At 43.4% G+C, this 64,381-nt stretch overlaps 2 protein-coding genes across 4 annotated transcripts; both read left to right on the forward strand.

Annotated features, from left to right (window-relative positions):
- Positions 1–18,415: 18,415 nt before the first annotated feature.
- Positions 18,416–18,916, forward strand: LOC308296188 (large ribosomal subunit protein uL11-like; the record flags this gene model as incomplete). The annotated part of the gene is made up of 1 exon (XM_080739355.1): positions 18,416–18,916. The coding sequence occupies one exon, from the start codon at positions 18,416–18,418 to the stop codon at positions 18,914–18,916; it is 501 nt and encodes a 166-aa protein (XP_080595481.1).
- A 6,980-nt stretch (positions 18,917–25,896) lies between these two features.
- Positions 25,897–53,789, forward strand: LOC308305937 (neurotrypsin-like). 3 transcript variants are annotated; one of them, XM_080750835.1, is made up of 16 exons: positions 25,897–26,090; positions 30,297–30,329; positions 32,381–32,683; positions 34,485–34,814; positions 35,794–36,087; positions 36,546–36,671; positions 40,470–40,502; positions 40,593–40,904; positions 42,105–42,431; positions 43,052–43,354; positions 43,939–44,259; positions 46,928–47,138; positions 47,372–47,529; positions 50,361–50,495; positions 51,329–51,468; positions 53,201–53,789. In XM_080750835.1, exons 1-16 carry the CDS (start codon positions 26,024–26,026, stop codon positions 53,384–53,386), a joined length of 3,279 nt encoding a protein of 1,092 aa, XP_080606961.1. In that variant the 5' UTR covers positions 25,897–26,023; the 3' UTR covers positions 53,387–53,789. The 3 variants fall into 3 exon arrangements, with proteins under 3 accessions (XP_080606961.1, XP_080606962.1, XP_080606960.1); XM_080750834.1 differs by having other exon boundaries at positions 25,898–26,090; positions 51,323–51,468; XM_080750836.1 differs by lacking the exon at positions 43,052–43,354 and having other exon boundaries at positions 42,105–42,264; positions 44,099–44,259; positions 51,323–51,468.
- The last annotated feature ends 10,592 nt before the right edge of the window (positions 53,790–64,381 follow it).

Genomic DNA, 64,381 nt, shown 5'->3' on the forward strand with positions numbered 1-64,381 from the left:
CGCCACTTCCTCCGTAGGCCTCCGCTATTATTTTGAAGGGCCGGGCGGGGGTTGTTTTTGCGCAGATGGATTATCATTTGACGTCAATGTTTACATCATCTAGTCACATGACAGTCTGGGCCCAGAACAGGATGTGCCCAGCCGAGTGCAGTTTGTGTCTGTAAACAGGCCACCCTTTGGATCAAAATGTCTCTTTTTGAGTAAATGAAGTCTCTTTACGGGCCTCTCAATGGATTTACTATGGAGGAGCTTCACTTCGCGTGCACGCCCAACGTGCGTTGTAAACAAATCGCGGACATTACCGATGCGGGCGGGACCGGAGCGACCTACTGTAAGTAATAATACTTTTACTGTAAATACAGTAAGATTGACGGTGCTCACCGTCAACGGCACCATGATTTTAACCCTTTAAATGCCAGTGAGGATAGTCAACGGTAGCAGAACTGTAGTAACTTGAAAAATAACCATAAAAAACAACATGAAAAAGAATCGTGATAAGATTGTGTATCATGATACAGCTTGTAAAAATATCGTGATGTTGTATTTTTCCATATCGACCACCCCTAATTTGTGCCGAACAGGTGTGCACCATTGAGCACCCGTCATCATGGACCAGAAGAACCAGGTGATTCTCCAGTTCCGCTTCCCCACGTTTGGCGACTCCATGCTGCAGAAGATGAACCTCCTCCGCCTCTTATACGATACTTATACAATAGTACAGTAGTCAGTACAGCTTTTGATAACCGAAAACGGATGTTATCTCTCTTTATACTTTGTTCCGTGACGGTAAATGTAAAAACTTAAAGCTGGAAGACATGACCAAGTCAAAGATGCTGCAGAAGATGAACCTCCTCCGCCTCCAGCGGTGCTTCTGAGATGTCATGGTGCACGTGAACGAGCTGGAGGTACCCGGCAACAAGGTGGTCTTTACGGAGGGCTTGTCCTTCCTGCAGGACCAGTTCATCCTGCAGGAAGACTCCGGGAAGGTGCACGTCAACGAGCTGGAGGTACGCGGCCACAAGGTGGTCTTAATGGAGGGCTCGTCCTTCCTGCGGGACCAGTTCATCCTGCAGCTGGACTCCGGGGAGGTGTGTGGTGGCAGGAATGTATAGCTTGCCAGATATAGTATGCATTGTGTATTTGCCTTTCGCCCAGCAAGCTTTCATGGGTACATGTGCTATTTCTACTCAACTAGAGCTGTCAATTCCTACGTGACCAAATCGACTGCGTGCCAGCCAAGATCGCCAACGACGTTATCATCTATCATTACTTTAGACACTTCAGAACAAGGCCTGCTTGTGGACAAACAATATGGATGTAATGAGGACCATACAAGAATTATTCGATTCATTACCAGACGAATCACCATTCTGGGAAGCATATGGAGAAGCTGCAAGACAAGGAGCACAATCACGTCGTGAAGCACGTGACCATAACCCTACTGGGCGACCAGGAATTCCAGCAATTCCAGCAAATCCTAGGGGTGGTCTGGTGATCTGGATCGTAGACTTCTTACCTGGGGGGAATCATTTTACCCATGTGTTCTGGCGACACCTGAACGCCTATCAACATTTTGGGACCTGGCACGCCGTGGTAAATTGGATGGATGGACTTCATCCTGAACCTGCATGGGCCCTACAGCAGCCTATCCGTGAGGTATGGAGTGAGACTCTGACTGATCCCGATTCCTATCAGCTGTGGCCAGGACCCCCCCAGGCAAATCTAGGTGTTCTGATCCCAGGCGGCAACGCAAATGTGACCGTCACATTGTTTCGTCATCAGTGACCTGAATGGCCATAACATCTAATGTCTGTATATGCCCATTCTAAGGTGCAAGGCTCGATGTTGTTCAGTTTGCAAAACTGCATAGTATTTCTACTAATAATATTTGTAAACAATATCCATATTATAAACAAGTTATTCAGCACCACATGTTGAACATTATATTTAGCTCTCAGTAAAGGCAACACTGATATGAATCAGTCTTTGAAAAGCTGTTGTTCAGGAACATTTCAGGTAGACTATGAAAAGCATTGAGCCGTCACTGCTCAATCACTCAGTGACCATCAGTTAACTGTTGACATAGTTCAAGTGAGTTGAGTGAAAGTTGTGTGAGTTAAAACCAAATAATTCAAGAGGGTTTATTTGTCAGTCACTCTTACAGATACAGGTATGAGTGACTGGCAAACGTTTCATGTTCCACAAGACTGATAACAACTATACAATATGACAACAATATAATGATAATAATTGTGGATTTATTGAGCAGGCCTGTTGATTAAAACCAGGAAAAGACAACACTTGGTATATTCTGCCTGGTAGAGCTGTGTCTTTTCCTCTGGATGTTTGTCAAGGAGCTGTTACCAGTTACCTCAAAGGAAAACCGCTTATTTGATACTTCTTGCAAGGATTAATGTTGTTTTTGGTTATTCATTACCGTTAATAAAATGTAACCAGACAACTAGAGCTGTCAAGTTAACAGCTGAGCTGACCCCTCCATGCTTACGCTCTCTGTCAGCAAATCTGTACTGTAAGTGATACTATACATTTCTGATCTGGCAACCCTGGACCACTGACGTCACTTCTGAATCTCAGACATTTCACACGGTCGGGTTTCACACGCTCGTCACTGGTGACTTTTCCAGCCTTTTTGAACCATTTTCTAATTAAAAGCTTTTACCAAACTTCAGGATACTGGTTTGTGTGATTTACCCCTATCCTACAACCATGTCATCTCAGTGAGGATTATTTTTACAATACTTTCGGACAGTGTGCTGCCTGCTAGCTGGCTGTGGCTAGCCCAACGTCACACTGGGCTGTGGCTGGAGGTAAAACAGCTGCCAGATCGTCTGGCTTTCCTCCTCAACAAGGGATCCAGCTTAGAAACAGTTTTAGTATCCTGGATATGCAGGAATTTCCACCTCTATCACATCGGTCTCCCGCACCCAAACGATCTCTACCCGCGACAGATCACCGATCCGGATAGGTAGGGTGTTGGCCAGGTTTCATTTTCGGACTCGGCGATACCGGCGGCCGCCACCAGGTGCCCAAAAATGAAGCCCGGCCTGAAACCGAAGCCATCGGTCCGAATGCCCGAAAATGGAGCCGTTAAGGCCCTGATACCTGAAACTGAAACTGATAGTCAGGTTCCTTGTGTATTTTTGTCGGATTTTTGTGAGGATTTGTAAAACTATACATTTTTGGAATCTTCAGAGCATGGGGAATCCAAAAATCAATGTTTCCATTTGCAAAAGCCGCCATTTTGGACGTTAAAAATGGCCGACATAAAATACATCATTTGTGCTATCTTGGCTTCTAGACAACCTAGAAACTTCATTAAACATGCCAATCCTATGTTTTCTGGGTCAAGGAATCGAATGAGTAAATGTTGGGTGTAAAATGTTCCGGACCCCCACCCCCTTTCTGGGGGTTTATCTAATTTGGGACCTCCCAGAACAGTACGCCAGCCAATTAATGTCCTATTTTCATAATATTAGAGTTGTTTTGTAGGTTTTAAAACCTCCTGGGCTCATTTATTGCACTTTTAAAGCAGCCAGAATAATCCTTCTGACTTTTGGTTGGGGTCTTTCCTCACCTGGGACCCCCAGACAGACCCCTGAGTCTGTCTCAGTAATCGCTCTGCTCCAGAACAATGTTAAATTAGTCATAATTGGAGCATAAATGTTGTTGTAGCTTGGGCTCTGAAAACAAAAAGGAGCAGTAGCAAATACCAGGGGTCTTCCACAGGGGGTCCGGGACTCCTGGGGGGTCCTCAGAGTTACTACAGGGGGCCCACCAAATCTTGATGGGATTTGAAACTTGGTTTATGTACCGGTATTGTACTTTGATGGTTTATTAGTATTCTCAGTATTATTTATACATTTTTTGTGTTGGACAGTTATGGTTGACAGGTGTTACTGTTGGGATTGCAATATTTAAGGTATTGCAACTTCATATTTTGGGACACGCAGACTAACATGTCCATTTATTGCACTGCACTCACTGACAACACAACACAACACACACCCACCTCTGTTTTATCGTCACCCCAAAACCCGCACCCATCCTCTTAAAGAGCCCATGGTCAATTATGCCCAAGGAGATTCACTACAATACAGTAATTTCAGAGATGCAGGATCTATTTGTCTTTATCATCGTCATCTTCAATGTCCAACCTAATAGTGTTGACACAGTCTCCACCATAGCATAGAGTGGAAGGCAGGTTATTTGAGCAGGGAGGGCAAGACCCCTGACAACGGACTCACTCGCTAGCTTTCGCCGTGGACTGAAGACTCACCTTTTCAGACTCCACCTAAACCTGTAGCACTACAGAAAAAAAAATCAATGACCATACATGAAGCTAGTTAGCATTTTTTTTTTTTTTTTTTAGGTTTTTAGAACTTTGATTAATTGTGTTTTTTCTAGATAGATATCCATTTGCATTTGTTATATTGTTGTTGATGTACTGACATATTATCTTGTTTATTATTGTGATGTTGTTATCTGCTTATTGTAAGTCGCTTTGGATTAAAAGCGTCTGCTAAATGCCTAAACTGTAAACTGTAAACTGGAACATACCCTCCACTCTCTGAATTTCACCCATTTGAACTTCCTCAAAATCATGTCCCTTGATGAAGGTATCGTATTATGATGCCTACTTTGTCATACCTGACAAATTCCCCTGAGCTTCCATCAATTGAAGAAAATAGATGGAATTCAGAAAGTGGAGGGTATGTTCTAGTCAAGTGTCTTGCCCTCCCTGCTTCAAAGGCTTTTTTATTGATTTGATTGAAGTATTTATTAGAAGTTTTGCATAGGAAAAATTACAGTTTCATGACAGTACAGTTCACTGATACAAGGTCAACTAAAAGGAAACTAAGGTAAGGCATAAGACGTTGAGATCCTTCGCTTTAACTCATATAAATATAGGCAATACTTGAGCTCATCAAATGTGGCTGCAAAGCAGATTGCAAGGGATGGTGCAGCTGCTTAAACAATACAAACAAAGACTGTCAACATTATTAGGGAGGACACGTAGTGAATCTCTTTGGGCATAATTGACCATGAGCTCTTTAAGAGGATATGGTGTGGGTTTTGGGGTGACGATAACACAGAGGTGTGTATGTTGTGTTGTCAGTGTGAGTGCAATGCAATAAATGGACATGTTAGTCTGCGCGCCTAAAGTAATACGTTGCAACAGGGACGGCTCCAGGGGGGGGTTAGAGGGGGCTTTAGCCCCCCCCCCCCCACAAACTCAATTAACACCTGTCCAACACAAAAATGTTATAAATAATACTGAGAATACTAATAAACCATCAAAGGTTACAGTTTCAAATCCCATCAAGATTTGGCGGGCCCCCTCCTGTAGTAACTGAGGTCCCCCTCGGGGGTCCCGGACCCCCTGTGGAAGACCCCTGGTATTTGCTACTGCTCCTTTTTGTTTTCAGAGCCCAGCTACAACAACATTTATGCTTCAATTATGATCTAATTTAACATTGTTCTGGAGAAGAGCGATTACTGAGACAGACTCAGGGGTCTGTCTGGGGGTCCCTGGTGAGGAAAGACCCCAACCAAAAGTCAGAAGGATTATTCCGGCTGCTTTAAAAGTGCAATAAATGAGCCCAGGAGGTTTTAAAACCTACAAAACAACTCTACTATTATGAAAATAGGACATTAATTGGCTGGCGTACTGTTCTGGGAGGTCCCAAAATAGATAACCCCCAGAAAGGGGGTGGGGGTCCGGAACATTTTACACCCAACATTTACTCATTCGATTCCTTGACCCAGAAAACATAGGATTGGCATGTTTAATGAAGTTTCTAGGTTGTCTAGAATCCAAGATAGCACAAATGATGTATTTTATGTCGGCCATTTTGAACGTCCAAAATGACGCCTTTGCAGGTGTCTGTGCAAATGGAAACATTGATTTTTGGATTCCCCATGCTCTGAAGATTCCAAAAATGTATAGTTTTACAAATCCTCACAAAAATCCGACAAACATACATTTCTTAACATAACAAACCTGACTATGAGGGCCATTTCACATGTAGACTGACAACAACTTTACACAGTTGCCAGAGGGTAATTTTTTGGCCTAGAAGTCTGATTTTTGGATATGTTGCTCTGTGGGCACGTGGGAACGATATGTTGAAAGATCGGAGCGCAGAACTGTTAGGAATAAAAATATGCCCCTAATGGCCTGATAGTGGGAGAGGGTGTATGACTTGTAGCCTTAAACACCATTTGGAAATCTTAGGCTGATTAGATTACATTTTTTTCCCTGACAGATCTGCGCTACAATCTTTCAATATTACCCAGGGGGCAAACCAGCCTTTTTTTAGGAAACCTGCATTTGCCCCGACATAAAAAGTTGTCCACCAGAAATATTATCTATGACCCAGTAGGATCACAACCTATATGGACAACCCGGTCAATTTGTACAACAAAGTCCAATGTGGCCGCCTCAATATTAGCCCCTATTAGTTTTAATGGGGGGTGAATAGGGCAACATTTTAAACTGAGGGATATTTCCACGAAACTTCACAGGTTGATCAATGGTATACATATGAACATTTTTTGTATTGCAAGTTTCCATGAAATCCAATATGGCCGCCACAATATGGCCGCCATAATGTAAGGACCCAGAAAATAGGTTTTGCCTCTAACTTCTGAACCAGATGAGCTAGAAACGCAAACTTGGTGTCTATTTCATGGTGTCTGACCATGGGAGACTCAATGGAATAGCTAATTTTATTATTGGTTGTGTCTGGACCTTTATTGTGCATATTTGCAAGATGGTGGATTCCCAAAATAGAGCTTTAACATAATTTCTACCATGATTGTTGACTGCTTTTGCAAATACAAGCAATATGAATCCATTTGCTAAGATTTATGGCACAGAAGGGACTATTCTTGAGTTTGCATATTGTCAAAATGGCTGTAAACGAGATATTATATTTCCTGTCCGATTCTACTGTATGTAGTTGTAGCAATGACTTCAGATAAAATCAGAGACCAAAACAATGTATCTTAGAAATTATTTTTTTATAAAAAAAAATAAAAAAAGAGAGAGATTATCTCAATGAAATGAATGCAACTGCCTTTTTGGATCTTTCACACATAGACATGCACATGCTTTCCAACAACTTCAGCTTCAGGGAAATTATAATGAACACATGATTAAAACAGGCTGCATTATAATGCAAATAATTGCTAGTCACTATCACTGTCATGTGTACCTATCCTGCTGCATCTTGTCTCCAGTCCTTGGCAACGACACCCCAAGTAGCATGCAATTCCCTTCTTCGCACATGAAGTTTTTCTGGCAGCCTTTGATACAGCTACATGATATTGCCTTGTCCATTGATATAGGCCAGGCTGGCTCTGTAGATGGACAGGGGACTGCCTTCCCATGGCGGCAGCATGATATAGGCATCTATATCATGCTGCCACCCACCTCCTAGACCTTCCAGAGCTGTGGGTGAGAACAGAGCAGGATGCATATCTTCCTATCCATCACATGGTCTCAGCCCTTGGACTCGCACAGTGTCGTGCCCTGCCCTTTATTCACAGCCTGAGTGGCAGAGATACCACCAGCTATCCCTTTTTCACTGGAAAGAAGGCATGGTTCAAGACCAGCATGGGTCTAGATCTCCCTGCACTTCAGGAGTTTGGTGAAAATTCCTCTTATTCCCTCTCAGAGGATGTCAAGAATCAGGCTAGAGACCTCACAATAGCTGTATATGCATCAAAAGCTGACCATTCGGAGGACTTTGACCTGGCAAAGCTGAGAGTGTACAAGTTCCTAAATAACCGATCAACCCTGTTGAAGCTGCTGCCACCTACAGAAAATGCCTTTGGCCTGCACCTGAAAAGAGCTGCTCTTGCAGCCATAATAGATAAAACTGCACACATCGCGAAGCCAGACATCCCTTGCTTCACTGAATATGGATGGTCTCTCAGTGATGGGAAGGCAGTCCCCTGTACATCTACAGAGCCAGCCTGGCCTATATCAATGGACAAGGCAATATCATGTAGCTGTATCAAAGGCTGCCAGAAAAACTGTTCATGTGCCATCCATCCATCCATCCATCTTCAACCGCTTATCCGGAATCGGGTCGCGGGGGTAACAGTTCCAACTGAGACTTCCAGATTTCCTTATCCTGCGCAACTTCCTCCACTCCCTCTGGGAGTATACCGAGGCGTTCCCAGGCCAGTCTGGAGGTATAATCCTTCCATCTGGTCTTAGGTCTGCCACGGGGTCTCCTCCCAGTGGGACGTGCATCGAGGACCTTCCTAGGAAGGCACTCGGGGGGCATCCGTACTAGATGCCCGAACCACCTAAGCTGACTCCTTTCCAAGTGAAGGAGCAGCGGTTCTACTCCAAGTCTCTCTCGGGTGATTGAACTTCATGTGCGAAGAAGGGAATTGCATGCTACTTGGGGTGTCGTTGCCAAGGACTGGAGACAAGATGCAGCAGGATAGGTACACATGACAGTGATAGTGACTAGCAATTATTTGCATTATAATGCAGCCTGTTTTAATCATGTGTTCATTATAATTTCCCTGAAGCTGAAGTTGTTGGAAAGCATGTGCATGTCTATGTGTGAAAGACCCAAAAAGGCAGTTGCATTCATTTCATTGAGATAATCTCTCTCTGTTTTTCTTTTTTTTTAAATAAATGGTCTCTGATTTTATCTGAAGTCATTGCTACAACTACATACAGTAGAATCGGACAGGAAATATAATATCTCGTTTACAGCCATTTTGACAACATGCAAACTCAAGATTAATACAGGTATAAGTCCCTTCTGTGCCATAAATCTTAGCAAATGGATTCATATTGCTTGTATTTGCAAAAGCAGTCAACAATCATGGTAGAAATTATGTTAAAGCTCTATTTTGGGAGTCCACCATCTTGCAAATATGCACAATAAAGGTCCAGACACACCCAATAATAAAATTAGCTATTCCATTGAGTCTCCCATGGTCAGACACCATGAAATAGACACCAAGTTTGCGTTTCTAGCTCATCTGGTTCAGAAGTTAGAGGCAAAACCTATTTTCTGGGTCCTTACATTATGGCGGCCATATTGTGGCGGCCATATTGGATTTCATGGAAACAATGCAATACAAAAAATGTTCATATGTATACCATTGATCAACCTGTGAAGTTTCGTGGAAATATCCCTCAGTTTAAAATTTTGCCCTATTCACCCCCCATTAAAACTAATAGGGGCTAATATTGAGGCGGCCATATTGGACTTTGTTGTACAAATTGACCGGGTTGTCCATATAGGTTGTGATCCTACTGGGTCATAGATAATATTTCTGGTGGACAACTTTTTATGTCGGGGCAAATGCAGCACACCTTCCTTTGCCCCCTGGGTATATGTTGTTCCCACACCCCAATGGAGCAACATATCCAAAGATCAGACCTCTAGTCCCTCATTTGAGCCCAGGGTCAAAGCTTAAACTTCAGTTCAGTTGAACATCAACTTTCAGCTCTGGGCACGTTTACATGTGTAAAAACTTCACAAAATGAGCTAGCTAAATGTGGGCAGGAGCGACCAAACGACAAGCGCCGGACATGGTTACATGCGTCTCGGCGAGCTCTACAACATATCCGCAGGGCGTCTCGTGAGACTAAACGGTTGCAGAGAAGGAGCCGCCACTATGTAAGCACTTAACCGAGGCCCTTTGGACAAAATTTGACCCTAAAATCTGCTTTAAATGGCCCCAAATATTTTTTTAAAAATCTGACACTTCTTTCCATCCATATTCGACACGCGACAAATTCAATGAAACTGGTCCTGATTTTTTTCTGACACTTTAAACGTGAAAGATTAGCCAAAAGACTCAAAGTTTAAGAGTCGGGTCATTTGAGCATCAACTTTCAGATCTGGGACATTTCACACGTAGACTGACAACAACTTTAAACAGTTGCCAGAGGGTAATTTTTTGGCCTAGAAGTCTGATTTTTGGATATGTTGCTCTGTGGGCACGATATGTTGAAAGATCGGAGCACAGAACTGTTAGGAATAAAAATATGCTCCTAATGGCCTGATAGTGGGAGAGGGTGTATGACTTGTAGTCTTCAACACCATTTGGAAATCTTAGGCTAATTAGAGACATTTTTTCCCTGACAAATATGGAGCCGTTAAAGGTGTCTGTACTGTACTGTGTCTTCACTCTGAAAGGGCAAACTCAACACACCTGGCTCTGATAATGGCTGCCGTTCACTGATTGGCTGAACATAAACTATCCAATTTACACAGACACAGTTTCAGATACAGCTCACTTTTCAGATTTGGGAGTGAGGAGTGAGGACACAGACACAGTACTCATATATTTTTTTCAGCATATTTTTTTCCTAACAGTTCTGTGCTCGGATCTTTCATTATATCGTTCCCACGTGCCCACAGAGCAACATATCCAAAAATCAGACTTCTAGGTCAGAAAATGACCCTCTGGCAACTGTTTAAAGTTGTTGTCAGTCTACATGTGATGTCCCAGATCTGAAAGTTGATGCTCAAATGACCCGACTCTGAAACTTTGAGTCTTTTGGCTAATCTTTGACGTTTAAAGTGTCAGAAAAAAATCAGGATTAATGGTGTAATGTAATTTTTATTCATTCACAGGTGACCTACTTGAGAATGGCCGAAGCCACACATTTTTGCCCGGTGTGCGGGGTTGGTGTGGAGAGTGTTGACCGCCATCTCATTCATCAGCACAGCACAGAGCCTGGGTCAGAGGAGCACAGGATTTTGCGCAAGCTAGGGAGGGACCAGACACAGTTGAATCGGGTATACAATTGCCCTGTCCACAGGGAAACGGGCTGCTACATGACTACAGAGAATCCCAAACACCACCTCAAAAGATTTCATAAGCACATGACTGAGGACGAGATCAAAATAAGCCTGAGGCCTCTGAGGTACAAGGACGCGATGAAACAACTTCGCGACCTGCGTACCTCAGGGGCCAATATGGTAACAAGTCTAGACTTGGTCTAAACATGCAAGTAAGTACAGACTTGATTGAATGTGTTGGCTTTGAATGTTTCAAATATTGTTATGCTATTGTTAAATTGAACTAAAACTGCAAGCAATGGTTTAAACAGCCCAGAGATGAAAGTAGGTTACCCAATGAACTGAAATTGAAGCAAAGATGTAACATTGACCAGAGTTGAAAGAAGTTAGTCAAATTAGCTGAAACAGAAATTATAACAATGGTCACTATATAATTCATTAAAGGGGAATTCCACCCATTTCCAAAAAACAGTGCGTACAAATGTAACTTGTAGTACATGGTATAAAGTAAAACTTGTAGTTCTATTTCACCTATCCTCACTGTAGTCACCTGAAACGTGAAGAGGAGAGAAGAGGAGAGGAAACCACTCCACAGCCTGCTCAAGAGCAAAATAAAAAGTCGGCATACCAGCTGATTTTCCACAACACCTCCCCGCCTGCCCACCTGCCCACTCCACCACCACCCTCCACGCCTGCCCACCTGCCCACTCCACCACCACCCTCCACGCCTGCCAACCAGCCTACTCCACGCTCCACGCCTGCCCACCTGCCCACTCCACCACCACCCTCCACGCCTGCCCACCTGCCCACTCCACCTCCACCCTCCACGCCTGCCAACCAACCCACTCCACCTCCACGCTCCACGCCTGCCCACCTGCAGGAGAGAGGAGGAGAGTAAACCACTCCACAGCCTGCTCGCAGGCAAAATAAAAAGTCGGCATACCATGGATCAGAAAAGAACAATGGAGCACACAGCTTGATGGAACTCAACAGGGAGAGGCTCAGGTAGACACTTTGAAATTTAGAACTGTATTTAGTTACAACTACTTTAGATTTTAGGTTGGTTTCTGTTGGGGGGTTTTAGCTGGCACTACATTGTTATCACCTCTGGCTCAGTTGATTGGCTGTGCTCACCACTTGTCACTCCCCCTACTATGCATCTCAACATGCATTTAAGGGCAGACAGTGGCCACACACAGACACTCATGGATCAGAAAGGAACAATGGAGCACACAGCTTGATGGAACTCAACAGGGAGAGGCTCAGGTAGACACTTTGAAATTTAGAACTGTATTTAGTTACAACTACTTTAGATTTTAGGTTGGTTTCTGTTGGGGGGTTTTAGCTGGCACTACATTGTTATCACCTCTGGCTCAGTTGATTGGCTGTGCTCACCACTTGTCACTCCCCCTACTATGCATCTCAACATGCATTTAAGGGCAGACAGTGGCCACACACAGACACTCATGGATCAGAAAGGAACAATGGTGCTCTACAGCACAACAAGCAACCTGAAATATGGTCTCTGTCTAACATCATCCCGGTGCCTAAAGCTGGGGACCTCTCAAAGCCAGACAACTACAGAGGCATCAGCCTGACATGTATCACTGCTAAGGTCTTCAACCGAATGATACTGAACAGGATACGGCATGCCATCGACCCTCACCTGAGAGAGAACCAAAATGGTTTTCGAGAGGAGAGAACAACCGTAGCACAGATCCTGGCATTAAGGAGATTAATAGAGGAGGTGAAAAAGGACAACCTAGCAGCTGTACTGTGCTTCATTGACTTCAAAAAGGCTTTTGATTCTATCCACAGAAGCAAGATGGTGAAGATCCTTGAGGCCTACAATGTCCCTCCCAACATTCTCCGGGCTATCGAGACCATGTACGCAAGAACAAGGGCCAGAGTGGTGACCCCGGATGGCAGCAGTGAGGTGTTTGACATCCGAGCTGGTGTAATGCAAGGAGACACCCTAGCCCCCTACCTCTTCATCATAGTTCTAGATTATGCGCTCAGGAAAGCCATAGGTGGACGAGAACAAGAGCTTGGCTTCACACTAACACCAAGGAGGTCAAAGCGGCATCCCGCAGTAGTTCTGACAGACCTGGACTATGCGGACGACATCAGCCTGCTCTCCGACAGCATGGAACAAGCACAAGAACTCCTGAACAGGGTGGAGATAGAGTGTGCCAAAGTTGGTCTCAGGCTAAATGCTAAGAAAACTGAGGTTATCACCTATAACCTACCTGATCACTCACCTCTGACAACAACAGAAGGAGCTGTGTTGAAGGAAGTCAAGGACTTCAAGTACCTGGGCGCATGGGTCGACTCAACTGAGAAAGACCTTAAAGTAAGGAAGGCACTCGCTTGGAGGGCCCTGAACGGCATTAACAGTGTATGGAACTCCAACCTCCCCCGCCAAATCAAACTCAGCCTCTTCTTCGCAACAGTGGAGTCTGTTCTCCTATATGGCAGTGAATGCTGGACCCTGAAGCCAACCCTGCAGAAGTCTCTAAATGGGTGCTACACTAGAATGTTGCGTGCAGTACTCAACATCAACAGGAGTGCACATGTTACCAACGAGAACCTGTATGAGGGTATACCAAGGGTAAGCGAGAAAATTGCCACCAGAAGAATGAGACTAGCAGGACACTGCCAAAGACACCAGGAGCTTCCAGCCAGCAAATTGGTACTGTGGGAGCCAACACATGGGCACCGGTCGCGAGGACGTCCCACAAAAACATACGTGGACGTACTCAAGGAAGACGTAGGGACACAGAACACCAATGAGCTGGCCAGATGTATGGAGAACCGAGATGACTGGAAACAACGATGGAGGGCTCGTCTGAGGACGACCTAGATAGATACCAGCTGATTTTCCACAACACCTCCCCGCCTGCCCACCTAGTCCACATGCTGAGCCCACCTCTCCTCCTGCCAGTCCACATGCGGAGCCCACCTCTCCTCCTGCCAGTCCGTCTGCTGAGCCCACCTCTCCTCCTGCCAGTCCACATGAGGACTGGCAGTAGTTTTGGAATTTGAGTTAAAAAACGTTCACTGTGACAGAACCTTTTCTTTGCCAAGGCCAAATTTCAGAAATTTAGTCAGGTGCCAGCCATTCTCACTGGATTTTGTGTATTTATGGTCCTATGCTTATTATTATTATTATTATTATTTTCAAAGCTAAAGTACAACGTTAATTAGTTCCAGAATCCAGGCCTAAATGGGTTAATGAGAATTTAATTTCAGAAAAAAAAAATGCTAAAGTATGTCCTAAAGGTACAGTTAACACTTGTTATGATGTTATGAATAAGTTAATTATATATCCTGATCAATAAAAGTTTGTTGCTCTTACCCAGGACAAGTGATGCTATTTCCCTCATTGCTACAATTTTAAAGGTACAGTTAACACTTGTTATGATGTTATGAATAAGTTAATTATATATCCTGATCAATAAAAGTTTGTGGACTTACCCCGGACAAGTGATGCTATTTCTCCCATTGCTATGCTTTAAGTCTTAGGCCTAGATTCAGGGTGAAACCGAACCCACCGGCCTGCAGGCATACAAAGGCCTAGGGTTCCCTGGTTGCAATATGATGTTCCTCCATCTCCAATGAGTGTGTAGGCCTTTCCCCGGTCTTCCTAGCCCCTAGCATGACCCCAGAACCTCCACTTAAAGACCACACGTCAGGATGCCTAGATCTGAAAGTATGTTGTTAAATGAACTGGAATTGAAGCAGATGAGCAAAGGTCACCACTCCCTTCTGGGGCCATTATAGTGCCTAGGGCCGTCCGGGGAAAGGCCTGCATACTCTCCACGAGTTGGACAACGACATATCGAGAGGGTGTAGTGATGGCCCCTCTGATTGACCCCGGACAAGTGATGCTATTTCTCACATTGCTATGCTTTAAGTCTTAGGCCTAGATTCAGGGTGAAACCGAACCCACCGGCCTGCAGGCATACAAAGGCCTAGGGTTCCCTGGTTGCAATATGATGTTCCTCCATCTCCATTGAGTGTGTAGGCCTTTCCCCAGTCGGGCATGGGCATTCAGACCAATGGCTTCATCAGGTATCCGGGCCTGGCTTCAGTTTCATGTATCCAGCCTAACTTCAGTTTCAGTTTCAGGTATCAGGGCCTTAACGGCTCCATATTTGGGCATTTAGACCAATGGCTGCATCAGGTATCCTGGCAACTGTTTAAAGTTGTTGTCAGTCTACATGATGATGATGCCAGCCATTTTGTTTAATTTTACCTAGCTACAGTCAAATCGGTCGTGGCGCTGAGGCTAACGGCTAATGTTTAGAACGAAATTTTGAAATTAAAATTGTGTTATGAAAGATAAAACTTTTGATTAATTAAAAAGACGTATAGTGGGTTTATGGCACTACAGATCAAAGGCGTATAGTGCGTTTACGGCGTTCAGTGAGTTAAACCGCAGCCCCCACCGCCGCGCCCGCTGGAAGTTATACAAAGTTATAAGAAGTTATTAAGTGTGCCTGCCATGCAATGGAAAAACACTTATTTTGCCATTGCAAAGTGGGAGCCTTGGGTTCAATCCCTGCTCCTGCGCATCACTACACATACAACAATACCGGCAAGCAGTTTTGAAGTGCGCAGCCTGACTTGCGTTTAAGATCCCATAGCCGAAGGGAGTTAAAGATCTATGGGTCCATGTATGGGTCCACTCAAGGACAAGACAACAGTGGTTGTCCCCGGATTACGTTACAACTAAAAACGTGTGAATGTTATGTGGGCAAACATTTGCTAGCTAGATAGCCTAAACAAGATATATCCGTTGGTTTCCAAAGAATCAACTCACCGTTTCTATGCATTTGATGGACATTATTACTTTGTGTCAGGGCCAGATCTAGGCATAGGCAAAGGGGGGGGGGGGGGGGGGGGGGGCAATGCCCTAAATGTCTGCCCCCACCAAACATGATGGCATGCAAAAATATTAAACTATCTGAAATGTTATGCTACAACTTGGTAGATGGATAGATAAACTGATAAGATGTTAGAGAGAATCTTGTATTTTTACAATTCAATTCACTCTTCATCCTCCACATCCGTTGATACTATAAAGGGGTGCTGGGAGGAAGATCTGGAGATGGAGATATCTGACGAGCTCTGACGAAGCATCCTTGGTCGTGTTCACACCTCATCAGTCTGTGCCAGACACGGCCTACTCCAGTGGACTAAAGCTAGGCTCTCAAGAATATATGATAACGTCGATCCTACCTGTGAAAAATGCCATCAGACGCCTGTTACACATGCTGCCACGCACAATTATTCTTCAATTCCCAGTTGTTTGTATTGTGTGTTATAGGTATTAAGTGCGCCAAAATGCGTAGTTTTCTATGGTGTTTTAGGGGGTCTGCCTTTTTATCCGTCTGTAAAAAGTGACCTCTCCATTTTTTACAATATTTTGATGGTTTATTTAATTTTATTGACGCAATAGTGTGCAAGATAACCCGTTTAAAACGTAATGGGGGAGCCGAGGCATCATACATTTTAAAGTATACTTTTGGTTACAGTTTTAAACTTAATGGGGGAGCCGTCAGTCCAAGTATTTTAGATGTATTTGTTTTGAATACCTGAATAAAGTATAAAGCAGGTTCATTGACCAGTATTTTGTTGGTTCTAAAACTATTAACCCATTTAGGACTGAGGCAGATTCTAACGTCTAAATCCATACGGATTCTGGAAAACTACAAAAAATGTATTCAAAAAGTTTCAGAAAAAACAATTATGTTGCTACAACAACTACCCCAAAAGGGGTTCCCGTCTTGAAAGCTAAAACCCCAAGGCGAGGAGGTCCTCCGAGGGAGCGAGAACCTCAACCATAGCTTTGTCATAGCATTTTGTCTCAAGAATATTGGCTGTTGTCATTGTTTGCCATGCTTCAGTCCTTCTCATGTTTGCTCTGTTGGGATTTTTGCTGAAAAGCTGGACGACTGCGGGTCCCTAGAATTTTGGGGGACTGATGATAGCTGAGTTAAAAAAAGAAAAAAGAAAATAAATATATATAGGCCTATATGATATTTATAGAATTGGGTCAATATAATCAAAGACTTGAACAGACCGTAACGATATTTCAAAAATAGCAGACCTACAAGCTCGCAGAGCAACACTTGATGCTGTGCTGTGAGCTTCTATGTATTTTTAAAAGATATGTTTTTGGAGCTTTTATTTCTTTATTGATAGGACAATAGACTGACAGGAAATGGGGAGAGAAGTGGGGAGGGACACGCAACAAACAAATGTCTCTGTGTGTGTGTGTGGGGCAGCATGTTGGTCAGACAGGCATCACATTGTGATTGTGAATCATCCAAAATAGATTAGTAGAGACTCTGTTGTCATTCATGATTTAATGGTCAATCATGCCATACATCTGTTTTTATGCTAGTGATGAGAAGCCTGGGGGTACAGTATGTGGTCCTTTGGTTTGCCATTCGGAGTGTCCGTCTTGCGTCAATAGCGCAAGTTATGATTGCAACATCAGAAATATCTTGTGAGAAGACACGGATAGGCTAGTATGTTTTCACCAAGGACAGATGCCAAATGTTTTCTGCAGGAACACATGAAAATATATCCCATAAGAGACTGGGGAACTTCAACATATGATTTCCCCCCCATGGGATAATAAGGGTATCTATCCTCAAAAATAGCAGATCTACAAGCTGACAACACATCGTTGTGAGCTTGTAGATCTGCTATTTTCCCCAGTGGTTAAACGTCAACAGAATTACATTTGTTTTCAACCTGTCCTAATGGATATTCTCTCATGTTTTCCTCATGGCATACCGTATTTTAGGGGGAAAGTTATATTTATGTAGGCCTATCCGTAATATAACATTAATCAAAGGTGCTTTGTAGTAAAAATATAATTCAGGGGTGCCGTGGATGAACAAGCTATTTACAGGGGAGACCTAAGACAGCAATGTCACTGGTCTACATTCTACAGACCAAGAGAAGCACAGGGGAACAGAGGGCTTAAATAGACACAGGGTTTAACAGGACACAGGTGAACTCAAGATGCAATCAACACAGGATAGGCTGGGACAAACAGGACACAGGTGACTATAGGGTTACAATAATCGGGTGGTAAGACAAGACGGCTGACAGCAAACAGGCAGACAGGAAACACTAGGAACAATACTACAAAATAAGATACACAAAACCAAGGCAACAACAGAGTAACAGAAATACAAGACTAAACACCTAAACCAAAAGGGAGCCTGGACAAAAGTCGTCCTAAGAGTCCAAAACTAAAAAACAGAGACAAAGTCCAAGGGCAGAAGAGCGTGCTCTGACAGTAAGTAGTGAATAACAAATTAAAACAAATTATTTTGACAAACTATTTGTATTACGTGATAGCTAATAATAATGATTTTACTCATACTGTATTTATATTTATTTTAATTAAAATATCATATTTTCTTCCACTTGTTAATACATCATGAGCGTATCGTATTGTCATTGCTATCTGAAATGTCATCAGATCAGATGCTGAAGGTGCAACGTCGAGTGACAGGGACGACGGACGCTTATCCGACAGACCGACAACTTATCGACAAAACACAACACAACAGCTGATCAAAATGATCAGAGCCGTGGCCGTACCTCCCGTTGTGACGGAAATTACTTGCCTAGGAGGAAATTTTAGAAGCATCTCCTCCAACTTCAATGGGAAGGGTGGTGATCACAGGGATCATAAGAAACTTTGCCAGAGAATCACAGAGGTCACTGGCGAGAACTGGAAAGGCTTTGAGGTGACACTGAGGGTGTCCATCACCAATCGCGAGAAGGCGAAGATTGAGTTGTTTCCCACAGCCCCTCAGAGGATTCTCCGTGCCCTGAACGTGTCCTTTCACAACAGGACTTTAAAGAACATAAAGAATGGAAATCTCACCTTTGATCGCGTGGTGTCCATCGCTCGAGCCATGAGACTCAGGGGTCAGTCTCAGGCAAGGCGCCTCTCTGGAACCGTCAAGGAGGTTCTGTATCGCGCAGAGGATATCGGCTGCAGAATCGATTGGGCTACTCCTCTTTCCATCATTGCTGACATGAAGACAGGTGCAATCAATTGTCCACGGCAATGAATGGAGCTGATTTTATTTTGTTTTGTCTGCAAGGCCAAGGAGTTCTTTTTTTTTGTATGTGTTGTATCATACACCGCCTAATTTGAAAAGTCTGTTGTTTCCGAGCGCCCTGACGGTCGCTTATTATCGCCCTTGGGGGGTCTTACTGGAAGTTATGTTAGTTCATAGTTATGCATTTTTTCCTTTGTAACTCAGTGATAAAGTAGTTTGGATTTAACGTGTATGCAAGGAAAACATAATACGTACAGTATGTATACCTGTATACTTGTATATCGGGGGTACAAACAAACAATGAGATGTGCCTTAGCAATGCCCATTCACGGGAGCTAAAGAAGTACCTCCTCCCCAGAGGGTTAAAATGAGGACATAGGAGGGAGACGACAGGGGGAAGAAATAACCCAGAACCACCTCCTAACAGAATCACTGACTGGCCAGTGTGGCACTCCCTGTTGAGGCCGGGGAGAGAGAGAGAGAGCAGGAGTGTCACACCAAAGTCTGGGCCCTGCGTACAAGGACCCGCTCACATTTTGTGCTTTGGCTGTTGAGGAGTGGCGGATGTGCGGGCTCGCAGCGCGGCGCCGGGTGCTGCGCTGCGGGCTTGTAGATCTGCAATTTTTTTTAAATCGTGAACTTTTTGTGCAAGAATATTTCAAATCCTTCTGTGTCTATGTCAGTGGTGCTCAAATTTTTTTGAGCACCCCAGAAGCAAAATTTGAGTTGACAAATGTTCACTTAAAAAAGATTTGCACACATTTTCACTACTTTTCAGGGATGGCGGATCTGCGGGCTCGCGGTGCGGCACTCGGTGCCGCGCTGTGGGCTTGTGTGTCTGCTGTTTTTCAGCGGCTAAAGCATAACATAATTAAGGCCCTTGTAACCCACTTTTCCCCTCCTTGTGACCTCCCTGGCTATCATAAGCTAATGTTAGCCAACTTGTTAACAAACCAGCTACAAGGAACCTTTTGTGACTTGTGCTAACGTTTACATTTACAAGTTCAATATCCTGTACATTCTGGGAATTAAATATAATATTCTGTGTAACATCATATGCAGTTTATCTAGATACTCTCACCATATTCACTGCTACAGTCAGTTCCAATATATTCTCACACTCTGCCTTTATTCTGTAAATACTTCTCCATGCCTGCCCACCGGGGTGCTCAGACAGGCCTTTATGGAAGATAATATCATCAGATTTCTTATTCTTTATAAATATTTTACTGTATCAGATTTATTATTTCAGATTTTGTGATAGTAGGGTCAACCAAGAGAGCAACCTACCAAGTTGTAGTTTATGTGTGACAGTACTCATCTGGTTCCAATAACGCTATTCTGAAAACAGAATGCTGGCATTAACCCATTTAGAACGGGTACACATTATTGTGTATCATTATTTTATGCTTTAACTATTGTAGATCTGCTATTTTTTTTAAATCGTGAAAATTTGGATTTTGACCCGATTCTATATGTGTCTTTTGAATCCTAAGATGTTTTGAAAAACCTATGTTTCTATGTCAGCAACCTGGCAAGCCATCGTCAAAGAAAAGGTCCTTTTCACTTAACTGGAGCTCAGTTAGTCTGTTCTTGAGAGTGGTTCTCATACTTTTTCATGTGAAGGACCCCCAAAATTATATTTATTTGGCCACGGACGCCCATCTCAAAATATTTAGTTCCAGGGGCCCCCCAGAAGCAAAATCTTAGTTACAAACGTTCGCTTTGCACACATTTTCATAACTTTTTCAAAAATAGCAGATACTATTTTTGAAAAATCGTGAACACACGCAAGTCTTTGAATGTATGTTGTTTCTATGTCAGTGGTGCTCAAACCTTTTCATGTGAAGGACCCCCAAAATGATATGTATTTGGCCACGGAACCCCATTTCAAAATATTTAGTTCCAGGGACCCCCCAGAAGCAAAGTTTTAGTTACAAATGTTACAAATGTTCTTACAAGCAGTGTTCTTACGACCTGGTTCTTACAACCAGTGTTGAGGCGATTCTTTTATACAATAAAATTCCTTGTCACAAAAAAAAAAAAAAGATCAGATGCTGAAATAACTTGTGTTGCCCTCTCCTCTCCTTTCTGAACCCTAACCCTCTCCTGATTTGCCACCATTATCAGCTAGTGATAGTCAATCCGTTGATGAGTGGATGGTATGGTGTTATTGGGTTACTGTTCCAGGGACGTGCAGAGAATTTTAGAGAGGCAGGGGCTGACATTTCTAAAAGGGCCTTTTGGTGAAAATCCCGAAAATAGCAGACCTCCGGCTATTTTCGATGCCTGATGTCTACACAGAGAGGGCAATTCTTTCAACATGAGATGCTGCGTTCAAGTTCAGGAGAGTTTGGACAAGGCAATTCTGTTGAATGCTGCCTTCAGGTATGGCATGGAAAGAGGGCATTTGTGTTTCTTTCACCACAGTAAAAACTGGATTCATGGTCTGGAAAGGGAACTTTTTACAGACGGATAAAAGGGCAGGGGCTCAAGCCCCCTTTGATGTTTAAGTGTGCCTGTGCCTGGACTGTTCGAGGTTATCAATTGTGATTAGATGAGGATTGACTCCGTCCAACTACAGTAAATTATCAGGACCGACTTGAGTAACAGGTTGGACCCAAAAGCAGACCACCAAGGCAGTAATGTTCCTTTGGCTTCAGAGATATAGTGGGTTGGCTTAACGAAATGATCGAAACGAAGCAGAATAAAAGCGCCAAACTTTTTTTGAGGCTTCTTTGGGACCTAACGATGGATTTTAGCCTTGGGTACCAAACTTTATTTTGAAAATTACCCATAGAATTGTCCATATAAAGTTGGGCTCCCATCGACTTTCTATAAAGGAGGAAAATACCCAGAAAAAATCTGCTTTAAGTAGGATGTGAGGGGTCTAACTAGGGGTTTGTCATGATTCTGAATCCATTGCAAGCATTTGTTTTGCACAAAAAACTTGGGCTAGAAATGGCCCCACAAAACGATGGTTTAGTGATGAGTCATCACTTTTCACCGTTTTTGGGGTGTTTTGGGGGGCCATTTCTAGCCCAAGGAAAGTTTTTTTTGTGCAAAACAAATGCTTGCAATGGATTCAGAATCATGACAAACCCCTCAAATCCTACTTAAAGCAGATTTTCTTCTGGGTATTTTCCTCCTGTATAGAAAGTCGATGGGAGCCCAACTTGATATGGATAATTCTACGTGTAATTTTCAAAATAAAGTTTGGTACCCACGGCTAAAATCCATCGTCAGGTCCAAAAGAAGCCTCAAAAAAAGTTTGGCACTTTTATCAGCTTTGTTTCGATAATGTCAATTACCAGGGTTAAGCAACCACACTATTAGTAAAGCCCAAGATGGCATAGGAAAACAGTTGCTGCTTCAGGGAGGGGTTCCTGGCATATACGATGATTAAGGCTCCCCAAAAAAAAGGCTTATTTACACGACCAAAATTCCAAAACGGGAAAGAGAACAGCTAAGAGATGTAGGCATCAAGCACTAACAAACTCACGGGTCCCAATATGCCGACAGGCCGGTATTCCGACACTAAAACTAACCCTAACTCTAACCCTAAACCTAACCTCAGTAACCGTGACGAGTAACTAACCTGCCGACGCTAGTCGGAATTAACAGCGGCCCGTTGGCATATTGAGCGGACCCCCAAATTCACGTGACAAAGGTCTATGGCAGGGTTTCTCAAAGTGGATCCTGCGAAGTCCAGGGGTGCTGCAGAATACTTTTGATAATACGTGGAATCTACAAGCTCACAATGCATTGCGTTGCGATGCGCTGTGAGCTTGTAGATATTCTGTTTTTGACAAAGAGATTTGGTGTAGATTGAAAAATAAAGATGTTTTTGTTGGATAACGCTTTTCATTTATTTTTAATATTTTTGGGGTAAAATAAAAAATATTTAATCAAAAAAAAAACTAAAAAAAGTACAGCTCACGTATTAGGAGGTTAGCATGAGTCACCTATCATGGTTAAAATTGAGTTTGAAGTTACAATGGGTTTGTATAGGAAGAGGCCCTGGGTGGAGAGTGACTGATAAAATGAATATTAAATATCTAAATACTGAATCAAGCAAATTCATATCTGTCCAGGGTGTTCCCAACAGCCTGGGTAGACGATGAAATGACCAAAAGTTATTTTGAAAGTGGAATATCCCTTTAAGTAAAGTACTTTTTCCACCACTGGAAATGACTGTCTCCTACTTGGGTGGACATTTTCAAAATAAATCCCTTTTCTCCAAAAGGCCAGCTCCTCCTCCTGCTCACCTCATAGGAGGCGACAGCCTGTTCAACTTTATTTGTAGTAGAATTGCTTTTGCACACGAAAGGACTGACCTGAATATGTTGTGTTTAATGTGTTTATGCTTTATTAAAAAGGGTTCATTCGTTAAAGGTAATTCTTGGAAGCTCTAAAGAACTACCTTACTCTTTCTGATTTTTAAAACCGGGTAGAGACTTGTCGGTTACTTCTATGCGGTAGAGATGAACGCGTCAATGTATATATATTTAAGTATATATATATATATATATATGCCTCATTGTTGTCGGGTGGAAACCTTGTATGTCCAAGTTTCAAATGTTTATGTTTTTTCATGGACTAAAGCCCTGCTTCATCATACAAGACTGTCGCACAAGACTAGTGAAAACAGCAGAACTACAAGCACACAACGCCTCGTGATGCGAGGCGTTGTGTGCTTGTAGATCGGCTGTTTTCACTAGTTTAAATTGTTTTTAAAATGATAAATACAAAACGAACGGTCTTGGACATACAAGGTTTCCACCCGACAACGACAATATATATATATATATATATATATATATATATATATATTAGGGCTGTCAGTCGATTAAAATTTTTAATCCCATTAATCGCATGATTGTCCATAGTTAATCGCACGATTAATCGCAATTAATCGCATATTTTGAATTTGTTCTAAATCTACCTTAAACAGATATTAATACTCTATATACTATATATATATATATATATATATATATATATATATATATATATATATATATATATATCAACATGGGAGTAGACAAAGAGCCTACTTTCTTTAAGGAAATACAGCATATTTATTATTATTTGGAATAATAACAAATACTGTCCATAATAGGCCTAACAAACATATAACAACTTGAGAAAATATCTGCTTCCATTAGGACAGATTAATAGTGAAAGGACCACCGCTCATCGAGGTGCTGCATGCCTGAAGAAGGTCTATGACCAAAAGCTTGCACTTTATTTAACTGAAAATAAAGAACATGATTTTGCACACTTTTGAGTGTGCGGAGGCTCCCTTAAATCTTTCATTAGGACAGATTTAAAATAAACTTGGCATTCAATCACTAAACCCCAGCATCCCTATTCTAAGGGGATATTCACCAAAAGTAGCAGATTTACAAGCTCATTACAAGATGCTAGAAGAGCTTGTAGATCGGTTATTTTTGGTGAAGAGAGTTGGTGTATAAATATAACTCAAGTACAGTGCAACTCAGGGGTGTTTTACAAAGCAAGCATGAGGCATTAGAGGGTCTAAATTGGTTTAACTTAAGTAATATTGATACATTCTAAATATTATCAAAGTATTCTTAGGCACCCCGGACTGGTGTTATTGGGCACCCTAGTTCACTATGGGAAACCCAGCTGTTATGATAGTACTTGAGACACTGATGGCTTGTTGGAGATGTGTGGCACACAAGCCATAGTCAGCCAGACCTGCCGGATTTCAGCCGGATTTGGGCCATAACCGGCCCAAACAGGTTTGGGCCAAACCTGTTTGCTATGTGGGTTCTCTGGCCGTTGTTGCATGCATTTGGTGGTCACTGTTGGCGTGTTGGTGCGGGGGTCTGGGAAGCACTGTATAAAGGACGTAAGCTACTATGTGCTCGTGTACAAGTTGGAGCGCTCCTGTGTGTCTGGGGCTCGCGCTGTCTACAGATGTGCCGGTTCGACACTTCGGTATTTGATGCGCGCGACGCCGTCAGCGGTGATATTGTGATTGTCTGCTGCAAAAATCTCCGCCGTTTTGTCTGTCTCATACATAGAGTTATGCAGTCTCATACTATGACTAGCCCTGCTGCTAGCCGCATCACACACTAACTGACTGACTGTTGTCAGCGCATTCGCTTCCTCACTCTCTATACTACGGAGCACACCGAGGCTCAAACATCAGCTGCGTTAATCGCACGTTAAAAAACTTCTCGGCATTAAAAGGATTGTGAGTTAACTAGTTAATAGCGCGCTAAATTCGCGCGCTATATTATATATTATATATATATATATATATATATATATATATATATATATATATATATATAGGCTATAATAAAAATGAAAGTAATATGAATATCTATTGTTTAATGTCAGGGAATAGGGGCCAACTTGCACCTTGCACAAGTACGCTATGTATGGCCTACTTGTGTGCCAGCAGAGCGACATTTGGCTGTTAATGATGGCGTTTCCAGAAATGCTGGGCCCTGATTGGGCTACGGGCCTAAACACGAGCAGACACCGACATACCGTTGTTTCCTGTTGAGATTGGCAGATTTCACCCAGGTTTTTTTTCCTCTCACTCAAGTTACTTTGTCTGCTGACCTCACTCAGCAACGCAATAAAAAGAAAATAAACAAAGATTAAAAGAAAACAATTCACAGGAGGCCAGCAGTGATCACCCCATGATGTGCACTGCAATGTAGTTTCAAATTAACCACTTTTTTTTAGAGTAAAAAAGAAAAAAAGACCTGTGTGACATGTGTGATCTTGGTAGGTTGCCCCAGGAAATGTGCCAACCTCACTCATACTGTACATACGTACATATATGCAGCCGAATGCAGCACTTGCATGCTCTGCTGCCGTGCTGGCGCAAGTAATTATCGTTTTATCCTCAAGCATATTGATTTTCTTTCAAAAAGTCAACAGTTGCTGTGTAACACTCTGTGTGTGTGTCTGGGGGGGATGGGGGCATTTGGGCAGGCAATGGAGAGAGCATATTAGGACGCAGTGTCAGAGTACGGTGGGTGACCGTATCTGTGGAGCTTCAGCAGACACTGCAGGAGCAGACGGCGGGTGAAGGTGTCTTCTACAGCAGACACACGAGCAGACAGCAGGATGAAGACGGTTCTGTGGCTGAGTGTGGCCTCTCTGCTCCTTTCCTCTCTAACCATGGAGCTGCATTGTAAGTAGATCTGGTCCTAACCAGCTCCTGATACCATGTGAGAGACTGGGTGATCCCACCATGATGACATGTTTTAGAGCAGTGGTGGAGAAAAAAAAAGTGCTAAAATGTTTTAATTAAGTAATTGTAACGTGTAACAATGACTAACTTGTAAAAATGTGAGTGATCAAATAAACTAAACTAAACTAAAAAAAATTGTATTGCAAAGTAGAAATACTCTGTTACATGTGAAAGTCTGGAATTCAAAAAGTACAAGTAAAAAAGTAAATGAAAAGTACAAAGGTATCGGCATCCAAATGTACTTAATGTAGGCTACCAAAGAAAGTCCTCATTATGCAGAACTTTTATACATGTATATATATGTATAAAAGTCTAAATGTTTTCAAATGTATAAAATGTATATAAATCATTTTAAAATAGCAGAAGCTTAGCTACCGTTGTTTCCAGTTGAGATTGGCACATTTCACCCAGTTTTTATTTTTTCATCTCACTCACGTCACTTTGTCTGCTGACCTCACTCAGCAATGAAATAAACAGAAAATAAACAAATAAAAATAAAACAATTCACAGGAGGCAAGCAGTGATCACCCCATGATGTGCACTGCAATGTAGTTTCAAATGCACTACATTGCAGGCGCTTTTTGAGAGAGAAAAAAATAAGAAGACACATGTGACGTGTGATCTGGGCAGCTTGCCCCAGGAAATGTGCCAAGCTCAATAGGCAACAACTGTAAGTGGTTGAAGTGTGGTTGAAGTGGCTGATGAAGTGGTTAATGTCTATGTTTTGGAATAATAATCAAAATCAACATCTCTTAACAATTCAGGGTATATCTTCAGCGATAGCATCTATCAGAATGGATGTATAGGCCTATGTTGGTAGTTCATCGACGTGTGATATAACAATTTCTTCCTGAATCAATTCGCTTTGACACAACAGCTGATTAAGTTGACAGCAAGAAAATGTACCTTTACATGCAAAAAAACATATTTTCCACAGCCCCACGAGGTCCTCTCCGTCATGGCAATTGGAGGGGCATGAAAATAATAATAATGGGCACATGACCACAAATGTGTTCCATTGCCTAGATACAGGGGGTGTCTCACATTACCCCACTCTCCCTAAGTAAAGTTTTCAAATAGTTACTACTTTGGCACAGTAATTGAGTAAAAAAAAATACTTTGTTACTTTCCACCACTGTTTTAGAGTGACACAAGCTCTGTGTGGTGACATGTGCCTTCGATGATGTGCACAAACTCAGTTTGGTACAGTGCTGTGTTCTGCTCATGAGTTTGTCTTGTCTAAAGGACGAATTCACCACTTTTCAACCTATCTTCATATAATTGCTCCTCACTAATGTTCATGATAAAATAGCATATTTTTTTTCTATACTTGGTCTGTGTCTCATAGGAGGGCTGTGCAGGTCAGAAACCCATCATCTTGTGAAATCATCGATGGGGAACCCAAATAGAAAATGTATGCTTTCTATTCCTGAAAAGTTGCAATGTTAAAGTGGAAGTGTTCTGGCGATCTAAATATTGTTTAAAAAAATATTGTTTAAACAATAAATCTGTCAAACGATGATGACACAAGATGATGTGTTTCTGAACTTCCCACAGCTCTCCTAAGAGACTTGGACCGAGTAGAAAAAACATTTATGAAAAACTATTATATGAAGATAGGTTGAAAAGTGGCAAAGTCGTCCTTTAAGAGACTAGTTTATAAAGGGGTTATGTATATTATTATTACAAATATTAGGTTATTGTAGAGAATATTAGGTTATAATGGTTTACAGAGATGTGCCATTTGAAACTTCACACGTCCTGCCATTGGCAAGACAGTAAATTTTCAGGGGATTTGCAGAACATTGAGCTTGTAGATCAGCAATTTTTTTGTGTTATTTTTATGACTTTCTCTGGCTTCAAAGTTTAAAACTACCTATGAAGGCGGATTCTGCTTTTCAATGGGAATGGAGTGGTTTCTTGCCATTTGCGAGTTTCTGCAAAAATACACTCCATTCTTCATAAAAAATAGAAAGGCAAAATGGGGAAAGAAACCTGTGGGGGGAAAAAATGCATTTGCAGTAAATTCTCAGGAAAAGAACAGTAAATAGGCCTACTGAAGAGTCGAAACGGCACATCTGAATGTGTCTTACGTTAGAGAATATTTGGTAAAAGGTTATGTCACTCAGTAAACTGTTGACATCACCGTCCAGGGGGGACGATGGGTTGCATTCGTTCAGTCCAGTTGTGTTAGTTTTCTGCTGAGTTCATAGATATGTGTGTGTGTGTGTGTGTGTGTGTGTGTGTGTGTGTGTGTGTGTGTGTGTGCGTGTGCGTGTGCGTGTGTGTGTGTGTGTGTGTGTGTGTAAACATTGTGTCAGAAGCACAGCAGAATGTCAGCAGTGATGATGACTTTTTATTGATCTTGTTCAGATCCTGCATTGGTCAAAATTCCCACATGAACCTGATGAGTTGACCTTTATACCGTGTGTGTGTGTGTGTGTGTGTGTCTGTGTGTGTCTGTGTGTGTGTGGGGGGGGGGTTTGTGCGTGTGCTCTCTCTCTCTCTCTCTTTCTCTCTCTCTCTCTCTCTCTCTCTCTCTCTCTCTCTCTCTCTCTCTGCATGTTGACCCTAACTTTAACCTCACAGAAGATTATGCTTAAACCTATCCACAGCATAAACACACACACACACACACACACACACACACACACACACACACACACACACACACACACACACACACACACACACACACACACACTCACCGTTTGCGAGTGTGACACATGCACACACACACACACACACACACACACACACACACACACACACACACACACACACACACACACACACACACTTTTTGCACGCCAACTCGTCACATGTTTAGCTCTGTAATTCATCACTACATGATGACTATTTGTGAAAATGTCGATTTGTTTAGAACAAACCATAGTGTGTGTGTTCTGTTCGTCATTCAGCTCAGAAGTCACCAAAATCCATACGTGGCTTACTAATAATAAACTGTCACTACACCGTGGTAAAACAGATTCCATTCTTTTTGGGACCAGACCTTCTCTAAGAGATATAAATGTAAACAACTTCAAGATCAAGTTGATGACACAGTAATCTGTAGCAAGGAAGAGATCACCTATTTAGGATATTCTGGATAAATACCTGTCTGCGGATAGCATGGCAACAATGGTGATAAGAATAGTAAACCAAAGAACGAGATTCCTGGGTAGAATGTCCACTTATATCAACAAAAGTGCCCTCAGGACTCTTGCTGTCAGTCCCACTATGACTACGCCTACACCTCCTGGTACTCCAATACCAAAATGCCATTAAAGGCTAAACTCCAAACCTCCCAAAATAAACTGATTAGACTACTTCTTAACCTGGGGCCCATGACCCACTTTTCTCCCATACACTTTGCTAGCCTAGGGTGGCTAAATGTAGATGACAGGGTTAAACAACTAAAAATGGGATTGACTTTCAAAGTAGTCAATGCGAATCGGCCCTCAACCCCCACAGTACCTGTTTATCTGACCAACCACCCCCAAAATGTTAGCGACACCCTCAGCTACAATACCAGAGGGAGCGCACAAAACAACCTGATAATACAAACACATAGCACAAATATGGGAAAATTCTCCTTCTACAATACTGCTACTCAAGTGTGGGATTCCTTGACTGTTTCCCTTAAGACATGTAGCTCGGTGGGCCCTTTCAAGGCTGCCCTGAAAATCCACCTTTCAGGAGGCCAGAAGAGAAGGTAGTTTCCACTTCTCCCAGTGAAGACCCACCCCCTTATTCATTTTATTTAAATGTTATAATTGCATTGAATGTAGTATTTCTCTGTACAAATAATGTATTTCATAATTGCATTAAATGTTGTTCTTGTACTATTTTGCGATGAATTGAATGAGGGACTTCCAACGTAAACAGAGCTGTAAAAGGTCTTATTGGGATGTTCCTTTTTGGACTGGATGTTTAACCGGCCTGTGCTGCACTGCTGTTGTCTGTACTTGTCAATGTTTTCATGTTTTGTCCAAATAAATGATTCAATCAATCAATTCCCACTCTGCGAATGTCAAACAAACAGCAGCAAACAGCAATAACAGAGGACATCGTCTCCTGTATTTCAACACATAAATCAACCTTCTGTAGTCTCTAACTAATTATATTTCCTTTTTTTCTATTCAGCTCTCCAGGTTCAACCAAGACACCGCACATCAGGTAAACAATCAAGAATAAACAACTACATATTACAGATTGAAGCTAAAAGGCGTGTCTTCTGATCAAAGCGAGCTAACAGCTGATATTCGTCCCGTATTTGAGAATGAAATGTTATGTTCCGTATTGAACCAATATGGAACGTGGTTTGTTTCCGCTTCCCAAATGCCCCATTAAGGTCTGCCACGCAAACACAGCATTTAACAATAATGAACAAAATAAATAAAGACGAAAATGTTCTGGCGGGCCTTGCGGGAGGCAAGCAGGACCTCCTGCGAGCGTAAACATCCTGTGGCTCAGTGGCTGCGTGGGGTCACGGTCTGCTAGCTTTTTCCATTCCATTCGCACGCAGCCCGGCCCCTGTGCTGCATGTCATATGCGCTGCGCTGAGCACCGCGCATGTGCCCCACAAGCCGCTCTACAAGCTCGAGTGTTTTGTTATTTAATAACAACACTCTAATAGTTCACAGAAGAGATGTGTAAATTCAATAGGAGACCTTTCAAAAAACACAAAAAGCAAGAGCACGCCACTCTGTGTGCGCCTGTGTCAGGTTGGTGGGAGGAACCAGCAACCACCAACCCCTACCAGGTCAAGATAACATACAATAAGGTGACATGAGATGAGATACACCTTTATTGATTCCAGGAGGGAAATTCAGCTGTCATTCAGAAGTAGGACAAAATAACACAGGAGAGGTATTATGATATTATTATAATGTGACATGCTGTGAGCTTGTAGATCTGCCATTTTCAAAATGTCTTACATTTTAACAACACAAATCTTGAATGACCTGGCAAAAATACTTCTGACAGCGTGTAATATATGCTCCTCGGAGCACAGGTCTCTGCCAGGTCAGGTAGGATATTAATACAATTAACTTTTTCATATTTTGGAAACAATTGACAATTTCAAACTGCAAAACATACATAGCCTACACAATATTGTGTGTTAGTTGCAACCATAGGTCTCAGTTTAGTATGTGAACTTTCACAGCTTGACCGTATCCCTGTCACGCCTGACACTGTGGTTCCCCTGACACATCACTGTGATGTCACCTGTGACATCACAGTGATCATCACATCACAGTGATGTCAGATGCTCAGAACAGGGATCTCCATATATGGGCATAAAAGGGATTCAAGGCCAAGACAGATGGCGTGACCTCGCCCTTTAGGGCGAGGCCTTTCGCCCTTAGGCGTCTTACTGGTTATAAGTATTCTATGTATTCCAGGGGTTTGGGACTTTAAAAACGCACGCCGCCGCACGGCCGGAAGAAGTGTCCCTTATTTAAATTTCTGACAGCGTGTGTGTCTCTGGACAAAATAAACACAAAGCTGGGAAGATAAATGATGAAGTACAGTGGAATTAGGTGGGGATGTCAACATCTACAGCTGACTTTAGTTTAGGACGGTACCCGTCCCCCTAGCCCTCTTCCAGTGTGTTAGCAAGTTCACTAACTCTCCGGAACAGGGCTACCGTCCCTAAAGATTTGACAAGCTGCATCCCCCAGGCCTCCCAAGCTGAAAAACTGGACGACCCCGGTGTTATTTATTCAGCGTTTGAACCACGGACCATCAATTGATGAGATTTAACCTCCCAGATGCCAAAAAATAAGAGTTAAAGATCTATAAGGGTCCATTTGGTTACCAACTCTACATCATTTAGCTGGGGACCACCTGGAACCCCCTCAAGGACTTCTGGTTGAAAACCACTGTCTTAGTTTATGTACAGCAGAGGGGTTATATTAATTTACAAGATAATTAAGTAAATAACATTGAGTTTATAATGTATTGGATACATGATAACAGTATAGTATAATTATAAATAATACATTTGGATGCATCCTGCTCCGAATACAACACATATAATTCAAGTTTTAGCCAATAAAACTATATATATATATATATATATATATATATATATATATATATATATATATACACACATACACACACACACACACACACACACACACACACACACACACACACACACACACACGCACGCACACACACACACTTTTTTTACTGATTATTTTATTGTGTCTGTACAGAGTCTGATGATGTCAGGTTGGTGGTAGGAACCAGTAACTGTAGTGGTATACTGGAGATGAAGCACCAAGGACAGTGGAGACCAGCGGATGGACTTTGGTCTGTCTGGAACCAGGAGTCACTATCTGTAGTGTGTAGACAGCTCGACTGTGGCTCTGCTGTTACAACAGAAAGGAGTTATGGTGCCACACCTCAACCTGTATGGTTGGTTATATCATCCTGTGTTGGAGATGAAACTTCTCTGAAGGAGTGTGTATCAATGATTTCTGATACTTCGTCCGCCACACTGGAGTTGTTCTGTTCAGGTAACAAACACTTATTTCAACATTGACAGTAATCTATACAGTTTTCAGTCTCTACTTAGACTCAAGCTCAAATATTTGTGGACAATCCTTATTTTATGTTTTGTACAATAATTAATTAAATGCCAGACATCATTATCGCTCCCTTGTCATGTGTAACAGAAACTCTGGTGTGCGCTTCCAATCGGCCTCAGTCAAGTTGCTCTGCAATGTAAACATATAGGCGATATGTTGTTCTCCGGCAGGACTGTTCGGCAAAATATCGATATTTCGATGCCCCGCTGCTTTGAATCCCCAGTGTTCCAGTTAGGGTTAGGGTAATGGTCAGGTTTAGGCTCTGGGTTAGCTTTCACCTGTGTCAGCAGGTTAGCGTTCACCAGCGTCAGCAGGTTAATGTTCACCCGCGACGGCAGGTTAGCCTCGGACTACTGGCCGCTCGAAACAATGGCACATCGAATCATCGATACACACTCGTACTGTTCATCATAAAGTTTGTCTCTATAAACTTGACACAACAAGTTAGATAACGATTGTGCATCTCATGCGTCTGTTGCGCATGAGACATGAGGCTACAGTGATTCTGACCACAGTAATGGCCATGTTTGGACACCTCTCCCTTCAATGTTTTGGTGAGAAGGGAACTTTCATTTCCCCCACATCTCCTGACATAATTAGATCGCATTAATGCTGCTCCCATCAATGCTAAGCTAGTGTACTTTCACTTCATGCGGAAGGACCTTTGTTTTTTTTTGCTAAAAAAGATCCTTGTGCGCACGTCTTCAGTTCCCACCTCCACCAAAAAGCAATTCTTAAAGCAATTATGACATGCTGTTCTTTTTTTCTTTTTTTTTTATCATAAAAGTCTTTGTCCTGGTCCTTAAAGCGTGTATTAAAATGTTAAAACTGGAAACTCCACTCTAGTGAGCTATGGCAGGATTTTTTTCCCTCTCTGTGTTCTGTTACATTTTGACTTGCAAAGAAAATATACCTAGATTACTGTAGGCGTTGTAGTTCAGGAACTTTCCTGTTAATCGTCGCCACTTTTGGAACAGAACAACCACAGTTGTAAATGTTAATGGTAAAATTGGAACAATACACATTGGAAAGTAGCATGTAAATGGTAAATGGTAAATTGGAACGATACAAACACAGTGTAACAGAAAAGGTGATAAAACCACACCCTCCCCTGGACAATGATGCGTACGTCCAGAGGCCAATTAACTGACTTTTCTGAGCCTAATTATTAAAAAAAAAAAAAGAAAAAAAACTTTTGACCTTCATTTGACCTTTAAGCAGCTGACACTCTGTTTGGTGTAATTAATGTAATGCCCCATACACACCCATGAATATTTCAGGGTGTGTTTGTGCCAGGTGGTAGCACATTCCGCCCAAATGAAATTGTGTACCCGGACAAATATCATCATATAAAACTTTTTTTTTTCTTTTATCAAACAATAAATACAGAATTCAGAGAAGACACTGGTTTAAAAAATCAACTGGCACACTAGGGCAGAGTGGACATTAAGGCCACTGTGATCTTATGGTAGATCAATTGTAGAAGGGCATTTTACTTCCTGTAGGAGCTAGGATGTAGGAGATAGGACAGATCAGAATAAGGACCTGAGACACAGCCAATATCTGTCCACTTCCTCCCTAGTAGGCAACTGCAGGCTGGTGTAATATGCTGTTAGTGTTAGGGTTGCCAGGTTTTGCAAGAGAAACAAGCAGCCTGGTGTATGAAATGTGTTGGAGCAGCATTATACTGTATCTGTTGTGTCGGCCAATCGCCTGTGTCTTGTTACAGATCTGCTGTTTAAGCCAAGCATCACCTTCTTCCCCTCCAAGAATGGGGCTTCTCGGGACCAGCAGCAGGGGCTGCTGGTGTTTGAGGGTTCCAACTTCACCATCGGCTGCTCCATCCAGCCACAGTACCCAGGAGGCTCCTTCTACCTCACCTTCACTGGATCCAACACAACACACAACCACACTCAGCCAGCTGTCAGTCATTCAGCCAACTTCTGGTTTCCGGCTGCAGACCACACCCACCAAGGGAACTACAGCTGTGTTTATCACATCCATGCTTTTAAGCATTTCTTCTCCTCTCAGAGCAAGTTTCTCTCTCTCACTGTCACAGGTAACCTTAAGGGACAACATATAACTCAGTCAAACTATACAGAGGTCATGAACTTATGTGTCCTAATTGGTAGCTACACCCTAGGTGCCAACTTGCGCCTTGCCACCTCGGCACTCTGCCGAGGTGCCCGGCCCTAACAATTATCATCATTTATTACCCGCCTTGGTTGAATGCTTGATTCTGATTGGTCGAGCGCTGACATCAGCGGTGAATTATGAGCGTATAATGACCGCTCCGCTCTATAATTCACCGCTGCCTAATCAAAGGCTCAGAGCAGCTGCTGCAGTCAGGATGCACTGTGTGTTTTTAGTGCCGTATCCAACATGGCAGCCATGTAAACAAACACAGCGTCATTTACAACCAAACGTTGCTCTGAAAAATGTTTTAAAAACCATTTGAGGCGAGAAATAGACAACGCAGTAACAGAAAATGGATTCTATTTGACCAGCACTTCCTTGTTTTCCAAGGCGACCGTGTTGCGCTCTGAGGGGACACACTTTCAGCCAACTGTAATAAAGGAAATACTTTGTTTTGTTTTTAATTTTGAGTCAAATTATTAATTTTATGTATTAACCGGGTAATGAGTGCTGATAATTCCCCTTGGCTCCGCCTCGGGGAATTATCACCCCGTCGTGTCCATATAAGCCATAATGACCGCGCAGCAAGACCTTATCGCATACTTTAGGCATGGAAACCTGAGAGTGAGAGAGAAAGTGTCGCCAGTGTCTCAAATTATAGCAGAGTGAGAGAACTGTCTGGATTTATAATAATTGGTGAAATGGCAACTTCACTTGTTCAGTCGTTCATAAAACATGTTAAGTTCTGCACAAAATTGCCCAAAGTAGACCTGTTTTCTCTCTCTCTCTCTCTCTCTCTCTCTCTCTCTCTCTCTCTCTCTCTCTCTCTCTCTCTCTCTCTCTTTAGCGTTCTCAATTTCTGCTGCAGCCCATGTGATTCATGTTGTGTTGTCTCTATACAGCGCCTGATGGATTCAGGTTGGTGGGAGGAACCAGTCACTGTACTGGTAGACTGGAACTGAAACAACTGGGGAATTGGAGACTGGTGGCTGATCTTACATCAGTATGGGACCTGAAGTCATCATCTGTAGTGTGTAGACTGCTGGATTGTGGCTTTGCTGTTTCAACAGAAAGGAGTTTTGGTTCTACACTTCAACCTGCATGGTGGATAACATCTTCATCCTCTTCATTACTGGGGGGTTGTGGAACAGTGCAGTCTGTTAGTTCCAGCGACAGGCTGGAGGTGATCTGTTCAGGTAACAAACAATGACAATGTCTGTCTGTCTGTCTGTCTGTCTGTCTGTCTGTCTGTCTGTCTGTCTGTCTGTCTGTCTGTCGTCAAGTAGGCTGTCAATGTACACTGTCTGTTCTGGACAACATATGTGACCCAGCATCACCAAGACCGGATTATCACCTTAGCCACCTAAACATCAATATTGAAATCAATGTGAAAATATGCAATTAATGTACACACATGTTGGCCATCCAAGCAGTGAAGTAATATTCTCCCTGTTATGTTTCATTATATTATTCCATATTAATTGGGTAAGCTTGATTCTACTGCTACTGGGAAATAATTTCTGTGAATACTGCCCATACTAAATGAATACTATCCATTCTAACATATTTATTTTCAATATGTTTGATCTATACGACATTGTCTACTATATTTACCGGTCTGCTATTTGAACTAATCACCTCTTTCTTGTTACAGGTCCGCTGTTTAAGCCAAGCATCACTGCCTTCCCCTCCTTAAACGGGGTTTCTGATTCCTGGACCAACGACCAAAAGGACCGGTGCTTTCTGCTGGAGAGGCTCCTGAAGCCAAAGACCAAGAGAGGTAAGTGCCCAAAACACTTGCACTTATTGATTATTGTGTGCTTAGCACTTCAGGATCCAGGATCTTAGAAAAGACAGTAGTGGTCCTTTAGGTGAGCATCAAAGACAATGATGCGGCACCAACCTCCTACAAGCAATTAAGGCAGATTTCACATTGATTGGTGACGGGTGATGTCACGCAAACTCCACGGGAGGTCTGCCCCCCGAGCGTATAAAAGCACCACGAGTGACATAGTTTTCCCTCTTACCACTGCTCTTCTGAATGGAAGTGAAAAGCAGGGTGTTTGGTGAGAAGATATACTCACAAAGCTTACAGAACCGGGGGTTATATACACAACCTTTAGTTCTGTGGCACTTCGCTCCTAGATCTTCTCACTTTGGGAATTTATAAACTCCTGGTAACAACTACATTACATCAATTGTAGTCCTGACTCCCACCAGAGCCGGCCCTGCCCCCCACGAGTGTGGCCTCCGGCCCCCCAGGCGCCCCAGCCAACCGGGCCCGGGCACAATACTACATGAGAGGGAAAATCCCTAACAGATGTTCGTCCACCTTATTTATCTAATAGATAGACGAAAACTGTCCTATGAGACTATCTTATAAGTTACAGAGCACCGACCATCAAAGCCCAGGCGCCAGACCGGCTCCCATGGTCGTATAGAACATCATAGGTCGGAGGGAGACTAGTCCCCGACTATCCCAGCCTACCCTGAGGAGTCAGCAGCGGCATGCGCCCCGAGGACGCAGCCACATCCAGGCTATTAAACGCGGCATCCCTCTGGAGAGGGGCCAGGAGAGGGCCCAGGAAGCTGACAACCCTCCAGTAGAAAGTGCTCTCAGTCCCTCTGGGACTGGATTGCTACTACTGGTGTAGGGCATCCGAATGGTCTCCACTATACAGCGGGACAGCGTTGACCTGGCCACAGCCTATCTCCGAGACCCCAGGTCATAGGAGACAAACAGCTAGGAGGTAGACCTACCGACTGCCGTCCTTTGCCGGTACAGGCACCATGCCCTCCCCTGACGAAGGCAGTTCAAATGTCTATCCCACTGATGCAAAAGGCATGCCTGGTGAGAAGGATTAAGAGTGGCGAGGGCCACAATCGATCAGCCACGTGCAGAGGGGACGGTTGACCACAGACCTCCTCAGGTAATGGTGATGAGAGAACCCTGCGACAGTGAAGTTGCATTGAGGCTCTTGGCTCCACGTGCAACCTACCTGTATACCTTCTCAATCCTGCTAGCGCTCCCGCCCGCCGCATCCTCTTGTAGCTCCTCCTGGGAGATATGGCTTGGATGCAGAGCCATATATCGAGATACGACTTGATTGCAGACCGGGGAGGTGGGCCGTGGAGCAGTACACCGCTGTGTGGCCCGGCCGCCTGGAGAGGAGCACGTGGCGCCGGAGGAACACCTGTGACGGGTGGAGGATACCACTGCAGTGAGGCTGCATTGGGGCTCTTAGCTCCAAGTGCAGACCCCTTGTATACTTCCCAAATGCCACTTGTGGTCTCGCCCGTGGCGTTCTAGTGTAACTCCGTCTGGGAGATACAGCTAGGTGCAGAGGGTGACTGGTTCCTCCCACCAACCTGACGCAAAGCAGCAGCAGCTGAGCAGCAGAGCGGGGATGTATATCGTGGGGCCGCACATTGTAGGAAGCTGCGGTGACCTGAGGGGGGGCAGGTTTTGGTGCTAGGCCGCCTGCTGCAGCAGGAGCGAGGGGGCCAGGGCCCGCTACACTAAGACATACAAACAGTGCATTAACCACTAAACTGAGACAAGGAATGAACCTGGTGATGGGCGCTGAAATCGCGGAACTCATCCTGGCGATCCGACAATGGAGGTAGCTTCCATGCCACTGGGAGCAGAACTTCCCGGGCCTGTAGACCGCGTCCTGAGCGTGCTCTAGGGAGGCAAACAGAAGCGTTGTGAATCATGGCTGGAGATCCAGCCAACAGGCTTAGAGCCGAGCTGGTACAACAGGATAATGATACATGGAGGAAGCTAAAGCTAGGCCAAGGTTAGGTGTAAGATAAGTGCTAGCTATACAGCAGAAGCTAAGCTAAGAGTACACTAGCAGTGCTAGGTGGTAGCTTGCAGCAGCCTAGCTCACCGTGTAGAATGTATCTTCACCGAGCTCCGCCGGAGACACGGCAGGGGAGTTTCGGGAATAGGAAAACACTTGCTAAAGAAAACGCTCATGGATGATACTCCTGTTGTCGCTTCGAGCTAAAATTGGATTTTATATAACAGACTGGAGTTGTGATTTACGCTGTGTATACTTCGATCAGAAGAGCAGAAAAGAGGGGGAACTATGTCACTCAAGGTGCTTTTATATGCTCTGGGGCAGACCTCCTGCAGAGTTTCAGTGACATCAACCGCCACCAATCAATCTCGGGACGGGATTTCATGTGATTGCTTATGTATCACCAGGGGCGCTGTTTCCCAAAGTGCGAAGATCTTGGAGCAAAGTGCCACAGAACACACTATTTTTTGAGTGGGGGTCAACACAAAAGCTCCTCCTTGCTACTCCACTGAGCACTGACTGAGTAGTGAGTGATAGTGTCAACTTGAGAGAAAGAGAACAGATTCAGAATCAACAGATCATGCACAAAGGGAGTGCAGCACTGCAGAGCACGTGGCACGTTCCAGCTGCTGGTGGTAGCTTAATGGCACAGTGTGCAGCAGAACAACGATGAGCCAATAAAGGAAAACGCAGCACAAGTGCTGTTGTAACAGTGCTGTTGCTTGTTTTATAAAGTTGAATTTTCAATATGGTATGATGGTTGTTGTTGTAGCTTGAGGTAGCATTGGGTGCTGACTGACGTGTGGAGGTAACTGTATTGGATGTGGATGTAGAAGCACTAAAGCAGTGCCGTCATTGCTTGACTGACTTGCTTGACCTACTTGTACCTGGCTGGTGTTGAACTGGAAGCAGGAGAAGCATGGAGAAACAAGACTTCATCATCAGATTCGTGCTCACGGTCGGAACCGGGTGGTTATCCTGTTCTCAAGTCACTTCCCCCACATTCACTGCCGGGTGTAGTTTTGTTAAATGATGATGCAAATTGTTGACATGGACATGAGTTAAATGATGATGCAAATTGTTGACCCGGATATGAACAATATTTTGTTCTTGCAAATATTACACTTTGCTTTCCCAATTCCCATTGAGGTCGCCTGAAAATTGCTTCCAGATATAGCTGCGTTCTCTTGTTTGGAATGTTTCAATGAATGCTTCTTAAAATATATAAAAATATACAAATGAGCCAATGAGCCAGTCTTTTGAACAGCTTTTTGAAGTGAACGAGAGCCACAGATCTGGCTCATTTAAAAGAGCCATACATCTTACCTCTACTGCCTGTCAAGCTTACTGTAAATGGTAAATGGTGCATTTATATAGCGCTTTTGATCCAAAGCGCTTTACAGAGATTGTGCATTACATTCACCCATTCACGCACACATTCATACACCGGTGGCGGAGGAAACCATGCAAGGCACCAACCAGCTCACCGGGAGCAATGTGGGGTTCAGAGTCTTGCCCAAGGACCCTTCGACATTAACTCAGGGGGAGCCCGGATTCGAACTGGGAACCCTTCGGGAACCCTTCGTGCTCTAATAACGGTTTCTCTACCCCTGAGCTATGCCGCCCTACTGTCCCACCTACTGTCGACGACTATACTTCGTGAAAATGTGTTGCTTTATAAAAAAAAGGACTAGTTAATAATTCCCACCTGTTCAAACAAATAGCAGAAAATTACACTCAAAATAATATAGTTCATACTTTTTTCTCCTCAGTTCTACAGCTTCAACAAACACCTCACATAACAGGTAAACAAAAAATAATTATTATAGATTGTAGCCTAACATGTTTTCTTTTAATGAAAGTTATAGTTATATATTTCTTATGTTTATGCTAAGGTCCCGTTACAGAAAATGATGTCAAGTTGGTGGGAGGAACCAGCCACTGTACTGGTAGACTGGAGATTAAGCACTGGGGAAGATGGAAACCAGTGGATGGATATTGGTCTGTCTGGAACCAGGAGTTATTATCTATTGTGTGCAGAAAGCTCGACTGTGGCTCTGCTGTTTCAGCAGAAAGGAGCTATGGTTCCAAAGCTGAACCTGTGTGGTTGATTGCATCTTCCTGTGTCGGATCCGAATCTTCACTGTCACAGTGTGTAACAATGCAGTCTGATTCTTCATCTTCCACACTGGAGGTGTTCTGCTCAGGTAACATACAATGACCTCAACAACGATAGTAACCTACCGGTATATAGTGTCTCATTTCATCTGTGTGCGTGCATTTGCGTGTGCAACGTAATTAATTGAGTTATTGTCATGACAGCACAGGACTTACGTTGACAAAACTTAATAATGAACAATATAGCATATAAACAAATAGCCTAATAATGAATAATTAACTATAGGAACAGAATAGTAGATGGAACTGATCTGTGCTGATTTGATCCCAGGTTGTGGAGGGGCCATAAAAAAGCCATACAAGATTTGGGTTGTTTTCTCTGTGTTGTATTTTTTCATGTTCAACTTTAAGCTTTATACGCTATTCTTTATTTCTATTTCAGTGAATGAAATCATGTTATTTTGTCCAATCATCTGTATGGTAGAGTATGATAATACATTACAACTTATACAATTGGGGTGGTTGTATTTGGCGTCCCTGTTCTTCCCTCAACCTTCAACCTTCCCTCAACCTTTGACACAACCCGGTTTCTGGTTTGACACACATTTTAGGAAGAAATCAAATCTGCACACTGGTATTGCTGCAAAGGCTCTGCTGCCTTTTTTCTTTTATTGCTGTCAAAGTTTTGATCACTCTGTGAGTCCCATACCAGCGTGCACACTTAATTATTATTCACATTTTAACTTTAATTCAAGGCACAAACTTTAACATGATACTATCTCTGGTATTGATCTAAATCAAATTTCTCCCCCAGAGGAAGTAAGCTCTATTAGTGCACTGGTAAAACATGTCAGCACTCACAGAAACTGCATATTTTATAAATACGGGGTAGAACAGTAAAGTGCTGCTGGAACACAACGCGTCCTCATTGGACAGACTCTACTCAGTAGTAAACAAAATAAATATATCGTCGTTGTCGCATGGAAAGTGAAACCGTTTATTTTGTATTTATCATTTTAAAAATAAACGAAACTAGTGAAAACAGCGTGTGCTTGTAGATCTGCTGTTTTCACTACTTTTGTGCGACGGCCTTATGATGAAGCAGGGCTTTGCTTTGCGAAAAAATTAAAAAACAATTAAAGTTGGAGATACGAGGTTTCTGCCCGACAGTGACGATATGCTATTTGTACAATGGCCAAATATGATTATAACTGTTTTATGTTCAATACATGATCTCTCTATCATCTACATACGTGTTGTGTCGGCCAATCACCTGTGTCTTGTTACAGATCTGCTGTTTAAGCCAAGCATTACCATCTTCCCCTCCATAAACGGGGTTTCTGTGGGCCAGCAGCAGGGGCTGCATGCGTTTGAGGGTTCCAGCTTCACCATCAGCTGCTCCATCCAGCCACAGTACCCAGGAGGCTCCTTCCACCTCACCTTCACTGGATCCAACACAACACACAACCACACCCGGCCAGCTGTCAGTCACACTGCCAACTTCCTGTTTAATGCAACAGACTCCCAGCAAGGAAACTACAGCTGTGTTTATCACATCAATGTATTTAAACATAACTTCTCCTCCGAGAGCGAATTCCTCTCTCTTACTGTCTCAGGTAACATGAATGTTGAAAACATTTATATGCCGAGGTCATGACCTCCGTGTCCTAAATGGTAGCTACACCCTTGGTGGTGAAGTTCACAATGTCACCAAATCACCATGGCAAACCGCTGTACCTATTTGTCAAAGAAATCTCACCCAGTTTGAAGTGAGCGGTGCTATTTATGAGTTAATTTCGTTAAGCGTACCGTGAAGCTTGGCCAATGTGACCCTGGGTGTACGACAACATGTGGGCGCTTTGTGCAAAGATGTAGGCCAGATGTAGGCCAAGATTGGCGTCCCAGACAAAGCCAGATGTAGGAGCATAGCAAAGTACATCGCTCAAAAATGCAGGTCTAACATTCATTCCACACCTTGGTCACATTAGCGGTTACACATCCGGCACTCCGAAACATCGCTATTCCAACCACCTAAACCTAACCCTAACCCTAACCCTAACCTCAGTAAAACTAACGCTGATGAATGCTAATCTGGTGAAAAGCTAACTTGCCGACGCTGGTGAATGCTAACCAACCTTCTGTACTGCTAGAGAGGATCCATTGTTGCCCAAAAGGTTTTCTTCTAATACAAATAATATTACTTAATGACTTACACAGTACCATTGTCTCTGTACAGAGCCTGATGATGTCAGGTTGGTGGGAGGAACCAGTCAGTGTATTGGTAGACTGGAGATCAAACACCTGGGAAAGTGGAAACCAGTGGCTGATTTTACATCAGTCTGGAACCTGATGTCATCATCTGTAGTGTGTAGACTGCTGGACTGCGGCTCTGCTGTTTCAACAGAATGGCGCTCTGGTACTACACGTCAACCTGTATGGTGGATTACATCTTCTTGTGTTGGATCTGAATCCTCAATGAGAGAGTGCGGAACAGTCCGCTCTGTTAGTTCCTGGGACAGACTGGAGGTGATCTGTTCAGGTAACAAACAATGACAGTAATCTATAGAATATAACTATCTGTCTGTGTGTGTGTCTGTCTATCTATAGTCAAGCAATCTGTCAATGTACAATTTTTGTTCATGACAAAATATGTGACCACGCATCACGGGAATATCACAATAATGCACATTAGTGAGGGGAGTCCAAAAACTCGGCAAATACAATTTGGGTAAAATAAATACTCAATAACAGAAACAGAGATAGACCATGGAGACACATTTCAGGAATTAAGCATCTGTCAATGATGTATTACTCTATTTTCGTATGGGGAATATACAGTATATTATGCTAGAGGTGTTGGGCCGCTATGCAGCCCTCACTCACATGTAGAGTTCGGGCCGCTATGCGGCCCTCACACCTACGTTGCACATACAATCCGACCAATTATCCCATATATGGAGATCTTTTTTTCCCTTTTATGCCCATATACAGTATGGAGCTGGCTGATTTGTTTGTGCCTGATGCTGATGCTATGACAACACATTGAGGTTAGACAGCTGCATAGCTGCATTGGCGACACATGCTTATCTGCTGTTTCTGCCTATGACTTCTGTCTTGTTACAGGTTTGCTGTTTAAGCCAAACATCACCGTCTTACCCTCCATAAATGGGGTTTCTGAGGGGCAGCTGCAGGTGTGGGAGGGTCCCAGATTTACCATCAGCTGCTCCATCCAGCCACAGTACCCAGGAGGCTCCTTCCACCTCACCTTCACTGGGTCCAACACAACACACAACCGCACCCAGCCAGCTGTCAGTCACTCTGCCAACTTCAAGTTCTCTGCAGCAGACCAGACCCACCAAGGGAACTACAGCTGTGTTTATCGCATCAATGTTTTTAATCATAGCTTCTCCTCTGAGAGCGAGTTTCTCTCTGTCAATGTCACAGGTAAACCGCATGAAACTTTTCATGTCACATACTAGTAAGACACCTCAGGGTGACTTGCGACCTCAGGGTGACATCCGACCTCGAGGTCGCGCCAATTCTTGGCCATCTGGCCAGTGATGTATATGGGATCAGTTACTCATATATGGAGACCCCTTCATGATAGTTATGTTATGTCAAAACATGCCCATAGTGACATTACCAAATATGGGCATTCCCATAATATGTCCTTAATATTGATAACATAATATCCTTAAAGCTATACTGTGTAAGTTCAACTAGTGGTCAGTAGCGGTATTGCTTTTTTCGGCCGTTTTTCGGCCGGAGTCGTCGCGGACCACCGCCGCGGACCACCGGAGCGGCGCCGCAAACCACCGCGACCGATAGTAATCCGTGGAGGGGTAGAACGCATGGTAGAACGTAATTTTCTGGCCAGGATTTGTGGATTAAGAGGTTAAAATCCTTCACCATGGTAAACACTGTAGCCAAGCGGAGGCGCTTCCTGGAGACCAGAGCAGATAAGCTGTGATTGGCCGGTAGTGTACCATGTGTGCATGATCGGCGATGTGATTGGGCAACGTATACACAACGTATACAGATGATGCAGATTACGTCATTTTGGCGCGAAATCCGGTCCACGGCCAGGATCATAGAAAACATATAAAGAGAAGGCTTCAGAAGCTGAAAATAATGGAGTGGGTGTTCTAAAACTTTAGCGATTTAACAGTTAGGACAATTTTAAGATTTGTTTTATAAAAAAAGTTACATGGTACAACTTTAATAATGTCCTTAATGACAATATAGGAATTTGCATATATGGGCATAAGGGGGTACCCTAACATTCTCATTTTCGGCCTGGGATTTATGACATCAGAAATCTCCATGTATGGGCATAAACGTTTTTTTGTTTTGTTCTGGGAATGACCATATATGGACTTTTATACCCTGAGAAATCTCGTAGCTTGTCTGCCTGTCAGTACAGGAAGTGATGTCACGTGACATCCTTTTTATGCCTATATGTGAGTCATTCTGTACCACATCACTGTGACTCACTGACATCACGTGACATCACTTCCTGTACTGACAGGCAGACAAGCTATGAGATTTCTCAGGGTATAATGTGACCTTCGGTCGCAATTAAACTCACTCTCCTGACATGTCGTCAATGGTAGCCAGGCCTACACCCTTGGTGAAGAGTGACGAGCTAAGAGACGGTGGGTGGTGGTAAGGCTTTGTAGAACTCCATGGCTCTCTGTTGCCCAAGGGCGTTGTTCTTACAAACACATTGTCCCTCCGTGCCGAGTTATGGCCATCGCACACTGGCTCAGAATGGTTCACGTCAAAACATACCCCCATTATTGTCAGTGTACCTACCCCTCTCTTGATTGTAAATGCAGGGGGTTAACCCTAATCAGGGGGTTCAAGTTTAGGTCCATTCACTTACTATACAGGAAAACAAGACCCCAAAAAAAGTCTTCTTTAAAGGTGATACACCATGCATTTAAAAAGTATTTATGTCATATTGTTTATGTCCCAAAACATTTTTTTCCCCTTCAAAAACGGCCGTCGATGACGTCATCGACGGCAGCAAATCTGGACAGCCTGTTTTGAGAATCCGTGGGATGCTTTTAACCTCCACCTTCCCAAAACCAGAGAAAGACACAACGGTCTGAAATGGGACTTTGTGAGGATAGAAGGTGCTATAGTGGGACCCCAAAAAAAGGTTTTAAAATAGGAAAAGTGAAATTTCATGGTGTATCACCTTTAAGGTGCATGTGAGGGGTTTTTCTTCTTTTTTTCATGATTCTGAATCCATTGCAAGCATTTGTTTTGCACTAAAAACATTCCTCTGGCTAAAAACGGACACCACAAAACTATGGTTTAGTGATGAGTCATCACTTTTCTGGGGTCAGCTCCGTTTTGTGGTGTCCGTTTTTAACCCGATGAATGTTTTTTATGCAAAACAAATGCTTGCTATGGATTCAGGATCATGAAAGACCCCTAGCTAGACCCCTCAAATGCCACTTAAAGATGATTTTTTTGGGGGGTCTTTTTTTCCTGTATAGTAAGTGAGGGACCCGAACGTGAACCCCCTGAATTTACCTTGATCCACTAAATATATAATACACAACTTTGTATATGTTATTTGGATTACCCTAAGGCAGGGGTCTTCAACGTTTTCAGGCCGGGGACCCCCAAACTGATGGGGAGGTGGAGCAGGGACCCCCTACCACCTCGTAGGTCATGGGGGTCGGGGCTACGACGTATTCCTTATTTTAAACATGTACAAGTTACAGCGAGCAGGGTGGCCATACCACTACCATTTCTAAACGAAATACTATTATTAACTGAGAACCAATGTCAATACTATCAACAATCTTCAATCAATAGTAATCATGTATTAAAGCTATTCAAAATGGATAGAATCATGATTTATTTTTTAACATAAATGTGGAAAATGGCAAACAAAAAAAGTTTCTCTCTTTTTTTTTTAATAAAAAAAAATATTTTTATTGTTTAATCAAGCAACAATTTCGCGGACCCCCTGCAGTACCTCCGCGGACCCCCTTGCAATTTCTTTTGGGTCAAACCTTAGATTGACTGGCCTTATAGAGCCCACACATAGAACCTGCTCTGCCTAGTTCTCATGCAATGTTTCCATCTTGTCCAGCCCTGTTCTCCCCGTGTGGTAGACCCCAGCGCCTCCCAACCGAGCCCGGTGAAATAACCAAGATCATTGGAGGCAAGCAGTCTCTTCCTGGCAATCATCCGTGGCAGGCGTCCCTGCAGCACAGATCTAACGGCACCTCACACCCGTTCCAACACAAATGTGGAGGCGTCCTCATTGCATCCTGTTGGGTTCTCACTGCTGCCCACTGCATGTATAAGCTGCACTCAATTACTATTTTCTCACTTAAACAAGTGGCCTAAACAGACAATTACCGGCTAAGCGTGGCCTCTGCTGCAGATTTTTAAGATAATAATAATAATTGTAATAACTGTAATAATAATTATTCCTAATTCATTTTCATGAGATATTGGGTGTTAAAGTTGAACTCACTCTGTTCCAATGTCGACCGCATTCACGCAATGTGCATCTTTGTTATTTCTCCAGCCTGGATGGCAAGGACATGCAGGTGGTCCTGGGGGGAGTGGACATTATGAGCGCTGAAGACGATGACCAGGTCATCCATGTGCTGAGAGCCATCGTTCACCCGGATTACAGGAGGTCCTTCAATGGGCGAAGGCTCGTCTCTGTCCATAATGACGTTGGTGAGGCCATTAAGAGTCTTCAATGTGCTTTGAATGACCAACAGCCCTTTTTTTCTGTTTAGTTGGGCTGAATTAAAATGAATCACACCCAATGTATGCATAACGTCTTCAATTGGTAATTGGTGATGTAATACAGGCTACACACAGACACATTGCTATGGCAAAACACTGAGGAAAACACATTGCTATGGCAAAACGTTGAGGAGAAAGACTAGGATATAAGTCTAGGATCTGATTAGTGATGTAATATGGCTATACACACACACACAAATTTTGCTATGGCAAAACGCTGAGGAAAACACATTGCTATGGCAGAACGCTGAGGAAACGTGGCTACAGATAGGTCAGCCCTGGCATCTTGGCCAGACCAGCCCCCACAACTAGCGCGAGCGCAGATACTCTACCGACTCATCAGGTGGAGGGCGGCACATTTAAATACATAAGCTCTTAATACCGCAACTTTTACATACAACATAAATGATAACTACACAATCCATAAATCGTATAAGTTAGTGTACAGTTCTCACCACCAACAAGGGCAGTATGAACATGATTGCATGCCAAAATGTCAGAACTTTGGCTAGTTAGCTAATGAATGGAAACTAATAATTGATCTGAGAATTGGACAAACAAGTTGTATTTGATTGCTCAATATGCAGTAGGCTATAGGCTGTATATATTATATACTAGAGCATAGCAAAACACCAAACTGAGACTGCACGCAGAACTATACCCAATATATATACCCAACGGACAACAACAAACAATGCTTGCAGGGCAGAATTAGGACAATACCCACTCATTATCATTATAAAAGTAAACAAGAGAGCACTTAAATTCTATAATCACCTAAAAGAAAGCAACCCAGACATGCTCCATAGCATAGCCCTCAACCACAGTGAAAACATACAGGGTTGCCCCCTCAGTCAGCTGGCCCAGGGACTCTGTGCACAAACAGAAGCCCAACTACCAAACGGAAAACACTTTGGACCAAACCAGATTATAATAAAACAAAAAGAAAGCTACCTAACACACTGGAAAGAGACAACCCAAAACCAAAGCAAAATAGAATGCTATCTGGCACTAAAAATACATTAGCAGAATATCTGAGCACAGTAAGACAGACTATGCAACCACTGCACACAAAATGTGGTAGAAACAGAGTTACACCTTCAGTAACCACCTGCCAACTATACCAAGACATCAGAGACACATACTCCCCACAGATTACACACATCCAGTTTGAAAACATGACCAATGATGAAAATAAAATAAAAAAATAACCCATTGGTGGTGATCTGTAGCTGAAACCTGAGAACAATAGCCAACAAAAACTGCAGATGTAAATGTTGGCTTTGACATGTTAATGTCTGTCTCCACCCTCTAGTCTAGAAGAGGGTGGGGACTGCCCATAAGTCCTCCATCTCATTAGTCCTACATCTCATTATTTTCTCCAGCCTCAGTCATACATGAAACAAGTGAAAGTAGTAGCAGATCTACAAGTCCACAATAAATGCAAGTTGTGATACATTCTATGTAGCTATTTATTTATGTATTCCACACCATCAAGCCTAATGTCAGTGTGTGTGTTTGAGTGCCTCCGTGAGGCCTCAGTGTAATCTCTGCCAGAGGGAGATTTACACCAGAAACTCTGCAGAGTAGTTCACCCACAAAATGACTTTTTTTTTCTATTGATCATGCCATGGAGACTTGAGTTCAGTAATATTTTTTGTATATTTAAAAAAAAAAAAAAAAAAAAAAATGATTATAGTAAATTTACCCCAATTGATTCCGAATGGGAACCCAAATTCATTTGGGTCCCCATCCGGAATCAATGGGGGTACATTTATTGTAATGAAATAATTGTCTTTAGGCTTAGACTAAAACTAAAACATATTATTGAACTCAAGTCTCCATGGCATGAGTAATCAATAGGAAATATAGTCATTTTGGGGGTGAACTACTCCTTTAACACAAAGCAATCTGCTGGACATTATGGACATCCATGCACTCTCAGTACACGTCGCTATTTATTTATTTATTATTCCACATGCTTATGTGTTGTGTTGGTGGAGGGGGCTTACCATATCACCACCAATTTCTCCTCTTTGCGATGGTGGCAAATGGCAACTGGTCAAAAGTGTAATGTAATCCTGCTCCTCCTCCAGCATTTTTGTTTTCATTTATTGTTAACTTTTTTTTCTCTCTCTCTCACACACACACAAACCACTACATCCTCCTCCTCCTCCTCCTCTCCTCCTGTCCTGTACTCGCGCTGTTTGGAAGGTGGGAGGGCATGTGATCCATTCTAGCCGTGTGATAGGGCCACTCAGTTGAAAGACTAGACATTGGGCCGATGGGATTACCGTAATGGCCGTCGCGGCCGCGCATGCATTACCGTAATGTCAGTTAGGGCAGCGCAGCAAGATTTTTTTTTTTTTTTTTTTAACGGGCGGCCCCCCCAGCCCCCTAGCCTAGCGGCCCACCGGGTATGCCAGATGACCAGTAATATGATGTAATATGATGTAATATGATGTAATATGGCTACACACACACATATTGCTATGGCAAAGCGCTGAGGAAAACACATTGCTATGGCAAAATGTTGAGGAAACGTGGCTACAGACACACGCACAGCCACTCTATATAGCGGTTTACCACCGCTCAAAAAATAAATAAAAAATGTGGCCTTAGGGAATTAGCAATATCAAAATAATATGTCCTTCAAAAAGCAATTTACAATCAAATGTAAATGATTTTATTTCACGCATGACGTCTATGTTATTCAGAGATGCTTAATGTGATGCTTAATGTACCATTCTGTGTCTCAGCATTACTCCAGCTGGACTTCACGGACAGACCATTTTGTGCCAAGGAAACTCGCTATGTTAAAACTGCCTGTCTCCCAAACCAGCTCTTCCCTGATGATAGGAAGTGTGTGATCTCAGGGTGGGGCATCACTGACGGTATGTATCCAATTACTAAGGGTATTTCTTTGTTAATAGCACTTTATGCTAAGTGCTTTATGTTAAGTGCACTTTATGATAAAAGCATGACATTTAGTAAACTGTTAGAGCAGGGTTGCCCAATTAGTTTTCCCCAAGGGCCGAATTATGTCAAGCCGAGGGCCACAGCATTGCTTGGGGCGACTGTGGCGTTCCCGCTACTCCAGCGACAGTTTTCGTGTTCTGGTCTATGAAAGCTTGATTTCTTTTTAGTAACATGTTTCATGTCTTTCTCTCTGTCAGTGGCGTCAGTTCAGGAAAAGCTAAGGTATGGCAACATGACTGGTGTCTTGCACGTGCGCCTTCACGCGCATGCAAGACACCAGTCATGTTGCCATACCTTAGCAACAGGCATGATACATTTATTTTAATAAGTACATTCTATTTTCCCCCCGTTTCTACGGTTTCTTGGGCTGTATATGGCAGCCTGGTGCAGCTAAACTTGGCATGTTAGTAAATGTGCCACAATTAACAATAATGCATTGCACCTGTGCAGCTGACCTGTGGAACCTGGGAATATAGCATTTTATCAAGATGGGGAGAATACAAGTGTGGATAATATAATTATACCTTGTTGAAGTGACCATTTTGTAGAATTTTGCATTTGTAGTTATGTTACTGTAATTTAACAACATAATAACCAGCACAGATAGACAAAGAGACATTCATGGATTTATATTTAAAAGTAACCTTTATTTCCCCCCCCTGGACCCAGGGTATGGCAGATGCATACCCCTGCCATACTCAATTGACACCCCTGCTCTCTGTGTCTCTTTTGTGTTCCTAAGCCTCAGGAGGTCAAGTTTCATACAAGCTGATGGACGCAAACGTTCTCTTGAAATCTAAGAAGTTCTGCATGAATCCAAAAATCTACGGAGAGCGACTGGATGACACCATGATCTGTGCAGGAAACGTTATGGTTGACGCCTGCCAAGTTCGTACACACTTGCACAAGTTGTAACTGTGTGTCCGTGTGTGCATGTATGTACGTGCGCCCATACCATTAGTGCCTATTGAGATTGGCAGATTTTACCCAGGTTTTTTTCATCTCACTCACGTGACTTTGTCTGCTGACCTCACTCAGCAACAACATAAAAAGAAAACTAGAAAATAACATTTCAAAGACATTTTAAGTGTGCCTGCAGCTCGCTAAGTGTGTGCAACCTTGTGTAGCCATTGGTGTTAGCATTAGCATTTTTTAGCATTAGCATTTTTAGCATTAGCATTTTTAGCATATTAGGGACCACCCACAGAGTTTGAGACCAGTAACGTGTTGTGAAGTGGAGTTATGGTTGTTTAAAGCCCAGCCAATAGGAAAGCAGAGGTGGTGGGACTTAAGCAATTCCAGATCATTCCTATTCGCCAGAAAAAGTCCAAAGTCGTGTGAGCGCTTTAAAGTTGAAATCACGTTGCTAGGCAAAGATATGTCAGAGTAATGTGGCGCAAAATTATTCTTTTTTTTGAGTCCCCCATTCAAAGTCAATGGGTTTTTTGGACGATTTTTGCGAATTACGTCGCCATGGTAACGCGGATCGGAAAGAAAAGTAATAGCAACCTATTCCCGGCCGAGCCGCACGTTTTGATGTATATATTGCGAGGGTAGAGTAAATCGTGAGGCAGTTATTACTAACTAAGGGAGGGGTCGTTTTTTTATTAAGGGGTACTACTGGAGAAAATGTATAAAACAAAAAAAGATTGACCCTCCCGCACAACATGACATTTACCACAGTAAAAGTATGCCTAAATCTAAACTTATAGTTATTCCTAACCAGGTCAGAACAGAGGTCAGAACAGAGAAGCAAGTTCTGGGTGGGCACTGTGATTTTTTTTTTGCGGGCGGCAGTAGCAATGAACGATAATGAATAGGCTAATATAATGCATTGAGATCCCAGCTGCACTTCATCCCAAAAACATTTTTCCTAATATAAACTAACACACCCTCCAAATTAAAGTAACACACAGTGACTAGCCTACTGCTGCTAGTGTAAAAGTCAACGTGGACGTCACAAAAAAGGTGAGAGGTTCTCACAGGTTGAGAACAGGATGAGAACAGGTTATTTAACATCTAGGTTACAGATAAGACAGAGAAGGCTTGCCATTCAACAGCTGCCATTAATTTTGTGCTGTTGATTGCCTGTGGTCAAATCTGGGTCAAATGCAAATTTTCAACGAGCGATCGTTAACCTAATGTTACATGAATAGTTGCCTGGCAGTGTTACCCGACTATTTTGAATTAAACATTGCATGACCCTCCCTTGAATTCAAAGTGAAATCAACAGACCCTCCCCTATTTTCCTCCAGGGGGTGCTGTTCATGAAAACGATTACTCCCTAAGTATGGTGGATTACTATAAGTGTTTTGCCATTGCATGGCAGGCACACTTAATAAACAAAAAGAAAACAACTCACGGGAGGCAAGCAGTGAGATCTTGGCAGGTTGCCCCAGAAAATGTGGCAATCTCAACAGGCACCAACGGTTCGTGGGTATGTGCGTTTGTGCTCGTGTGTGTGTGTGTGTGTGTGTGTGTGTGTGTGTGTGTGTGTGTGTGTGTGTGTGTGTGTGTGTGTGTGTGTGTTCGACATTCAGTGAGCATTTAGGCAGTAACGTTGTCCTTTATACTGACTCTGCAGAGGACACATCGATCAATCCTGGTTCTTTGTCCACAGGGTGATTCAGGTGGACCTCTGATGTGTGAACAGAATGGAATTCACTACATCGCTGGCGTGGTGAGCTGGGGGGAAGGATGTCCTATTGTGACCAAGCCTGGCGTCTACGCCAATGTCCACAAATTTGTGGACTGGATTAATAAAACAATGTCTAATGATGATCAAGAAGATGATTATGATTACTGAAATCAGCACATAAGCACATTGCAAGACAGGTTAAAGTTTGCCATCATGCAGCAATGACACAACATACATGGCCAGATCATACCTAGTCCATGACCGCAACAATAGTCTTTGTAGGTCTTGACTGGCTCTATTAGAATTAAGTGTCATGAGAAAATGGTTTTGATGTAGTATTGTTTCAATAAAACTAAGCAAAAATAATGTTTTTTTTTTTTTCAATAATAAAATACCAAAATTATACTCTCCAAATAAACACGTGAAAGACTTTATCCATTCTATTAGCATTATTTTCAAAACTGCTGGTTCAATCTAATACATTATTTGTTAATTATTTGTGAGGTCAATGATCTGTACAATATAGACCTTCCTGCCTGGAATAAAGTTTGAATTGAATTGAAATAACCAATAGGCCTACCTCATAGTTTTTGCTATGATTATGTGCTTTCATATGAGAGCTGTCTCTCTTGTCTTGTCTTGTCTTGTCTGTCTGTCTGTCTGTCTGTCTGTCTGTCTGTCTGTCTGTCTGTCTGTCTGTCTGTCTGGGGTTAGGGGGAGCGTATCGGTACATATTAGGGACTTTAAGCTTGGAGTTTTCAGGGCGGCTCCGCTATGACGCGTTTGCCGTAGCAGTCAAAACCATTGAGCAAACAGCGGTCGGGTTCCCACGCCTTTTAGTCTTTGGTTCCCATGTTGACGCGTCTACTGTATGCAGCAGTCATTTTAGACACTATGTGGAAAGGACGTTTCTGCCGTAGTAGGAAGGGCTGCAACGGCAAGCAGGTTTACCATCATTGCTTAAAGTCCCTAATGCTTCAACGGTCTTCAACGTTTTCAGGCCAGGGACCCCTTAGTTGAGAGAGAGATGAAGCAGGGACCCCCACAACCTGTTCATAGATTCATAGTTTAATCGTTTGACAGCACAATCATTAGTGTATTTTGGATTCATGTCAATTTGTGTTTTCAGATATTTAACCTCTTGAACCGTCAATACTTAATAAACTTAACCTTTCACTCTGTACTTTGTCTGCTCTTTTTCCCCTCTACATCAAAGCTCTTTGCCAAAAATAGCCGATCTACAAGCTCACAATGCCTCACAGCGCGAGGCGTTGTGAGCTTGTAGATCGGCTATTTTTGGCTAAAGTTCTCAACATGGACACTAGGGTTCAAGTGGTTAATATAAAAAAGGAGAAAATAACGTTCTATCACTCACAGATTTGGAGGACCCCCTGTTGTAGAGATGTTATCTAGCCCAGGGGTTTTCAAACTTTTTTGTCTCAGGGCACCCCATCAATATTTTTTTAATCCGAGGCACCCCTACATTATAATTTTCAATCCCAGCACCTTATATTTATAGCATATCATCGTTGTCGTGGAAACCTTGTATGTCCAAAACCGTTCGTTTTGTATTTATCATCTATAAAATGTACTAAACTAGTGAAAACATCAGATCTACAAGCACACATTGCCTCACATCGCGAGGCGGTGTGTGTGTGTTTGTAGATCGGCTGTTTTCACTAGTTTTGTGCGACAGTCTATGATGAAGCAGGGCTTTGCTTTACCAAAAGACGTACACATTTGAAACTTGGAGATACAAGGTGTCTGCTCGACAGTGATGATATTTTAGTGATTATGTTGTGAGGAAAACGTTGAGATAATAGCCATTTTGGTTAGAACTGACTGAAAATAACGTTGTACTTCAAGTTTAAAATTATACTAAATATTTATTCAAGTGTCCAAATGAATTCCAAATATTATCAAATGATCTCGCCAGCACCCCTGGACTGCCGTCGCGGCACCCCAGGGTGCCCCGTCACCCACTTTGAAAACCCCTGGTCTAGCCAACACCGCCTCCTGGATCGCTGCCCTCAACACTCTCCTATCTAACATCAGGGTCTTGAGCTCTACAGTGTTGTCAGCTAATCTGTCTCACCAAAGTCCATCTACGTACATGGTGCGCTTCTTGCCCATAGAGTCAATTTGCTTGCCTCTAGTTCTGCACGCCTTATCTCTCTGACCTTGCCCGTGACCGGTCTCCATAGAGGTCCACATTTCTGATACAGTCCGTCCAAGTGACACTATAGTGCCATTTGTGTGTTAGACTCCTTCCAGGGCCTGGTGTGTTGGAAGAGTCCATGTCTCTCAGCCCCATACAGCAGTACTGACTCCACAGTAGGTAGGGTAAGCAATATGTTTTGGTAAAAACTTTGCTTTTCTTCTTGCTATAGAGCATACATGGGCAACTGGCGGCCCGGGGGCCACATGCGGCCCCCACCTTTACTTAATGCGGCCCGCAGGTTGATACCGGAATACTCATATATTATTGATTTCAGCTGTTACAATTCCAAACATGACCTGCTTTAATTCCTTCAGTCTATATTAGTAGCTTAATGACTAGTATAGTAGTATTAAAATGTATGTTTTATGTCCATTGTATTTGTTGCGACCGTCAGGGAGCAGTTTACTATGAAAACCTCCACCGGCCGTCCGTCCGTCCGTCCGTCCGTCCGTCCGTCCTTCCGTCGGTCACACGTCACACGTCACACCTTTGCCCTGCTCATATCTCCGCATCAGTATGACATCACACCACATGTGTACACAAACCTTTGTGTACGTTGCTGTGGCAACAGTCTGTTGTTGCTGGTTTGTTAGTGTACGTTAGCAACCACCTTAGCAACCATGGTTTTACCCTAGCAACCAACTGTTTACCCTAGCAACCAACTGTTTACCATAGCAACCAGATACGCAGAGCAGGGATCTCCATATATGGGCATAAACAGGTGACATCACACTGATGTCAGATACTCAGAGCAGGGATTTCTCCATAATATATGGGCATAAAAGGGATTCTGTTAGGGATCTCCATATATGGGCATAAAAGGGATTCTGTTAGGGATCTCCATATATGGGCATACAAGGGATTCTGTTAGGGATCTCCATATATGGGCATAAAAGGGATTCTGTTAGGGATCTCCATATATGGGCATAAAAGGGATTCTGTTAGGGATCTCCATATATGGGCATAAAAGGGATTCTGTTAGGGATCTCCATATATGGGCATAAAATGGATTCTGTTAGCTGTTAGTGATCTCCATATATGGGCATAAAAGGGATGCTGTTAGGGATCTATGGGCATAAAAGGGATTCTGTTAGGGATCTCCATATATGGGCATGAAAGGGATTATGTTAGGGATCTCCATATATGGGCATAAAAGGGATTGTATCCCAGATGATGCCCTGTTAGGAGATCCACACTAACAGAATCCATATATGGTCCTACCGACAGCTGCTATAAGCCAACCCTGGCGATAAGGTCTGAGTCGAAGAAATGCTTCTTTCCTGGCAAGAATTGCCCCTTTATACTGTAGGGCTCGTTTGTGTATTGTATGACATCACGCCACATCATCGGCTGAGGACTGTGTGATGTCATCATATCTCCATATATGGAGACATAAGTTGCTCATGCCCAAATATGGGCTGGTGAGGCCAGACTTAGTGTGATGCGTAGGTTATCTCCATATATGGAGATTCAACTTCAATGAGTAACCATGGCAAACTGTCAACTGCCCGTATGTCTTGATAATTGGTAAAACAAACTTTTGGCCTATTTGTGGAGATAAGCGACCAACGGTCGCTTATCTCCCGATTAGGGAGTCTTACTGGTATTTAGATTCATAAAGTTAACATGAGTATATAACTAAAAGCTAAAAGTAAAAACGCATCGCAGCGCGATGCGTTTTGAGCTTGTAGATCGGCTATTTTTGCTTCTTTTGTGTGAGATATGACAAAGTAGGACGTAGCAATATGCAATGTGGCCCTCTGGAGTGAAGGTGGAAATATAGTGGCATCATCAAAGTTGCCCACCCCTGCTATAGAGTGTGTATTGTCGGTAACACAGGCCTCCCTGTCTCTCCACCTCTTTTAATAAACAGAAAACGAAAAATACACTTGCGTTGTTTACCAGCATAGGTGTCTTACCGTGAGATCACAGGAACCTTTCACAACTTTTCGTCTTCACAGCTTTTCTCATTTCTATTTTAAAGTCATGGCAAAAACAGTGCAGCAGTCAGTTGAGGACACACTGGCGTTAAATGAGCCGTGTCCGTGTGCGACAGTCTACACAACAACAACAACAACAGAGGAACTACACTGTGGAGATCATAGTCTTGTTTGTCGTAATTCTGTCATTATTCAGAGATCTCAAAACATTGACCTCTTAACACTAGCATGCATGGGCGGAAATATAGGGTATGCCTGGTAGCTAAGGCACCCAGTTATAGACAGTTCTCCCTCATCTCATTCGTCTCACTCATCCACATTCCTGCTACTTTGCCGACTTTCACACCTTACTCCCATAGAAATGCAAATGTAGGCACCCCATTGAATAGAGAAAAATCAACGCCCGTGCTAGCGTGACAGTGAAAACACCACCTACCAGACAAACAGACTTAGGTCAAAACAACCCTTTTTTTCCCTGGCTATTTATTGGCTAGTCACTCCCCTCTGGGCTCCTCTAAGCTCACCACCTATTGACACCTTCTCCCCCCACGGCAGCGGGATTCCATTGTCTTCTAAATGTGTATTAACATTTCAATGCCACTCAAACCTCACATGTACTGGCTAAGGTTAATTTACAAGCAGATAAACAGGGTTTGGTGAAAAATGGATCTGCCGGTATATGAATGCTAAGGATTTGACTTATTTTCTTTGAAGACTACTGTAGGTTATGAAACAGCTGGTCGCTGCTATGCTGTCTTTGTGTCTGTGTGAGTGAGTGAGTGAGAGAGAGTGAGGCTGTTGTCCACACAAAGTTTAAAATTGACAGAAAGAAATGTTTTTATCTTTTGAGTGTTGACTGACACAAACGCAGAATTATGACAATACCCCTCTAATTGTTTCATGCCTTTATATGCGCGCATGCTTCGTTTTGAGCCCCGCATGCAGTGTTGTTTGCAGCCAGCAGTGTACATTGCAGAGAACTAACATGGTTGATAACCTGACTCCGCCAGATGGGAGTGCAACTCTCCATTCCGACATGTCTCCTTTCCGACATGTCTAACCCTATCTCTTACCCTAACCCTAACCTTAACCTCTATGGAAGTGTTGCCACTCCAACAATAAGAAGTCACTGTCGGAGTGGCGACATGACGGAATGGAGAGCGCCCCCCGCCAGATGGTGACGTATTGAGTTCCTCACTAGCCACCATCTTGACTCAGAGACTGTTGCTACACCGCACAGCGCCCGGTTCAAACCATTCAGCGGCAGCTACGGGTGGGATCTGAGCGAGACTGGGTGTGACGTCATCGAGAAGCACCTGTTGCAGTTGCATTGTAGTTCTTTCACTATTAATCTTGTATGGAATGGAAGAAAGTAGGGCTTGCTTAAATTGTGGTCCATTGTACTCAATGAATCAATAATACACATATAATGCATACTGTTAAATGTCAAATTAAAAGCTGTGAGAGATATATATCAGGATCAAAATACATACATAATAAAAGCTCAATCCCAAATAATAATAATAATCAAAGTCGTGTACACTGTAGGGAGCTACAATGGAAAAAACTATGGCTCGTGGACCAACCGGTGACTTTGTACACGACTTCGTACATTTCCCATAGATTCTATGGGACTTGACCACTTGCTCCTGCCCTTCGTGTACACGGTCTGTGCCGTCTATAGTTTCTTAATGGGGGGCAGCAGAGAGCCATATGTACACAGGCCCTAGGTGGTGTCCACGACCAGTAGTTTTACATGAACCCTCAGAGGGACACTGTGGGCTTATCAAGTGGTCCGTGGTGGTTCTCAAAGTGAGGTCGGGGGACCCTCAGAGGGACACTGTGGGCTTATCCATACCTTGGCTACAGGGGGGAAATAATTAAATGTACTTTTCATCGTGCCTGTTGCTAAGGTATGGCAACATGATTGGTGTCTTGCAAGACACCAGTCATGTTGCCATACCTTAGCCTTTCCTGAACTGACGCCGCTGTGAACATGTGTACACAGCCAGCATATTACTCAATGCCAAACTTTGCACACACACTCCTTGCCTGCCAATCCACAACCTCCACCCCTCCAGGGACCCCCAGGGCTTATCTCCCGATTAGGACACTTTCCAGCATAGTGACATGCAGAACAAACTGTCCATATAGTATGGTTTACATAAAAGTCAGTTGTCTTTCACACACACACACACACACACACACACACACACACACACACACACACACACACACACACACACACATATATATATATGTTACAGTATGTTCAAGAAACCAGTAAAAGTTGTCAAGGAGCACTCGTTTTGACGTTCACCACACACTAATCACCACCAGATGGCGACGTCAGCCACTGCTCTGCCATTCACCAGAGTGTATATAAGAGAGTTACGTCACGCTTTGAACTCGCCGCAGACCGGAAGTGTTTACTCTTTATTTACTAGCCTAGCCTAGCCTAGCCTAGCCTAGCCTAGCCATTAGCTCCATTGTAGTCACTTGGACAGGGCGTTTAACGTGCGCTTGCCCAGGCCTTACGGCCTGGGCATAAATATAACGATTGCATTCACCACGGCTTCGTAACTCGCGCGGCCGGCGCTCTTCGCGGCCACTCGCGCCTGCGGCGCTCGGGGGCGAAGAGCAGGACCAAGGTCCGCTGGCCTTCGCGCCGCTTGGGGCTTCGTGGACCCAGGGGGGCCTCGTAACTCGTTTGGGCTTCGTGGATACAGGGGGGCTTCGGTAGCCGCTCGCAGTGTCGTGGACAATAGAGCGGCGCACCGCCTGGAGTACGTTGTTGTGGCGACCGCTTGCTCCGCCCCGTGCCGCACCACGAGTGCTCCGCGTCTCGAATGTGCTGTTTCTCTAATATACTATGACATATACATATATATATATATATATATATATTTCATTTATTTATTTCATAAATATTTTTCATCACAATTGGGTTTGTGGGGAGCCATCCCTGCTTCAAGCTGTCACAGCATGGCACCAACACTTCAAACTAGTTAAAAAACCCAATACAGCAGATCTACAAGCACCTCACAGATCTACAAGCACCTCGCACATGCCAGGGACAGAGTAGGTTGGCCTGCATAAGCCTTGCTGTCAACACACTATACTACACCACTCAGGCCACCAAGCCAGGTGTGGTCAATTAGTGCCTTCTTTTGATCAGTGGCTTCTGCTTGATGAGTGGCACCAGTCTGTCTTTGTTCCCTGGTCAGTCAAGTTCACTGGGAGAGAATGTTTCAGATCAGTGCAAGTGTATTTGTTTTCCATTTGGACTTACTGTGTTTTGTTGGTACAGTATGCGTGCGACTAACTAATATTTCTGATAATTCCAATTTGTTTGTTGTTTAATTAGCCGGATTGTGAATGCCCTGCATTTTTCTTTCATCTTTAGAACCACACGTGTGTAACAAAACAGAGTGGTGATCATTTGGTGTGGGTGAAGAGAAGAAAAACATTTCATTAAAGGAGTAGTTCACCCCCAAAGTGACTTTTTTTCTATTGAACTCAAGTCTCCATGGCGTGAGTAATACATTGAAAAAATAAGTCATTTTGGGGGTGAACTACTCCTTGAATGTCAGTTTTGTGGTGTTTTGACTGGACACCCTGAGGATATTGCCAGATAGACAGACAGACAGACAGACAGACAGACAGACAGAGAATTGTAGGCCTTGCATTTATTTGACTTGGTTCCAACAGATGGCGAAAATAGCTAATCTTCAAGCTCACAATGCCTCACTGTTTGGACAAAGAGTTGAGGCGTTACATTTTGTAAAACACGGCCTTGTGAAAATAGCAGATCTACATGCTCACAACACCTCACAACGCAGGGCGGCGTGAGCATGTAGATCTGATATTTTCACAATTTCTGCCCCCTAATACGTCTGGAACACTGCACTAGGCTCTCGCCAGCTCTGTAGCTCTCCACACTTGAACAGTTGTGTCCTTAAATTCAATTATAATAATTAACCCCTGTATATACGGGCAATAGTTTTACATGACTTTGTGTACACAGCCAATAGTTTTACATGAACATGTTCAGGCTTTAGTACTGTACTGTCTCGTGTAGCCCAACAGAGCCCATCACAGCACAACACGGCCCACCAGAGCCCAATACAGCCTACCAGAGCCCAATAGACTCCAGCAAACCTAAGTCCAGCCCAGTCCTGCCCAATAGGAGTATAGACCAGGGAAGGGGGGTAGTTAGATGACTGCACCAGACTCCACCAGGCTGCTCCATGCTCCAGCCAGCTCTGTAGATCCTGTGTACACGGCACTCCTAACTCGAAAGGTCTAGGAAAAGGGTCGTTTTAGGCGTCAAAACAGGCCCTTTGTCCTTAAAATGAATAAAAAAATCAAAAAAATATGTTTTGTTTCAGGCAGGACACACGTTTCATATTTGAAGCATGCCCGATCTGATGGAATGGGTTTCGTGTCTCTCCGACACTTTGAACCCTTTACGATTGCGAAAAAGACACCGAAACCCGGATTTTTGTCCTTAAAATCAATAAAAAAATCTAAAAAAATCTGTTTGTTTTACGCAGGAAACACTTTTCATATTTGAAGGATGCCTGATCCGATGGAATGGGTTTCGTGTCTCTCCGACACTTTGAACCCTTTATGATTGCGAAAAAGACACGAAATTTGCACGCCACCAACACGATTACACATTCTTTCGGATAAAAGACACTTATTCTGACTTACTTTTTGACGCTGAATCCAACAAACCCGGTCTCGTGTCTCTACGACACTCCTAACTCGAAAGGTCAAGGAAAAAGCCACTGTGTACACAGGCAATAGTTTTACATGACTTTGTGTACACGGCCAATAGTTTTACATGAACATGTCTAGGCTTTAGTACTGTACTGCCTCGTATAGCCCAACAGAGCCCAGCACAGAACAGCACAGCCCACCAGAGCCCAATACAGCCCCCCAGAGCCCAACAGAGTCCAGCAAACCTAAGTCCAGCCCAGTCCTGCCGAGTAGGAGTATAGACCGGGGAAAGGGGGTAGTTAGATGACTCCACCAGGCCATTACTGTCCAGATCTGGCTTGAATAGGCCAGACCAGGGTAGACAGGACTGCACCAGACTCCACCAGGCTGCTCCAGCCAGCTCTGTAGATCCTTGCACATGCGATTAACCACTGTGTACACGGGCATTAGTTTTAAGTTTTACATGAACCCTCAGAGGGACACTGTGGGCTTATCAAGTGGTCCATGGCCGGTTCTCAAAGTGAGGTCGGGGGGCCCACAGTGTCCCTCTGAGGGGACACGGCACAGACCGTGTACACGAAGGGCAGGAGCAAGTGTTCAAGTCCCATAGAATCTATGGGAAATGTACACAGGCGTGTACAAAGTCACCAGTAGTTTTACATGAACCCTCAGAGGGACACTGTGGGCTTATCAAGTGGTCCATGGTCGGTTCTCAAAGTGAGGTCGGGGACCCTCAGAGGGACACTGTGGGCTTATCAAGTGGTCCATGGTCGGTCCTCAAAGTGAGGTCGGGGGACCCTCAGAGGGACACTGTGGGCTTATCAAGTGGTCCATGGTCGGTTCTCAAAGTGAGGTCGGGGGCCCACAGTGTCCCTCTGAGGGGACACGGCACAGACCGTGTACACGAAGGGCAGGAGCAAGTGTTCAAGTCCCATAGAATCTATGGGAAATGTACACAGGCGTGTACAAAGTCACCAGTAGTTTTACATGAACCCTCATAGGGACACTGTGGGCTTATCAAGTGGTCCATGGTCGGTTCTCAAAGTGAGGTCGGGGGACCCTCAGAGGGACACTGTGGGCTTATCAAGTGGTCCATGGCCGGTTCTCAAAGTGAGGTCGGGGGGCCCACAATGTCCCTCTGAGGGGACACGGCACAGATTGTGTACACGAAGGGCAGGAGCAAGTGTTCAAGTCCCATAGAATCTATGGGAAATGTACACAGGCGTTTACAAAGTCTCTGAGTGTCCCACCAGGCTGGAGCAGCCTGGTGTTGTCTGGTGCAGTCCTGTCTACCCTAGTCTGGCCTATTCAAGCCAGATCTGGACAGTAATGGCCTGGTGGAGTCATCTAACTACCCCCTTTCCCCGGTCTATACTCCTACTCGGCTGGGCTGGACTTAGGTTTGCTGGACTCTGTTGGGCTCTGGGGGGCTGTATTGGGCTCTGGTGGGCTGTGCTGTTCTGTGCTGGGCTCTGTTGGGCTATACGAGGCAGTACAGTACTAAAGCCTAGACATGTTCATGTAAAACTATGGGCTGTGTACACAAAGTCATGTAAAACTATTGACCGTATATACAGGGGTTAATTATTATAATTGAATTTAAGGACACAACTGTTCAAGTGTGGAGAGCTACAGAGCTGGCGAGAGCCTAGTGCAGTGTTCCAGACGGATCCAGCCTCATATACTCCCCTTATAAGTCAGTGGTTCAACTATGGGACCCCTAGAGGGGTCTCCATACTCCCCTTATAAGTCAGTGGTTCAACTATGGGACCCCTAGAGGGGTCTCCAAATGATCTTGGGTGGTCCCAAATGTTTAGCTTAATGTGAAACATTGTTTTTCCACTCAACAGTATACAGAGGCTATCTGCACATGTCTAAAGAGACAATTTAAGGACTTTTTAATACTTTTAAAATGATAAATTAAATATTAGGGGCAGAAATTGTGAAAATATCAGATCTACATGCTCACGCCGCCCTGCGTTGTGAGGTGTTGTGAGCATGTAGATCTGCTATTTTCACAAGGCCGTGTTTTACAAAATGTAACGCCTCAACTCTTTGTCCAAACAGTGAGGCATTGTGAGCTTGAAGATTAGCTATTTTCGCCATCTGTTGGAACCAAGTCAAATAAATGCAAGGCCTACAATTCTCTGTCTGTCTGTCTGTCTGTCTGTCTGTCTGTCTGTCTGTCTGTCTATCTATCTGGCAATATGTTCAGGGTGTCCAGTCAAAACACCACAAAACTGACATTCAAGGAGTAGTTCACCCCCAAAATGACTT

The sequence above is a fragment of the Nannobrachium achirus genome (genome assembly GCF_963921795.1).
Source record: "Nannobrachium achirus genome assembly, chromosome: 2".
NCBI classification, from domain to species: domain Eukaryota; kingdom Metazoa; phylum Chordata; class Actinopteri; order Myctophiformes; family Myctophidae; genus Nannobrachium; species Nannobrachium achirus.

Excerpts from the sequence above, each read along its gene's own strand:
- LOC308305937 (XM_080750834.1), top strand. The coding sequence starts at position 26,024 with ATGAAGACGGTTCTGTGGCTGAGTGTGGCCTCTCTGCTCCTTTCCTCT. Across the intron at positions 40,905-42,104 it reads ACTGGAGGTGTTCTGCTCAG|ATCTGCTGTTTAAGCCAAGC; the intron begins GTAACATACAAT and ends GTCTTGTTACAG. Across the intron at positions 47,530-50,360 it reads CTCTGTCCATAATGACGTTG|CATTACTCCAGCTGGACTTC; the intron begins GTGAGGCCATTA and ends TCTGTGTCTCAG.